The following is a 66,813-nucleotide window of genomic DNA, read 5'->3' on the forward strand; positions in this document are numbered from 1 at the left end:
CCTTCGATGCAGAAGGATGCATTCTTTGGCCAAGCTGCTCATCCCAACCGTCGCACCCACTCACCCATCCTCAACCCGAAAACAACATACACTATTTTTCCAGCGGGTGGTGATGGTGGTTGGTTGTGTCGTGGTGGTCGAAAAAAAATATGTTGCTCAACTATTTTCAACGCCAGATGCGGAATAAAAACCACGAAGAGCAATGAACCTGTTTAATTTCTGTTTTTTTTTGACACATTTGTTGACGCACTTTTTCCTATTCACGCGTTTCTTAGTATTCGTTAACTTCCTATTTTTTGCCTGCCTCTTCGACTGCCATTGTTGTTGTTGCTGCTATTGTTGTTCGCTTGATCATCGAACACGAAGGAAGATGGCTCAACACCCGCGCGCACACACACACGCACACACACCCGCAAATGTATCATTGACAAACCCGCCTGCCTGCCCCGTTTCGTCCGCTTCTTTTTCACCTTCTTTTTCGACCATTCAACAATCGCGCAAACACACACACACACACACTCACACCGCTGCACACGCGCGCACACACGAAACCGTCATCAGTGTGTCGTCATTAGAGAGATGTTTACTATTAATGCCTTTTCGTGCCCCTGTGTCAGCACACAGCATTGCTTCCTCCCTTAATCCCCGCTGACCCTCCACCCCCCCCCCCCCTTGCTGGGTTCTATCATTCTTCGCGTTTTCGCATGACCGCTATGCTTTTCACACGCCAATTTGCATCGCGGGGAAATTTTGTCATGCTGTTTTTTCCCCCCGTATTGCTTTTCCCCAAGGCGCACACCACTGTGAAAAACCTTCTTTTCTTTGCTTTTCTTTTTCACCCATCGCCTTAAACTCCGCAGAAATTGATCACACGCACACACTGTAATGTACACACACTCTCGCGCACACACACCACCACCACACCATGAGCGCTGTAAGGTTTGACACACGCAGTAAGCACCGCGGTGGTGCAATGAAGACGCAGCCATGCGAGCGTGTGACGGACAGAGACGGAAAGCGTAGTCGTGAACGTCGAAGAGAGCGAGTGAGCGAACGTGTGCGCGAGAGACGGAAAGCACTCATCGCTGGGGATGATGGTACGATGGCTCTCTTTCTATCTTACTGCCTTCTGGGGACCGTGCACTGAAGAAATATCCCGACCGGACGGGCGGAACAATCCTTGCACGGATCTTTCAAAACATTTTTTCCCGCACTGGCGTTGCATCGGCACCACTGGCAGACCTGTCGGCCATTGCTGAGTGCACCGTGCCACCGTGCAAACTTCACCTGACCCATCTGAATTGCTCTCTGCTTGCTGCTGCTGCTGTTGCTGATGATGGTAATGATGATGATGATGATGATGCTGATGATGATACTGTTGTTGGTTGCCCTGGCGTGTACAGCGCCCGAGAGTGAACGAGAGAGAGAGAAAGAGAGCGAAGGCCAGGCTGCGCGGATGTTGACGGAGGCGCTGATGACGATGACGGCGAGGGAAAGGATATGACGGCAGGGAGAGGAAGGGACGGAACGCGAAACTGGCTTGCAATTTTTCGTTTCCCATTCCGCAACATAATGGATGCGCCCAAACTGCATTTCACAATTTGCCTTCCCCCCGCGCGAAACCATTTATCCAGCCAGTGCATCTAGCACGCATAGGTGCACGGGGCAATGGGGCAAAAGGAAAAACGTCGATTGCACACTACATACACACATACACACCACAGCACAGCACACCCTTCCCCGACTCAATTACAATCATCGATCATTTGGCCTCCACTCTGTACACCACACTCTGTGTGTGGTGTGGCTCCATCGTAAAAGAGTAAACAACAAATTGTGACTGGGCCGCCATTGTTTTCACCAAACAGCGCACAACACGCACGAGATGCACCGCGGCATCCATCACCAACCGATACCGAACGCACTTGCACACCGCTTCCGACCTACCATTTCTATTTCGGTGCGAATTAAACGCGTTTTAATCCGAAAATTTGGTACGGCGAGACACAGCCGCCATTATAATTTTCCATCCTTTTTTTTTTTGCTTCTTTTTTCATCCCAAGCGCCAACTGTCAAGAAAGTGCGCCAGTGCTGCCAGCCACCCGTAGGGCAAAACTTCAACCCTTGAGGTGCCAAGTGGGACATTGTTTTCGTTTGTCTTTTTTAGTCGTTTGACAGCTCACTGTGCGCTTTCAGAGAGAAGCCCGGCCAATCGAGCCAGTTGCAACTGATAACGTTTTGAAAATTTGTTTTTGCACAGGTAAATCAATCTTTATATTGGGAATTTTATACTGTTGGATGCTACCTCAAGAGGCGTTTTAGAATTTTTGGAAGGATAATAAAATTAAACCACATTACGATCAAAATTCGAAATTAAAAAAAATCAATGTTCTGCAAACAGACTCTTCAGCTGGTTGAAACAAACACGAAGTTGGTTGAACGTTTGAAAACGATACTAAGCGAGTTTCCACAATATTTATAACTTGGCACAATTATATTCCAAGCATATTGATGCATAATAAAATGCACACACAAACACAATTTCTCTGCACGAAAATGTAGATCAACAAAGTGTTCACTACTCAAACTCAATTATTCCAACGACATTCCTTCAAATTGATCGATACCAAAACATTAATACAATAACATCGGTGATAAATGTAGGGAAACATGCGCACCACAGAGATAAGTTTCCGTGGTGCAAAACGTACGAGACAGCGCCAAAACTAAGACTTATTCGATGCTGTTTCTGCAAAAACTGTACTGTATGTGGCGTGTAAGCTACTTGTATAGTATTGCTAAAACAAAAATACAAAAGTTACGATTAATTAGAGTGAAAAGAAGCTGCGATGCATTGCAATGTCACAGTAAATGCAAAGCCCCCTTGCTGGTGTAGAGATGCTATTGGAGCTTAATGTTGAACCCCAAAACAGACCATTTTCCTTAAATCCCTGGGTATGTTTGTTTTTATACGTACCAATGCAGAATAATCGACTGACGTTTTTGAATACTGTGTATTGCAGTAAACCGTATTGCTTCAAGTAAATCCTATTTGTAGTCCATAGATCCATCCACAGCGCGGAGATACCGTTGGGACTGCAATGAAGTAGTTCCGCGTTGCAATGTGACAATATTTTGCACTAAACGACCACACCGGATAAATGTTTTTCCATGTCACCAACCGTTGGAACTCATAAAAACCGCGCAAATTCGCACAAACACCTTCTAAATTAGCGAACGATTTTCAGCACACCTCTTGCAGCTAAACCATACAGCTCGATGGTTCGCTAATGTCCATAATGACTGTTCTCCAAGGAATGTTCTTGGTTGGCACCAGAAATAGTTCTTCTATCACCTCGCATACAGTGTCCAGTCGTTTTTTTTTTTTTTGTTCTAGGGGCTGACCCTTTCCACACGATGGAAGGGCCGCGCGCGCTTCTCGCCCGATTTATCCGACTCCGGAGCTGAAAAAACTCATCTTTGATAAAAGTACTGTAGACATCCGGGGAGAGGGAGTATGTTTGCAAATATTACTGCTTTTGCACAGGCTTTTTGCACCGCTTTTGCACCCACGAGCCACGGTCTGCCACGCCAAACTAGTGGCAAGCTACGCTGCACAGACGATGGAAATGCGTTTCCCTCCCTGCAGCACGGTGCAGCGTGCAAAAGATAAGCTTTGTCGAGTTTTCCTTCGCGTTACAGCTCCACGATGACATTACTCCTCGCTGCATCCTGCTGCTGCTGCTGCTGCTGCTGGTATCGGCCGTGGTGGTGCGTTGGATAACGCTGTTGATGTCGTTTGCATTGCTGTTGTTGCAGTTTCAAAACAACCCTGAACGCCACACCACTGATTCCTGCGCCCCCTGCCACGACGGTCCTGGCCACCCGTGTGATGTTGCTTTTCCCTGCTGTGTCGCAGTGCTTCTTCGGGGGATTTTTTTCTTCCTTCGGTGCCCCCTTTTTGCCACAGGCCGGACAGGCTACTACCACATCCTCCGCCTGATGGGACGGGCACTAGGGGGGGATCGGCGGATCTGGCTGGTTCGTCTCCCTGGCCGTTCACGCCGTCTCGCTAGCCACGCCAGCCGAAGAAAGCACGCACGTTCGCATGGTAATGGGCGATTTTACACCATTGATTGCACCGTTTTTCCAGCGTACACGGGCTGAAATTTTCATACCCCGTTTACACACTCTGGCGGAGTTTTTCTTTTTTTTTTTGCCAATCGAAACATTCACTCGGGCAAAAGCGAGAGGACGGCTGAGCGAGCGAACGAGCGAGAGAGCGAGCGATCCCAAAACGTCACTAACGTCAAACGGTGAAGTTTGTGATAGGTGCGTGCGCCAAGTGAGCCCCTTTTCATTTTATCCTACAGAGCAAAATAATCGTTAGCGCCAGGATGAGTGAATTTTGTGTGCGAATTATCTAGTGAAAAGACGAAGACAATTGTGATTTATCCATCACATTATTAGTCGGTAAGTGATAAAACATTGTGCTTCATCGTTGACGCGGACAAAAAAACTGAAATTCATCCCAGCCCATTGTTTGATCCAATTTCGGTGTTATCCCTGCCCGTTTTGTTTTTCGCAGCCCGAAACGTCAAACACCACCCTGTGCCGTCGGGCGCTGGGGAGAAGAAGGGGTTTGAGAAACATACTCATTCCGTCAAACAAAAGAAGCAAAACGCTCCTAGATGGTGGTGGAGGAAGAAAATTTTCGTTTTATAGGAAAATACCTTGCCCGTGCATACCGAAGTAATTAGGTTTTAGTTTTGGAGCCAGCTCTCCCCTCCCACCTCTGTTTCTGTGTGCTCTTGAGTGTGTTGCCCAGAGCAAAGGGCCCAGAAGAGCGCACTGGGTCAGGCTGCGAGTTAACTCTCTTCCCCTTCCGGTAGCTGTGTGCTTGGTGATGGTGGCAGGGAGGTGAGAAAGAATTCGTGAACCACACTTCTTGCCAGCTGCACGCCGAGCCGAACGGAGACCCACCTCCGCCAGGCGGAAAAAAACTCCCCCAAAAACCTGTACAGACCGTAACATTCCGAAGCCCTCCCTCCTTTCCCATTCGGTGGCTTTACTGGCCTGTGCTAGGATTGGGTTTGGTGGGAACGCAGGCGGGGACCACCCGACCCACCACCAGTAAGACACACGTTCGGTCGGCATCCCCACCACCAACGCCGTCGTGGATAGGCTACATTCGCTTTGTCATCGATACATTGGCCGGGCGTGTGAATTGTTGAAGCGTTTCGCGATGGAGCTGCAGCTGCAACGCAAACAGGGCACGGCCGCACAGCAGCGCGACAGCGGGATGGCCGGATCGAGCAGCGCGAGCAGCGGTGCTTCCAGCGGTGGTGGTGGTGGTGGCGGCGGTGCCAGCGCTGGCAATGGTGCAATCAGCAAAAACGACAGCTACGACAGCTCGCACAGCAGCAGCAACACGGAGGACACCACCGAGACGGACGATCGCCGTAGGAAAATGATGAAGAACCGGGCCAGGTAAGTGAAAACAGGGTGGCAGGAAGTACGGGTGGCCATGTCCTAGGACAACGCGGGCGTTTGGGAGATCTTCTCGGTCGAGGGAAAAGGGTGGGAAGGGAGAGGGATGTGGGATGGGAGGGTAGAACGTAACAGGCGCCCAATCTTGTCGACCGAAACTGAGCGAGACGGACGAGTCTGCGCCGGGCAGGGTTGAGAAGGAACATCTGAAATAAGTGGAGCAACCAGCCACGACAAAAAAATACATTACAAAGGACAAAGCAACCTTTGATGTGCATGTGTGTGTGTGTGTAGTCTATAGATGAACACTACCGAGCATCGCGTTGCATAGTGTGGGATGCGTCGCGATTGGTGTGCAGCAGCAGCAGCAGCATTGCGCGAAAAGAGCACCGAAGATATAAGGGCTTGTGGCTATGTGGCATCCTTTGAGTTGACACAGACGCAGACCGTCCAGACGACTACCTCTACCGACCCTCCACCTTTGGCGGGCACGATCGGGTTCCCCTTTGCCTGGCGGTTCGTCCCTGCGCGCCCAGCAGCCGCGCGGGAGAACAAGCAGCATTAGTTTACTGGGAGACTGGGTTTCTTTGTGTGCTAGGTCAGGGTTTGGTCTGGTTTTGAATCTTCTTCCTTTCTTGCTGCGCTGTGCAAACTCTGCCCTTGTCTGCACAGACTCTGCACACAGACACAGACACACACGCGTCGCGCTCCCCCTCATTTGCCACCCCAGGGCAGCATGGTTGCTCGCGGCGGCGGTTACATTTGCTCTCCCATGGTTACTTTCCTTAGTCAGCAAGCGTCTCGGATGATCAAAGCGTGGTTTCTAGTGTGCCTAACGATGAAGTGAGTAGCAGGCTGTGTAATTCTGTCTGCTGATAAATAGTGAAATCCTTGCACACGATTCGTTTGATTAATCAGCATTTTCGTTCGCATTACTTAACAATTGCAATAGACCAGCGCTCCCTCTAACACAATGCCCTCCTGTCTCGTGCGTTGCAGGAACAACAGACTGATGCAGCAGCAGCAGCAGCAACAGCAACAACAGCAGCAGAACACAACGGACAGTGCGAAGGTGGCGGCTGGGAAAAAGTTGGCCGAGAACGAGCGCATCACACTGGTCGTCGACAATACGACCTTCTCCGTGAACGTGTCGATGCTGACGGCCCAGCCTGAAACAATGCTGGGCCGCATGTTCAGCACCGGGTTCGAGTTTACCCACCCGAACGAGCGGGGCGAGTACGAGGTGGCCGAAGGCATCTCGCGCACCGTCTTCCGGGCCATCCTCGAGTACTACCTGTCCGGGGTGGTGCGCTGCCCGCCGACCGTGTCGGTGCAGGAGCTGCGGGAGGCGTGCGACTATCTGCTCATCCCGTTCAACGCCAACACGATCCGGTGCCAGAACCTGCGCGGCCTGCTGCACGAGCTGTCCAATGAGGGCGCGAGCATCCAGTTCGAGGCGTTCCTGGAGCAGCTCATCCTGCCGCTGATGGTGGACGCTGCCCGGCAGGGGCATCGGGAGTGTCACATCGTCGTCCTATCCGAGGGTAAGTGCCTTAATATTCAGCAAAGTTTCGCATATTTACACTCCCTCCGATATCCCACCAGACGACATCATCGACTGGGACGCGGAGTATCCGCCGCAGATGGGCGAGGAAGACTGCCAAACGGTCGCCAACACGGCCATGTACCGGTTCTTCAAGTACATCGAAAACCGGGACGTCGCCAAGCAGGTGCTGAAGGACCGGGGGCTGAAGAAGATCCGGCTCGGCATCGAGGGCTACCCGACGTACAAGGAGAAGATCAAGCGGCGCCCGAGCGGCCGGATGGAGGTGATCTACAACTACCTGCAGCGGCCGTTCATCCACATGTCCTGGGAGAAGGAGGAGGCGAAGAGCCGCCACGTCGACTTCCAGTGCGTCAAGTCGAAATCGGTCACCAACCTGGCGGAAGCGACCGCCGATCCAGCGCTCGAGCTCGATTCGGGTAAGACATGAAACGGCCACCGAAATGGCACGCCGAAGTCACTAACGCCTTTCCACCCTGCTAACTTCTTCCGCAGCCGGGAATCCGCTTCCTCAGCGGCACTTTGAAATATCGCACGAACCAGACGCGGAACCGTTCATGCGGCCGGACGCTCTGCTCGACGGCGAGGAAGGTGCCATCGGTGGACTGCCGAACGGGGACGAGAACGGGCTGCTCGGCCCAGAGGAACCACAGTAGCGGGAAGGAATCAGAACAGTCTCTGCCCTGCTCCCTGGCGATACCCATGCAAAACACAAACCAACCTCCCCCCGGAGCCGCCCCCGTACTCTTGAAGTACGTAAAAAGTAGCTTTTTTGCGCAGCAGCATCTTCTCATGCGTTGTAGGAAATCCATTTTCTTTTGACTGATCGGATTCCAGGGTGTGCGTGTGTGTGTGTGTTCGTGTGCGTCCCGCGTTCTGTTTTCTCCACTGAATCGTAACCGCGTGTGTGTGTGTTCCGCCTATGTGTTTTGCCTTATTATTACAACTCCCCCCCCCCCTCCTCTTGCGCGATCGCGTGGTGCTCGTGAAAATGAAATGACAAATCGTCCTCGAAGTTTCGTCGCTATGTTTATTAATCATAATTTTTATGCGCTCATTTCTACCTTTACAACTATTCTCCTCTCTCGATGTTGTGTGATCGGACAAGTTTTGGGCGAATGCGTTCGCTTTTGTTTCAATTGGCGCTTTAGTATTGTATTATTGTATATATATATATCTATGTAAACCAAACTCACACGATATTCTCCAACTATTATTTGATTATTAACACGCAAATGCTAATCGCACGCCGTCGTTGTTTGTGAACCGTTATGATTTCGTTACCGATTAACAACGCAAGCTGCCCCCGCGCGTGAAGCGTTTTTCTAAAGCTGTCGTGACTCCTCCTTATTTTGTGAAGCGACGATCGCCTCTATTACTCATGAAACTAACCTACTTTTTTGATATTCATTTGATACTAGTGTTATGTTACAACTTATTTTTTTTATATGTATGCGCTTATTTCACTACCAAAATACCACAACCCCCCCGTTGTTCCCGGTTTCCCCCAAACGCGCGAGATATCCCACGTTCTCACTGTCACGGTGAGCAGTGCGACGACCCCGTTATTCCTACGTTTTCAACGCATATATACAGATTTTACCTTTTTTATACCAAGCGAAAATAAATAAGACATATTTTAAAGCCTTGAAATATCAATTTTGGTGCTTTTATCCTTTTGCTAATGATGTCCGTGAACTGTTTCCGATTTTATGCGTTTATTTTCGTAATGCGCTTTGATTTTACGTAATTAAAACTAGGTGTCGCTATCACAATAACTACAACCTTCTCCCCTTACTGTTTAAACCTTATCTGCGAGTTATCGTCCAGTGTAAAGATATAGTAATAAAAATTCCATCGTCCATTCATCGCTCGCTACGCTCGGCAAACTGCGCGTGGCCACTCAAATTTACAGACACTTGTCCCAACCGACCGCCCGTTCGATGGCCATCTTCCACCGCTTGTACCGGACGTCCCGCTCGTTTTCGCTGATTTGTGGCTTAAACACGGTACTGTCGCTTTCCACGCTCACGTTCTCGATATCCCACTTGCCAACCGCACGGCCCGCTACCATGGCAGCACCCTGGCAAAGAGAGAAAAAAGTAGAACAAAATAGCAACCAAAGAAACATTAATACAGGGTTTTCTAGGGGTTCTCATTGTTGTGGGACACTTCCTTGACTCTTTCTTATTGGAAGTGAACTTCATATTGGACTCTATGTTTGGACAGCTTCAACAGGAAATTCCGAGTGGATTTGTCCAACAAAGGGTGATATAGAGTACAATTCCCAATACATTAAGTTCATTGCACGCAAGAAGGAGTCAATGAAGTGTCCCACAGCTATGAGAACTCCTGGAAAATCGTTTAATCACAGCTAGCTGTCGTAGCAGCAGCAAAAATAGTGAACCTTACCAGTGCCGTCGTCTCGACAAACTTGGGCTTCAACACGTCCAGCCCGATCAGGTCCGCCTGCCACTGCATCATGATCGCGTTCGCCGTCATGCCACCGTCCACCTTGAGCTTCTGCAGCGGCGTGCCGCTGTCGTTGTTCATTGCGTCCAGTATGTCGCGCACCTGAAAGCAGACCGCCTCCAGCGCCGCCCGCACGATGTGCCCCCGCTGCGTGTCCTCCGTGATGCCGCAGATGACGCCGCGCGCCTCCGGATCCCAGTACGGTGCGTACAGCCCACTGAACGCCGGCACAAAGTACACGTCCCCATTGTTCTCCACCTCCAGTGCGGCCGATTCCGACTCGGAGGCACCCCCGATCAGGTTCAGGTTGTCGCGCAACCAGCCGAGGGCGGCACCGGCCACCGCGACCGAACCCTCCAGCGCGTACACGGGCAGCGCGTTCGGTCCCATCTGGTAGGCGACGGTCGAGATCAGCCCGTGGTACGAGTCGATCACCGCCGTCCCGGTGTTGTACAGCAGAAAGCATCCCGTCCCGTACGTTGCCTTTGCCCGTCCGCGCGTCAAACACTCCTGCCCGACCAGTGCCGACTGCTGGTCGCCCAGGCAGCCGGCCAGCGGGATGTGCTGCAGTGGCCGAAACTTGATCAGCCCGTACACCTCCGAGCTGGACCGGATGGTGGGCAGTATTTCCAGCGGCACGTCGAAGAACTTCATCAGCGCCTTGTCGTACTTGAGCGTCTCGATGTTCATCAGCATGGTGCGGGACGCGTTCGACACGTCCGTGACGTGGGCGCCCCCGTCCGGACCGCCGGTCAGGTTCCAGATCAGCCACGTGTCGACCGTGCCGAACAGGCAGCTGCCGGCGCGGACCGCCCCCTTCACCTTCGGCACGTTGTCGAGCAGCCAGCGCAGCTTGACGGCGGAGAAGTACGGCGACAGCGGCAGCCCGCACAGCGGTTTGAGGTAGTTTTTGTTCTTCGTCTTGTTCGGTACCGTCTCGAGCAGCTGGTCCACCGTCGAGGACGTGCGCATGTCCTGCCAAACGATCGCATTGTACAGCGGTTCGCCGGTCGTGCGGTCCCACACGATCGTCGTCTCGCGCTGGTTCGTCACACCGATCGCCACGATGTCGGTCTGCGGATTGCCGCCCAGCTCGACCAGCTTCTCCAGCGTGCGCTCGATGCACTCGTACACGACGCTCAGGATTTCGTGCGGATCCTGCTCGACCCAACCCTCCTGGGGGCAGATCAGGCGCAGCTCCTTCTGGTGGAAGCACACCACCTCGGCCGTCTCCGCCCGGAACAGCAGAAACCGGGCCGAGCTGGTGCCCTCGTCGATCGAGCCGACGAGGTCGCCGAATTTCTTCATCCCGCCGGTGGTGCTCATGCTTTCTTTCGGCTGGTGGTTGGGGGGTGCAAAGTTCACTGCCACTTTCTGCTGGTTCACCAGAACCGTCCTCTGGCTGGCACTTGCTCTGACTGGCTGGTGGGACTCCCGACTAGCGCCCTAACCGCCCTCCTAATCCGATTACAGCAGGTGTGCGTATCTAATCTTTCGCTGCGCTTGTTCAATGGGGTCTTGGACCGCCTGCGTCTCCGTTCGTTCGACGAGATCGATCAACCGCCTCTTATCTTATCGAGTTGCGTCCTCCGGCAAGGGTCTGTCCGAGCGAGGGGATCACAAGTAAACAACGCGCGAACCTTCCCCGAGCGCACCAGCGCACACTTTGTCGGCGGCCAAACTTCACAGCAATTCCAGCGCAAACATTGTTCGTCGCTTGCGCGCTGCACATCAAAACGATGCCATAATTAGTGGCGCTGCAATTAAGGGGAGAGGGATGTAATCTTTCTTATCGTACTATGTTGCACCACCCCGTAAATAACACGATCGTGAGCAAAATTTTCTTCTTTCGTGGACGGTCCCCAAGAGCACTCTCTGTCTCGGGCGCTCTCTCTCTCTCTCTCTCTCCTTCTAGAGAAATCAGATGTCAGCGTTTTTTTGTTTGTTTACATACAAAACGTCAAACGGGCTCGGGATGATAAAGTGCCCGCTACACGTGTGCATTGAAAGAGACGAGAAGGCGAAAATGGGACCAACGGACACAACGAGAATTGAGACATGAACACTAATTTATTGTTCTTTAAATTTCAATGATTTTTATTGGTTTGTTAGTATTAGAACCAATGTATTCCTAATGGATCAGAATATTTTACAAATCTTGATATTTCTTACTCTTTTTTCGCGTAACGACCTACTTGCGCTCATACTAGTGGTGGTAGCTCGGAATCGGATCTACCATGTTCGGAACCTTCCGATGCTGGAATCGATTCCGATTCCGGGATCAGAATCGATTCCGGAATCGGAATCGACCTGGAAATTGAAATTTGGTCCGGTAACGGTATCAGGATTGACTCCAGAATTGGAATGAGCTCCGGAATGAGAATCAGTTCTTGAATTGAAATAAGAAGTTTCAGAAGCAAAATCAGTCCGGGAATCTCTATGAGAATGGTTTGTTTACAAATATTTGCTGCAATCAATACGTAGCATCATTGGACGCAAACGCCTGTTCTTATGGAGATGCTAAAACCGACTCCGTTTCGAAGCCGATTCTGATTTCAGAGCCAATTCCGTTTTAGGAGCTGATTTAGATTCTGGAATCGATTCCGGATCCAATTGCGGAACCAAATCCGATTCCGGACAGGTAGGACCCGGAATAGATTCCAGAAAAATTCAGAGCAAGCCGGAATCGATTCTGACGAAAACTTATTTTTTCCCATCACTAGCTCAAACCGACCAGGCAGGCGTATAGTCAGTCCCCTTGCTACCGTCTTGAATACGAGGCTTGAACCCAAGAAGAGCATATCGATAACTATACCACGGGATCACGCATTTTGAAATTATTAATCCAAAGTTTTCATAGTTTATTCGTAGCAATTCCCACCTGCGTACATATCACGTACTATTCGATATCATGAAGTGATGTTTGAAAAAAGACACATCTTGAAGTAGACTACAGTGTAGAGAGGATGGGATAAATGGTAAACAATCGTTGCAATCACAAGAATAAATATTAGATTCCTAAAACACACACACACATAAATATTGTAGATAGGTTAAGTATTTGATTCCACAGATAAACAATTGCTTCCACAGTTTCCACCAAAAAAAAAAGTATGACCATTTCATGTAACCCTAGAAAGTAAGCTAAATCACTCCAATTAATCACACAACGCAAATTCGATTTTACGAGCAACATAAAAATACTCTGAAGAGACTTATAAGGTGGTAGAGCTAAATTGTGCACAAACTTGGTCCGTGAGACGGTTGAATGAATCCTCTTAAATGTAAATCGTCTCTCTCTATTTCACTCATGCACACACAGGCATTATGGAACGCATTCTGCTTTTAAGTTGTAGCCATCGTGCTTCCGATGGCGAGTGCTTTTTTGCTTATCTTTTGATTAATAAATCGAGAGTACAGCGAACCGCCCGGATTTCGCCTGTTGGGACCACGAGGAATGTGATACGTTTGCTAGAAGGGAAATAGAAATGTGTTAGCTGCTCCGGAAAGCAATTCAGAAACCTCCCTCAGCACTCCATTGCGCCAATTCTTACCGCATTTTCGTGTGGAAACAGCGTCGTAATGCAGTACGCATAGTTCTCCAGCTGCGGGGTGGTAATCTTCGTCTCGAACTCCATATGATAATCGATAATGATGGCGGCCAGCTGATACTGCAGCGATTTGCTCAAGCTGCCCAAACATCCGCGCGCAAGGATCGGCTGCCCGATCGGGCTACTGCTCAGCACGTCCTTTAGCGTGCCCGGCGTCATTGGCCACTGAAACGAGCGGTAGGACACGGGAGCCGCACCATCCCGCTGACCGTTCGCTTCCCGCTCGCCGAACAGCTGTACCGCCGGCGGCAGGCATTCGTCCCAGTTCGGTGAGGTGAGCAGCTGCTGTTTCAGCGGGGTTCCGCCCAGCAGATCGAACGACGCCGACGACGCCGGCGACGGTTCACTGTACCGTTTGCGATCGCCTATCGATTTAATGCTTTGGCACGGCAGCCCAATCTCGTCGCGCCACTCGAGGAATGCTTCGCGAAACAAAATCTTCGACCCGAGCGGCTTCCCCTCGAATAGTACATCCACGTCCTCGATGCGCATTTTGCGCAAACACTCGACGTCAATCTTTTGCGCTGGAATGAGTCGGAATGGAGCGAGAAGTTATTGGGATGGGCAGGAGTTTGGATGTCATTTGAATGTATACCTTCCAGCAATTCCACCGTCTCTTGGGTAACTTTCAGTCTGTACAGGCAGAGAAACCGAAGGTCTTGCTGGGGCAGCGGCTGCCCATCATCGCCGGCCGCGACAAGGCTGTTGAACAGTTCCGCCTCTTCGCTGATTGGTTCACATTTCACCGTCATGTTGCCGTTCATCTCTCCTACGCTACACGCACGCACTAGCAATTGTATTATGGTAGGAAATGCTTGTGCTTGGGAGGGTTAAATTACGATTCCAGGCTCACTATTGGACGAAGATCGAGATCGCCAAATTGTTTACCATCATCACTTGTTTTTTTTATTACTCTCGTTTGCTTTTCCGCTGTCAAGCCAGTTGTTTATGGATGTTTGGCATTTGACAGCTGATGGCAGTGTTGCCAGCTCGCTATACGAAAAATCTATGGTTTATTTATTGAATTTTGAAACAACAAAAAATCGCTAAATCGCTTGAAATCCTCGTAAACGATCTAAAATTTATCGAACTTCATCCCAAAAAAAAATGATCTTCTTTTTTGCAACGTGGTTCTCTTCCCATTCCCATTGCAGTTTCTCCCCAACTCGTTCCACAAGCCAAGCCCCCAGAAGGGACCATGAAATCGCTCTTTGTACCTTCCCCCACCAGCAGGCATCGAAAATTTGCCATTCATCCACCTCTCACAACGAAACAGGCAATCAAGGTCGGAAAGGCTGCTCCTCTACTATCAGCGCCTGATGATCCGCCAACCAAATGGCAGTGTGTGCGTGCGAGGACCGCGCACCGTACGGTGAGTCGCGAAAACAACCCCCACGAACGTGAACCCGACCGCTCAGTCTGCTTGCTGCGAGCATCACGATCGAACGAAAGCGAACTCGCTGGACACGGGAGCGCGTATCTCCGTTTGGCGTTAGATCGGCTTTGCTTGCTGCGCTACGTCACACTGTAACTAGGGTGCCAACCACCACCACCTCCACCACCTCCTATCAATTTAAATACTCCCTTCTTCTCCCCCTTTCCAGGTATCAGCACATACGCCACGCGGTTATCGTTCCTTCCGTACGTTCGTGTGTGTGTGGTGGTGTTGTTTTGCGTTGTTGGTGCGAACACTTGCCGCAGAATAAGAAGGCACAGAGGAGGGAGTAGGGCAAAATGTCAGCAATACGCAACCTAACGACTGCGGCAAGGTTCCTGTCCGCTAGGTTGGCCCCGAGCCAAGCCCGATCGTGGGGCGGTACGTTCGTTGTGCCCGCCCGGTCCATGCAGCACTATCCGATCGATGAGTATCTGTTCGGATTGACGGAAGATCAGCAACAGGTATGCATGCAGCAGCGGATGGAGCCTTTGAAGATAGTCGTGGTGATAATTTTGCATTTCATTTGTTTTCTTTTTTCTCCAGCTGCGCCAAACCGTGTTCAACTTTGCGCAAAAAGAATTGGCCCCCTTGGCACAGGAGATCGACAAGCAGAATGAATTCAAGTAAGAATCCTGTTGTAGTTCCAGCGATTAGTACGTCAGCGTACGAAGCGTAACGTTGCGTAATGCCAATGGGAAAGCATAATGAGATATGGCCAATGGGATGCAGCAATTCACACATTTCACATTGCCATTTGTAAATGCACTCAGAAATCACACCTTAACACATTTTTAATTTCCCTCCTTATTCTGTTCCATTTTAGAGAGATGCGCAGCTTCTGGCGCAAGCTGGGCGAGATGGGAGTGCTCGGCGTGACGGTAAAGCCCGAGTACGGTGGGCTCGGCGGATCGTACCTCGACCACTGCATCGTGAACGAGGAACTGTCGCGTGCGTCCGGCTCGGTCGCCCTGTCCTACGGTGCCCACTCGAACCTGTGCGTCAATCAGATCCATCGGCACGGTACGGACGAGCAGAAGGAGCGCTACCTGCCCAAGCTGTGCAGTGGCGAACACATCGGCGCCCTGGCCATGTCCGAGGCCGGCTCGGGCAGCGATGTCGTGTCGATGAAGCTGCGGGCCGACAAGCACGGCGACTACTACGTGCTGAATGGTAGCAAGTTCTGGATCACCAACGGCCCAGTGGCGGACACGTACGTCATCTACGCGAAGACGGACACGAGCGCGAAACCGCAGCACGGCATTACCGCGTTCATTGTCGAGCGCGGCACGGCCGGGTTCACGCAGGGCCCGAAGCTGGACAAGCTGGGCATCCGGGGCAGCCCGACCGGGGAGCTGATCTTCGAGGACGCGAAGGTGCCGGCCGGCAACATTCTCGGCGGGCTGAACAAGGGCGTGTACGTGCTGATGTCGGGGCTGGATCTGGAGCGGCTCGTGCTGGCCGCCGGTCCGGTCGGACTGATGCAGGCGGCCTGCGACGTGGCGTTCGAGTATGCGCACTCGCGCAAGCAGTTCAACACGCGCATCGGCGAGTTTCAGCTGCTGCAGGGCAAGATGGCCGACATGTACACGACGATGAACGCGTGCCGGGCGTACCTGTACTCGGTGGCGCGGGCCTGCGACCGCGGCCAGGCCAATCCGAAGGACTGCGCGGGCGTCATCCTGTACTGTGCCGAGAAGGCGACGCAGGTCGCGCTCGACGCGATCCAGATCCTCGGCGGCAACGGGTACATCAACGACTATCCGACCGGGCGGATCATGCGCGACTGCAAGCTGTACGAGATCGGCGCTGGTACGTCCGAAATTAGGCGCATGCTGATCGGGCGCGCCCTAAACAAGGAGTACCAGTGATGGTTGAGGGCGGAGCAGAGCGAAACCGACAGCAAACACTGACCGACGCTGCCATATCGGCGTTTGGCTGTGGTTGACACAGCAAAACGACCGCCAATAATTCCAAGCAAAAAGTGCATTTACTAGAGTTAGTGTCTAGGGAACGTTTTATGAAAACGTTTGGTGGAAAATTGAAACCCTTTTGCTACTCCCGCTAATCTGTAATATACTGTTGCGTATATTTTAACTTCAAAGCGAGGTCGTGAAACCGAAACCGAACAATGGAAAGAAATGATTTTACGCTCTATCCCCCAACGTTTGGTTGGGCGGGATAGGCAAATAAATAGAATTCAATTCAATTAGCAACATTTAAAAAAAGTAGCTCAACTAAACAAATCGTCCCCACCGTCCAAACATTCGCTGGAGTTGCTGCCGTCGAACGCAAAGTCAAAGCTGTCCGCTACGTCATTACTACTATCGACCGATTTTTTCCTCTTCTGCGATTTGCTGCGCGTCTGTTTAGCCGGGCCGGCACACAAAAAGTCCAGATCGTCCGCTTCATCGGCAGCAGCATCATCACCCAGATTCATGTCGGGAAGGTCGCCGGAAAAGTTCAGATCAAACTCACCGCTCGAACTTTGCATCACAAAGTCCAGGGAATTGTTGCTCGCCGAAGTGTCTATCATCTCGCCGATGTTGCAGTCCTCCTCCGCGTCCAGCTCCATCGGTTCCGGGTCGCTCTCCTTCACCGCCGGCTCACGGGTAGACGACTTGGCAGTGTTCGACACTGTCGGTTTGTTGTTTCTGTTTGATTGTTGCTGTTGCGGTTGCTGTTTCTGTTGCGCTGTGGCTTGTTGAGGTTTCTCTTGCTGCACACGTGGCTGCTCTTGAGCGCCATATTCTGGTTCCTTTTTCGAGTTCGGTTGATTGCTGTTGGAACCACCGCCCTTACTGTTTCCACCGGACGCTCTGGCAGAAGGGTTGCTTGAAGAGCGATGGCTGCTGGACTGCTGTATTTGGACCAAAGCAGGCGCGAGTGCTTTTTTGCACTCCTTACGGCCGGTTCCGGCCATTGCGACCCGCTTCTGTGGGGACTTTTTCGGCGTCCCTGGTGGCGGCACTTTGCGCAACGGGCGTGCAGCAGCATTTTGCACATTGGCCGTATTGGCGCCAACCGCCTTCTTTGGCATTGGTGCTTTGGGCACTGCGAAATCGTTGCGTTGCTGCGGATTTTTGCGATTTTCGGCCGGCTTTACATTTTCCGTGTCGTTCCCGTTGCGCTCTTCCACTTGTGGCGTAGTAACCTTTTCGCGACAGTCCGCCATTTTGGATTTCTTTGCGACCGTAGCAGCAGCATCTCTGTCAGTTTGTTCCGGGAGCGATGACTTAACCTCACCCGGTGCTGCTTTGCCACCCTTTCTCATCGCACCCTTTGGTGGCTTTGCTTCGTGGCGCGCTTTCTTCCCGTTGCCCTTGTCAACGACGGAGTGGGCTACATCCTGCAGCTGATACTTGCCGGAATGGATGGTGCTGAGGTGCGCCAGGATGTCGGGGAAATCGTTCGGATTCTTGAAGTTCAGATCCAACTTCAAGTCCATGCTGGCGCTTTCCAGGTTCCAGTCGATCGATTCAAACATCGGCGAACTGTTCGCCTCCCGATCCGCTTCCACCCCACCGGTGCCGCCCGCATCCTTCCGCCCATCTTCCGACCGCAGATCGGTCTCGCTGCTGTGGTCGTCGTGCAGGTCGTCTCCGTGCTGCTTCGTAATCCCCGCCAGCTTGATGCGCAGCTCCTCCGCCCGTTCGAAACCTTCGCCGATAGCGATCAGCACGTTGGCCAACTCGCCCTGCTTCCGGTCGAGCATGTCTTTACGCTTGTGCGTAATCTCATTGCTGACCTGCTCCAGCTTGGCCAGCTCCTTCTGTTCCGCGCACAGGGTGGCCTTCTCCCGGTCCCACTGCTTCACGATCGGCGTGCTGGCGAGCTTCACGCGCAGCTGGTCCTGCAGCCGCAGCACACTCTGCAGCTTCTGCAGCTCGCCCTGGTCGAGCAGAGCCTGCCGCGACTGGCCGAGCAGTGTCTGCTCGCCGCAATAACGCTGCAAACCGTACGATGCCTCCCGGTACTTCTCCACCACCTGCCGGACGATGGTGTGGTGATCGATGGCAAGCTGTTCCTCGAACGCTCCGCTGCCAAAGCTCGCCAGTCCCTGCTTGAGCGAGAACAGTCCTGTTGGATTTTGGACACCATTAAAAAGCGAAGTTTTTCAATTAGACTAAGTGGAAACAGATGGCCACGGTGTAACTCACCGAAATTCAAACGACGCAAATCGTCCCGGTGCACTTTCTTCAGCTCTATCTGTTTGTGCAGCTCGGCCAACTGTTCGAGGTCGTTGAACGACGCATCGTGCGAGGAGGACGATGAATTGTTCGACTGCAAACATAAAACGCGAGGCAAAGTGTGCATAATGCGTCACAGTGATCGAATTTTCGAAGGCAAATGAAAACTTACCAAGAAGTCGGCGAGAATCTTTTTCACTTCCTGCTGCGCTGCCTCGTCCATGATGTGCACCGGGCGGTAGTGTTGTTGTAAATGAGCCCAAGCATGCCGTGAGGCGGCAAATTTCTACTTTTAGTACTAAAAACGGCTACTTCGATTGGGATTTGGTACGACGTCGGGTTTTAGTACAGATGAAAGCAAAACAATTCCCCTGCTTCAGAGTTCAGCAATCCCCTCAAAATCATTCTAATGCGAGAAATACATTACAATTCCGTTTAATTATTTTATTCTCCTTTTTTCTCACATAATTTTTTCATGAAAATCGATAAATTGCAACAAATTTGTGAGTTTTTCTGCGGCATGACAAGGGACAGATCATAACGCGAGGCTATAAACACACGCGCGATGCAACAAATTACTGCAGTTGGTGAGCTCGCGAATGCTCCAAATCGGAGCGATTTTCCCTCGCAGGCGAGCGTTTTTGAAAGGCGGAATGACAGTTTTTGCCCAGCAGGAATTTCACATGATTATTGACGTCTGTGATTCAAATAGGACCTGCATTAAGGCGTTAACAAATTCAAACTGGAAATATGATTTGTTTTAATATTATAAACAACCAACACATTTGGCTGGCAATTTTTTTTTAATGAAATCTATTTATTTTTAAAGTGATATTGGATTGGCAAACGTACGAAAAGTCTCCAACAAACAGAAATTGAGCTCATTAATTCAGAGAGCATTCATTCGGATTCGAATTGACTCCGGAAAGAAGGTCCTCCCAGCTCGCTAATTGAGGTCACTAATTCAGAGAGCATTCATTCGGATTCGTTTTGACTCCGGAAAGCAGGTCCTCCCAACATTATCCGGAGTCGTTCGGAGTCGTCTGGTCGGACAGACGGCCGACTCCAGATGATTCCGAACGACTCCGACTCTAGGTGGAACTAGTGGTTCGGATTTTGACTAACAATAGCCGAAGTCAGATCGACGTCGCAGGTGCGCTCCAAAGAGCACATCACTAGGAAAGACCACAAAATATTCATGGAAATCCTAAATTTTCAAATCCAATTGGATTTACAATAAGACCAGCCCAACGAATAACTTTATGATTGCGCTCAAACGCTCCCGTTACGTTTCGGCTTTTGAGAGATAACAAAAAACTTCGTGTTATTTCATGGTTGGCCCATTTTATTATTTCGAATCTATTTCTGTTTTCGTGATCGCAATCGGTTATTTTTATCGTATTAACCCGGCTATAATTGTTGTGGTTGGTTGCATTGCGTGTGCAGCAGTTGTCGTCCAGGAAGTTAGAATAGTGCTGGCTTCTTCCCTTAATGCCCGTGTGTTGCGGAACCAAAGGAAGAGGGCAATATGATGATAAAACAACGCAACTTTTCTGCTTCTTCGACTTAGTACATGCAACAAACAGCACACTGTCTCTACCCCCAGGGTCCGCTCACACTCATCTCCCGTAGAGAGAGAGAGAGAAAGAGGAAACACGAAAGGCTCCCTCCTTTGCTCCTTTTTCTAAAAAGCGTACGTCGCATAGCGGTATCTAGTAGCTTGTCGGTTATTCGGAACAGTAAAGTAATACAGAAAAAGTGAGTACAAGAGAAAGAGAGCGAGACAGCGAAGGGTTATTGGTTTTGTAACAGTTAATTTTGTCTTGCAAATACACCATTTTTACTAGCGGCGATCGCCTGTGATTGTGTGGCTAAAGGGTATCAATCCCATCAGCACCAGCACCCAAGACCGATCGCTACCGGTAAGTGTGTGTTGATTTGGATGTTATTATAATGGTTGTTGTTGTTGTTGATGTTACTGCTGCTGCTGCTGCTGTTCTGACTGGCTGGACATAACTAATTACACTAAGGTGCGTGCTGTTCCCCGTCTTAACCCAGCAGGGCCTTAACTTCGTCGTAGAATACGAGCACCAGAGCGCCACCAGTACCACGCAGGACGTTCGAGAAGGCGCCCTTGAAGAACGCGCCGGAACCTTCCTGCTTGGCGATCTTGACCCAGCAGTCGAGCGTGTTCTTGTACATCACCTCCGACTTGGCACGGCCAGACTGCATCATCATGCGTCGTCTGACGGTATCGAAAGGATACGAAATAATACCGGAAGCCGTCGTCACCACCTGTGTGAAAGAGGAAAAGAATGTTTTGGTTAGCATTATGTGTTGACAGTGGTATTTTCAAGGTATAACACAGTAGTAATACATTTTACATATCCATTTCCATGATCGGCTTAAGATGGGCTGAAATATCCCCAACATTGAATTAAGCTCATTCCATCATTGTTGCAAATTATTGATTTTTCGAAATCAACTGATACTCCCACCAGGGTTGCAACCAATTCATATAGTAGTGATCGCTCCAAACTTTTATCACAATGTATCAAACACTCTCCTAATTCCAAAGGTACACATATGTAACACACAACACGCATCACATGTCTGCGGATTTGAGATCTTCCGTCCTCTAAAAGGTATGCGCTGTGTCACGTTGTGTTTGCCGTAGTCGTTATTGCCACGCGTGCTGCTGCTGCTGCTATCTTCCCTTTTGCGGGGGCAAAGCCGTACCACTTTTTCAAGGCTAACACAGAGCTCGCTCCTATTCACACCAGTTAAAAGCGGTGGCCCTGCGCAGCTGATAAGTGATAACAACCCAGACTGCGGATACCCTTGTCACCAGAACAGCGGCTCCACTCAAATGCAGTAAAAAAGAAATTAAGAGAGGTGTCAGCAGCACGAGGGGGGAAAGGGATTTCGCCAACTTATCATGTGATTGCTGTAAAAGCAGGTTTCTGTAGCATCGTTTGCTTATTTGATCGAAAATTAAACCGTATTTGCAACATTCACAACAGCATAAGAAGTGAAAGAATTATCGATTGACCAAACCAACCCGGCGCTCTGCTGCTGTTCGTGACTGTTCAAGGCTATTCAGCGAGGGGGCAAGACTCTGGACAAAATGATACGTTACGTCACATTTACGGGCACGGACACACACACAGTGCGCGCTCATTGTAAATGGGACACACCGGTGTGTTACGTAAGTATCAGCGAAAAAAAGGGTTCTTGTGGCGAAAAACAAGGATTAACGAGAATTTCTTCTAATTAAGAATTGTTGTACAAAAGAAAAGAACCCACGAAGTGAAGCTTATTGAGTTAATAGCATCGCGTATTTGAATCAATAGCGATTAAACGTGCATGTGGATATAACGGATTGGGGGGCCTTTCCTCATCATATACCCACACCGGTCTATTCTCAAGTGGCGGTAGGAGGTTTCTCTGTTTCCTATAAATATCCGCTACGTAGCTGTGACGACGTTCCGCGTCTCGCCATTCTCGTTTAACGCTTAAAAAGAAAGCAACAAGAACACTAAAAAAACAAACTCTTCAAGATGGCATAGGCTGAGCGAAAAAAAGGGCGACACACGCGCCACACAGTGGTGGTAAATGTTTCGAAATCTTTCACTCTCAACCCTGAGGTGAGGAAGGGTCGAACTGTTTGTCGAGTTCGCGTTAGCAATGTGCCACACCACACTCTGTTTGCAGCCTTGTCTTTTGCGAATGTAAAGGCCTCGAAGACAGGGCCATAGGCGAGATACCAAAAGGGCCACATGATACTATGCGACGAATGTTTAACATTTGTGTTGTCTTGTTGTTAAATTTGCTTTTAAAGATGAGTAGGAAACATGACCCAATTAACAAAATGTGATTTTCTCAGAAATATTCCTAAAAATGCACAAATAATCGTTCGTATAGCTGCATCGCGTAACAGCGGCTAGAGGAAACCTACGCCTAGAGGCGCAAACCATTCGCTCGTTGACGTCGATTTTCTCCATCAATTGATCCGACCTTGGCGGCAACGAGTAACCGAGGAAGCTTGACGCGCTGCCATTCTGCGCTGTACAATAGAACACATCTTTACCCACCACCCCTTTCCACTGGCAGCCATCAGAAGGCGGCTAATGAAGAAAGTAGACGAGAATTGGTGGCAAAAGAAAAACGCAGCTTCTTCTACATAAAAAAAAGGTTAAAAGCAATACGTGGAAAACCGGGAGGAACGGTGAAAGAAAAAAAAAAAAAGGTGGCCTTTGCTCTAAATATAACCGGGACAATATGAGATGAGAGCACGAGGCAACCTGTGACGGTTGTTATGGGGGGCCTACTACTAAACACACACATGTGCGTATGTTTTTGGGGCGGGGGATTGTATAACCATTGGGGTGGTGGTGGTTTGGAGTAAACCGCCGCTGTTATGCAAGTGTGTGCGTCTAAGAACATACGCATTTTCAGTTTTCAGGTGACATCTTTACATGATGCAGTTAAAAAAAAAATACTCTGACCGATTTCTGCAACTTTGATTTACGTACAAAAGTGTGGGCGGGGGGGGGGGGGGGGGGAACGTTTGTTTGGGGATGGTATTCTTTTGCCGTAGCAGCAACAGTTTTTGACACTTGCGTCATGACCTGCGCGTCATTCACCAATCTTCTTGACCGTTTGACAGTCGCACTTCCTCCGTTGCCGTTTTTTTCTTCCACCCCTAATCCTGCCACCGGCCAATGTTACACAACGGTGTTGATAAGAACAAAAGCTGCAAAGTGAAGAAACCTCAAAATTCGAATTTAAGATAGTATTTCAACTGTATTCTCTACTCCTCCACCTTTTACGTAACAGCTAAGCACATTTTCAAATGCGTCTCATTCATCTTCATCAGCTATTTGCAAGAAATTTCAATGTCAAAACGACATTCTCCTGCTGCTCTCACTCTGCTGGAGGAGGCCGCCGTACGACGACGTTTGTCAAACGCAAGCAGGCACATGTGTTTTGGTTTGCAGCAAAGTCATCAATCGGAGAGAAATACGTCTTACTATTACTATGCTCGCTTCCTTCTTATCAGCGAAATCCGAGCCAATGGCCACAACTAAAAAACAATCAGATAGCCCCCCAAGCACATGTTACATTTCCCCAATATACCCCGTGTACTTGCTACGCACAGCGGCTGTAGTGGAGCCCAGTGCTGACACACGGTTAGAAACCCATAGTTCTTCCCCCTTAGCGTTAATGAGTGGTTCGCGGTGTTGAAGGAACCGGAGGACAGTGCAGGTCACGAACAAACAAACGTGCTCCTTCCTCCGTCCGTATGTAGTTAATCGCGAGAAGCCCCATTTGTCACAAATCGAACTGTGGCAACTGAGCAAAACAACCGCCCAGAGTCTGTTTTTTAGCGCGATCGATTGGAAATGGTTATGTAATGCGCAAAACACGCGCTGTAGCGTATTATTGTGCTATTGCTGAGAAACATAAGTCCGACCACTTACCTGTGCGATGGCCCAGGAGACGAAGATGGAGGTGTTCTTCGGGTCCGGCAGCATTCCCTTGGCAGTATCGAAGCAACCGAAGTAGGCCGCACGATAGATGATGATACCCTGAACGGACACGTTGAATCCACGGTACAGACCAATGATACCGTCCGACTTGACCGTCTTCTTCAGACAGTCGAGCAGACCGTTGAACTCACGCTCGCCGGCACCGCGACCAACGTCCGCACCGAGACGGGTACGGGCGAAGTCGAGCGGGTACACGAAGCAGAGCGACGTGGCACCGGCGGCACCGCCGGATCCGAGGTTACCCAGGAAGTAGCGCCAGAACTGGGTGTTCTTGTCGACGCCGCCGAGGAACACCTGTTTGTACACATCCTTGAACGCGAAGTTCAGGGCCTGGGTCGGGAAGTAACGGATCACGTTGGCCAAGTTACCGCGCCAGAAGGCACCGATTCCCTGCTCCTTCGGGATGCGAACGAAGCAATCGACGATACCTGCAGATTGAGTGGGGTTGTTGTGGGTGGGAGAGGGGGAGGGAAGAAAAGAAGAAAAAATCGTTAATAATGTTATTTGCGTGTACGTTATGCAACCCCGTTCTGGCCAAATGGTTGAGAAAAAGAAATTTTACGCACTCTATTCCCTAACCTTGGACCACGCGCCGACGATCCTTCTAGAATATTTCCAGGGCTGAACCCTGTGATCTGTTACATAACCATACAAAATTGTGTATCACGTGAAGTGTGCAAAATCCCCGCACGACAGCTAGTTTCATTTTAGCATTGAAAGTATTAAGCTAAATAGCTATGTTTTAGACATATTTCGTAAAGAAAAAGCTCAAGTTTTCTTCATTTTCACACCATGCCCTACCATAATGCTGGTTGGGGGAAACGGAGCTCGTTGCGAAACACCGTGTTCCTCTCCCCGACTACTTGAGCCATGCTCGCGGGGTTAGGGAGAAAAATCAATATGGCGACCGGGGCAACACAACCGCACATACATGCCGACAACTGTGTGCTGCTGTGCTCTGTCTATTCTACCTTCTCTCACACATTCATACTACAAGCCAATTATGCCAGCCACCTGCAATTTCCATCGACTTCCAGCGGGCTCAAGGCGATGAGAAAAAGCACTTCATTTAAGACATCGAAAAGGCATGCTTTTTCCCAACTTCAAGACTTCCGTCACGAGACCACGTTGTGAAGTTCATTTCTCCCACAAAGACCGGGACCCGGTACCGGGGCGGTATACTGGCACTATTACACGCACACACACACACTCGCACACCATTTGGTCGAGAGCTGGCAAATTTCTGTCTCTGCCCAACACACACACACACACACTCACCCTTGTACTGCTGGTCGACGGCGATCTGCTTGGAGGCAGCCTGGACCTGGAGCAGCAGCTTGACGCGTTCGATCGGTGCTACGGCCGTTTTCGAGACAGCGGCAGAGATACCACCGGCCAGGAAATCCTTGGCGAAGCCATAGGGATCAGCCTTCTTGGTCATTTTCGATGGATCTGGTCTGGTGACGCTAGCAACTGTAAGAAAAACCCGGCGGAGCACGCGGTCGAGGGCCTTAACCGTTCGGAGGGCACAAATCAAGAGAATGAAAAGATTTTGCGAACCACCACGGCTTGCCACTTGCAGTATCGAAACGGGCGCGCGGGCCGAACAGTGCCGAACGTTGCCGAGCTATTGCTACCAGAGTGACCAGAAATACCGATTTATCTGTATTCCAACCGATTTTTTATATGCCTACCGATTCACAGATGACCGCCCTAAAACTACCGATTTTCCATTTATCCTACCGAAAATCACAGATATTTAATTTTTCAGTCGTTTAAGCTTAATCTGTGGCGCTTAGGATGCTGTTTCAAGGATTGCTAACCTCATTAGCTACTTATCGCGCTGATGCACGTTTGTTTGCCTGGCACTTTTTATTTTTATCCGTTAAAATTTAATGTTCATAATAAGTAGAAAATGTCAGTTGCGTGGATTCCGAGAATTTTTCGTCAAAGAAAACCATTTAAATTTGAATTTGAATCTCGCTGTCGGCGGTTAAAGCTTACCCGACAGACAAAGAGAATGAAATTTTCAGGCGAGGGGAAGGTAGAAACACACAGTGGGGGTCTGGCCCAAGATCGGATCCGAGGTTCGTTGTTTTGGGCTGATAATTAATGAATGGCGGATGGAGCGCTACCACAGGGAGAATGCGTTCTCTTGCTCCTTCTTCTTCTTCTTCTTCTTTTTGGCACAACAGTCGCTGCCGGTCAAGGCCTGCCTGTACCCACTAGTGAAGTGGGCTTGGCTTTCAGTGACTTATTGCTACCATAGCAGGATAGTCAGTCCTACCTATGGGGGGTCGGTCTATTCGGGGCTTGAACCCACGATGGGCATGTTAATAAGTCGTTCGAGTTGTCGACTGTACCACCATCGAGATTTATATGGGATTTGACAGATAACGTCGGACGTGCGATTTCGTCGTCCGACGGTATCTGTTAAATCCCATATAAAAATTTGACAGGCCGTCCGATAAAATCGCATCCGATGAGCGTTGCCACGAGCCTAACCGCTGAACCAAATCTAATTCATATCCTAGGTAAAGGATGCATATTCTTTTGAAATGGAACTTTCATTTTGCGCATTAGTACCCCCCCCCCCCCCCATCACGCTTAACACTTCTTTCGCTTTCACTTCTTTTAACACGAGTTAAGTCTCGAGTTTTAACCTACCGAAAACTACCGATAAAATATTGTTGTGCCTACCGAAAACGGCCAAAATAATCTGGCCACACTGATTGCTACGATGCTGGCGGCGGTTTATAGTGGCGGCTGTGGGTGCTTGGATTTGTTATGTAAGCGTGAACAAGCTTTTTACGCTGCAACAAAAAAGGAATTTTGCGAAAAAATGCTTGCGAAATGATGGTTTGTAGAAGATAAAAAATAAATAAAGGGTTATAGACAAGTAATTGAAACATCAGTGTGAAATAACGACCAACCAACAATATATTTGGTCAAAAAGGTCCTGCCTTTGATAAGTATCAAAAATAAGTTGCACCGGTACGTTGCGATTGTTCAGTTAGCTTCAATTTCTGTTATTTTCCCCTAAATTTATCAAATGTTCACAAACTAAGCTAAATTTTGTATTTTAGTGCGTGTCCTAAAAATCGAATTATGCAAGCCGGTGCAAAAAAAAACCTTATCAAATGTTCTCTGGGCCTTAAGCCTGTCAACCCGCATGGTGACCTGGAAATCCACTGTGCTGTGCTATCAAAACAAACGGCAGCAAATGTAAATACACGTCACAGCGAGCTGGTCTACGAAAAAGGCATCGGAAAAGCCGGTCCCCGCTTGCAAATTGCTGGCAAATTCCATTTCGCACCCATACCCACACGCCATTCCGCAGAAGCATTTTTATTGCCGCAGAAGCGCTAATAACATACAAACACAGTCGGGTGATTTTATCGTACTAAATTAGTCCACTAAGCATGGAGGGCGAAGCAGCAGTGACGAATCCGGTCGATAGGAAAGTGGCACTGATAACAGGCATTACGGGTCAAGTGAGTAGCTAAAGTGGCTGCCTCTCCTCCCCTGCAATAGGTGTCACTACTCTTTTTTCTTCCAAACAAACCCCCCTCGAAAACCCGCAGGATGGTTCATATTTGGCTGAATTTCTGCTGGACAAGGGCTACGAGGTGCACGGCATAATAAGGCGCGCGAGCACGTTCAACACGTCACGCATCGAGCATCTGTATGCGGATCCGCGCACGCACCGGGAGGGCAAGATGAAGCTGCACTACGGCGACATGACCGACAGCAGCGCGCTGGTGAAAATCATTGCCCAGGTGCGCCCGTCCGAAATATACAATCTGGCCGCCCAGAGCCACGTGAAGATTTCGTTCGATCTGAGCGAGTACACGGCGGAGGTGGATGCGGTCGGTACGCTCCGGCTGCTCGATGCCATCCGTACGGTAGGGCAGGAGCGGACGGTCCGCTTCTACCAGGCATCGACGTCCGAGCTGTACGGCAAGGTGGCGGAAACGCCCCAGAACGAAAAGACCCCGTTCTATCCCCGCTCACCGTACGCGTGTGCCAAGATGTACGGGTACTGGATTGTGATCAACTATCGCGAAGCGTACGACATGTTCGCCTGCAATGGCATCCTGTTCAATCACGAGTCGCCGCGCCGGGGGGAGAACTTCGTGACGCGCAAAATCACCCGCTCGGTGGCCAAGATTTCGCTCGGCCAGCAGGAGTACCTGGAGCTGGGCAATCTCGACTCGAAGCGCGACTGGGGCCACGCGAAGGACTACGTCGAGGCGATGTGGCTGATGATGCAGCAGGAGCGGCCGGAAGATTTCGTGATCGCGACGGGCGAAACGCACTCGGTGCGGGAGTTTGTCGAGCAGGCGTTCCGGTACATTGGGCGCGAGATCGAGTGGCGAGGTACGGGCGTGGATGAGGTGGGGGTAGAGAAGGGCACCGATACGGTGCGGGTGCGCATCAATCCCAAGTTTTTCCGCCCGACCGAGGTCGACCTGCTGCTGGGCGACGCGTCTAAGGCGAAGGCACAGCTGGGCTGGTCGCCGAAGGTAACATTCCTGGAGCTGATCGCCGACATGATGGCGGCGGACATACAGCTGATGAAGAACAACCCATCGGCCTAAGCAGTTTGGGGGAGGCGCGAGACAACGATTGGGCGATTGAACGTTTCTTCTTTTTTAACGTGTTAACTATATCGAAGGTCAGTATTTGGTCCGTGACACACGGGATGGAAAGTCCCCGCAGGGTTTCACACCTCGTTGGGGAAGATTTTATTTTAACCACAGTGGGGTTGCATGTATTTGAAAGAGTGGATATAGCGGCCATTGGCGCATTTTATTTTATCACTGCTATCCACTAAAAGCACATTATCGGAGGGAGAAAACTAGCCAAAAATGAACAAATTAATCCACTAGGCGTAATCGGGAATTCGGACAACCACACAATTGCGCATATTCCATGGCAATATTTTAAATTGTATCAGTTTCTCTATCCAATAGCTCTCGCTAGTAATAAATTATCGAAAGTGAACAAAACTATACATACCTCGAGTTTGCTTATTCTTAGTTAATTGGGGAGAGTAGTTCACCAGCCTGGGGACTATTTCAATAACACTGATTTATTCACCTTTAAGATGGTTTCTCGAGCCTTTTCACATTCATATAAGCTAGGCTTTTCCGACACCGAAGAACTGCTTCTCTTCTTACAATTTCAGCCCATCACACGACTCACCGAAACGGGTTATAATTAACACGATTGTTTTTCGTACTATCATTACCTACGGGTAGGAGAGAAAAAAACCATGCAAAAAATAAATCATCTCCTACTGTGTCTCTCTCTCTGGGTAAAGTATCGTATTCTGCTCGATCTTTAGGCTCCCGCAAGCAAAGAGCATGTATTGCGCGCCGCACGAGCAAACTACTTCAATGGTCCTTCCGATTCCTGGTGGTAGCTCTTGACGCGCGAAAAGTACAGCGGCGGATACTTGGTTGTGGTTAGCTCGAACTGGGTCGTTTTCTCCTGATTGTTGCGCTGCTGCACCATCGTGTACTGCTTCCAGTGCAGCTGGCTGAACGGCCGCTTGCCGGTGCTCACAATCTGTAGCTCCATCAGAAACGTTTGCTGTCCATATTCCGGCTCAATATCACGTGCCTTGCGACCGGGGCGTTGCATTTGTCCGGCCGCCGATGGACGGTTGCGCTGTATGACCACAATAACGATGTCGTCATGCAGTCTGTACCAACAAAAAAAATGATGCAAAATTATGATCAATAAAGGGAAAATGCTTCCTTCTGGTTGTCCTTCATGCCATTACCGATAGTGTCCGCGCAGTATTTCATTCTGTGTGGGGACACGTTGCTTTAGCCGCACGACGCACTGCTGCGGCTCATCGGCGGTCGTCATCATTAGCACCTTCCCATCAGCGAAGAAGCGAAAGTAGCGATAGTATTCTACCAGCTGTATCGGGCGATAGAACTGGTCCTGGAAGCTGTTCTCCCCCGACCGCAGGTAGCTCGTCCGGCTGATGTAACACCCGTGGAAGAGTATGCGCGGCCTGTTGATGTACATCTCGCGCCAGGAGCTGAACGGTGTTCCCTTCAGCACACCCAGATTAACGCCCCAAATCCTGCAATAAGTGCAATTGTTGTAGTAGAAACAAAATACATGTCATAAAAGATGAATTAAATAGTACCTCATGCAGGCATGACGCCATATTTCGGGATCTCGCGCAAGCAGATAGAAACCGCGACAGACCGACGCAAACCGCTCGAGCGATTTCAGGTCCAAATCGTTCGACACCACCCAGCGCAGAATGTACAGGATGACCTCCATGGGCAGATCGGAAAAGTGGGCCGAAGTGACGATCAGCTTGCGGTCACCACTCGCCCGCTCGAACAGCTTTCCCGACCGAGCCATCAGCGTTTGAAACCGCAGCCCCAGATCGACACCTTCCAGGTTTTCCTCGTCCTCGTCAATGTTTGTCTCCAGCATGCGCTCCATCAGCCCGTCCACCTCGGCTGCAGCGGTTGTCGCTTTGGCGTGCTTTTTGTCATACACCCGGAACTCGATATCGGGCACGAGCTGAGTCGCCCGGCGGTACAGCCGCATGGCTTCGAACACCTTGCCGCTTCGTTCCAGTTCCGAGCCCTGCTGGAACAGGAGGCGGGCTTGCTGCTCGATCGAATCCTTCCCATCCCCCACATTACCGCCAGTCGGAGCAACCGTAGCAGCGCTCGCAACGTGTTGCTCCTTCTTCAACTCCTTTTGCCACTGTTCGCGGAAATCGTCCAGCTCGGAGCGCTTCGGGCTGGTCGCTTCCGACCCGCTGGTAGTGGAGGAGGACGAACTCTCATCGTCATCTTCCTTGCCGGCGTCACTCGACGTCGAATCCATCGTAGGCCGAACGGGTGGCGGTGCTTCTAGCGGGTAGTTCCTCCTGCGCGATGCTTAAAAGTGACGGCGATGCCAACCAATCCTAGTGTGTCCGCTCAAGCCGGGATCGTGGCGTCGAGATAAGTGTCACGCTGGTATCGTGCTAGTTCACGGTCACTGTAGCGAACAACTTTGGAAAGGGATGAGTGCGACAGATTGATAATATGGACGAAATACGGCTGAAAATGCGAACGCACGGGATCCACTTGCACCATCCAACTGGCCATAGTCCGTTTGCACTGTGCGTGAGACAAGAAACAGGTAGCTTCCTTTTTGCTTCCACCCGGGGGAGAATTACTTTAGCCTTTCTAATCGCTTAGATCCGCCAATACCGCTCCGAAAAACGGCTCACTTTTTACCGTGGGCCATTTTACGACTTGCAGAAGGACGTGAAATTCTTTGCTTTGACAGCGACTGTTTCAAAACAACACAGGAAGGGGAAGAAGAAAACGAAACGTCAAATGTAAACAAACGGCGATTTCCTTGCGCAGAGCTGGCTGGCAACCGTGCCGGCAAGGTGCCTAGTGGTGGGTTTATGCTGTGGAGAAAAATGACTCCAGAACATTTGGCGGTAAATAGCTCGATTTGAGCTTTGAATTTGGAATTTAGTTTCGTAATCTGATATTTTAAAGTAATAAATTGTATTTTGAATCAATGGTAAAACATTTCGGAACCAGATTTCTTGCAAATCCAAAGCAGCTGCCGTTCGTTTGTTGTGTTGACAGTTGGCGAATTGTCACGCTTGGCGCCATTACACCGGGTCGTTGTTTATAGCTGCACGGCATGCGTTGCCCGTAGGACGGACGAAACTTGCTCCTCATTTCTGTACGGTGAATTGTTCAAGCAAAGAGCTGAAACGCCATGGCGAGTGTTAATGAGGAAAAAAGGAAGGATACGCCCTCGCCCGCAAAGCATGTGGATAGTGTAAATCATGAAGAAATCGAAGACACAGCCCTGCTTGCGATACACATCGCGGGCCTGTGCATGAAGGAGGACAAGGCGGACGTTACGTTCGTCGTCGAGCAGGAGCGCATACCGGCGCACCGTGTGATACTGGCGGCCCGGAGCGAATACTTCCAAGCGCTGCTGTACGGTGGGCTGGAGGAAACGAAGCAGACCGAGATTGCGCTGCAGGTTCCGCTGCAACCGTTCCAATATTTGCTGCGCTACATCTACTCCGGCAGCATGTCGCTGAAGGATATGAAGGACGAGGACATACTGGACACGCTCGGGCTGGCCATCCAGTACGGATTTCCCAGCGTGGAGAAGGCAATCATCAACTACCTGTCGCTGCACGTGTCCGTGGGCAATGTGTGCGCTATTTTGGACGCCGGTCGGCTGTTCGATCTCGCCGACCTGCTTGCGGTGTGTGACGAGTTTGTCGACAGGAATGCACTCGCTGTGCTGCGGCATGAGACGTTCCAAAATCTCACGTTCGAGTCGCTGTGCAGATTGCTCGATCGGGATCAGTTTGATGCACCGGAGGTAGATATATTTCTTGCCGTGCATAAGTGGTACCAAGCGAAGGAAGACGCAGGTGCGGATCAGTACAAGAAAATATACGACAAGGTGCGCTTTCCGCTGATGTCCCACAACGAGCTGGTCACGGTGGTGCGACCGACCGGGGTGCTACAGTCGGACCAATTGCTGAACATTGTGGCCGAGAAGGAAACGCTCTACAAGCTGCGTAATCGTGGCGTAGGTAAGAATGTCGTTTTGCTGTAGGTTTGTTTACATAGCTTTAATTGCTTTCCCTTTCCTCCCCGGCAGTGCCAGGAGAGAACGTAGTGAAGGATAAAATCGTATGGTCACAGCTGTACGATGGAAGGATACGATGTGCCGATGTCGTGTTGAAAAAAGCGCACGTCATCAACAAGATCGAGGTGTGCTATAAGATGAAAAGCGCAGACAATGTGGTCTACTGCGTTGATGTATCACTCGATGGGGAATGTTGGCACCGGCTAGCCGCACTGAATCACAATAAACCCACGGAAGTGGTGCACTTCCGGGCGCGGGAAGTACGCTACATTGAAGTGACCACGTCCGACAAATATGAAGATATTGATTCCATAAAGGCAATGTTGCACATGAAACAGAAAAAGAAGAAATGGCATTCCACTTCGGATTAGAAGAACATGCACCACTTGTATTCGGGTGTGCATTGGATTACGGAAACGAATAATTCGTGTTGTATGTATTACGAAGGTGATTTTCATTGTTTTTTTCACAACAATCTAGTGGATTGTTGAAAGAAGATATTAAAAATGAAGAATGAGTTATACCGTAGAATGAATCATATCAATACTACAGGGTATCTGAGAGCCATTATCATAAGAATCTGCTTGATATTTCTACTTATAAAACGAGTTTTTCTGCTTAAATGAAACATAATAAGTGATAACCTCCAACACTAGGGTAGAAGCGGTATCATTCTGCATAAAAAAAGTTGAAGTGAAACCAGGAAACGATGCCTACAAAGAGAAATATTGGCCAATAAAAAAGTACAAAAGTATTTGTTTTCCATTTACTATTTTGTATTATCGGCGCAATACACAAATCAAGCAATAAAATCGGAGAGTCTTTGCGGAACAAAGAGCAGAACGCCATTGTGATTGTGTAAACCAGCTAAAACATACAAGCCTATCAAGAAATAGAATCTCAACAACAGGTCCGATCCCATGTAGTCCCACGCGCTCTATAAAACAATCCGAAAAGACCCAAACGGATCACCCCCATAGCAGCATCCACCAAACGGTGACGTGAAGATCGTTTCGGCTTTATAACGGCTTCAGCCTGTCCTGTCGGTGTGTTAAGTGCTGACCGAAATTCCAACGCATTATTTATTTATCATTCCTGCGTGTTGTGTGTGATTTGTTGAAAAAATAATCACTGTTTTCTAAAGAAGCGTCACTTCTTTCGCGAATAATTTCAGTGGCAAAGAGTAGTGACTGTTGAAGACATAAGACGTATTTTATCCTTATTTTGACTATGCTGTCTAGACACCGTGGTGTTGGAAGAAGATGGCAGCATACGAAACTGCTTTTTAAAATAGATTTTTGCACTTCATCTGAATTCGTGGGCTAGTAAAAATATTTCGTATAATTCGTATGACTGAGTTAGTAGTTTAAAAAAAATACACATAGCAACAATTAATGCTTAAAAGAGATCGCATAAACGATGGCTAAGGTGATACGTTAGAATGATAATATTTTTAAATAGATTGTTGTTCATAATTTTAAATTTTAATTTTTTTTCCCGTAGCAAGGATTGACTATCCGGCTACGTGGTAATGAATTAAGTCTCGAAAGCCTGTATAGGCCGGCATGTCCGCGTAGGACGTAACGCCAAATAGAAGAAGAATGTTAAATGGCTTGTTTGTAATGTTATGTAATTTGTATTCTGTTATCTAGATTGAAACTTGCGTTTGGCTTTATGCCGCGCACCCAACGCCTCGGCTTGTCGATCGGAGTTGGAGTCGCCCAGGGTCGGCTGGAGTCGGAGTCTGACGGAGTTAGAGTCGGTCGGAACCGTAGTCAGCCGAATTCGGAGACTGTTGGTGTCAAAGTCGACAAGCGTCGGAGTCGGAATCAGAGATATTTTATATGATGTTTTGGCTTCATCCTTCACTAATCCAAAAGAGCGCCGAGGTGTAGAAACAATGTTGGCTTCAAAGTCCTTACATTGCATCGGTTAACTCGGGTTGACTCGGACTTCGACCGACTCCGACCCTAAATCCGACCGACTCCGACCCCCGACGGCACCAACACAAGCAAACTCCGAATTCAACTGACTCCTACTTCGGTCGACTCGCACTCCAATGCATTCCAACACCGGACGATTCTGACTCTGAATATTGCTGGTTGAACGATCTTTCGTAGTCAAATCCTAAATTTTCAAATAATTGTCGATTGTTTATTTTTGGTAATTCTTCCCCTCATTAGATGAAATACTTCATCTCAAATAGTGTTGGGATTCATTAATCTTTCGTTGAGATTCATTCATAGGAATCTTCAGTGATGAGTGATTCGAATCTCGATTCTCTTCAAACTCTTCAAAGATTCATGAAAGCTTCACCAGCTGCGTGATACTTGCCAAGAAGTCTCGAAAGCCTTTATAGGCTGGCTTGACCATGTAAGTTGTTGTCGCCAAGAAGAAGAATAATGAAAAGCTCAAGCTCTATGAATCCTTGGGGATTTATGAATCTCTAGAAGTATGTGAATCTTTCGAGATATATGAAATTTTTAAGATATATGAATGTTTCGAACACTAATCTCAAAGCATCTAACGTTACGATCGAACTTAAGATAAAAAAAACAATACCGATCGTTTACGTAAACTAATTCTAAGTCACGGACGTTTTTCCATACTAGCTGAAATTTAGAAATTAAAGATTCAGAGAAATAACTTCATGAATTTTTAATAGCGTAAGTGTGGAAGGACATTGAATGAGAGGGACTTTATACCTTATGATGATGTTCTCCCTATTGTATTAGGCTTAATAATACTTGATTTGCTCTCAGTACATGATGTAAACTTGTCCATTGTCCATACATACTATCTCCAGAGATGCATTGCTTAAATTGTTATGCTTTAATTTAACTTTTAAACTAAAACCCATCGCTGAGTGACCGTGGATCACATTGCATTAGCAGGGTCTCTAACCCAAAACGAACCGATCACTTCTTACATTAACATGGCAAGATATTTCTCTAAGCCACAAAACGCACTAAACCCCCAATAAGAGAATGGCTTAACGTATCATCTGTATCATCACATACGTCGAGCGGAAGATGCAATCTCACATTATCAGTACCATTTGTATCTTCACAACCGTTTTAGGATCTTACGACAACTATAAAAATAAAAATAAATATTACTTATGATTTGTTTGCTTACAATCATGCCCTCCCCTTCATTCCTGTGCCTGCCGGCAGCGCTAAAAAGGATGTTACACAACACAAGGGGAAGGAAAACAAACTTTTACGACCGCGCGCTCAGTTTTAAGGACACTGCACCATGGGCATGATTACTTCGAAACCAAAACATACTACTACAATGCACGGCACACGGTTCAATTACTCTCGCCAATGACATTGGACATTGCTTTGCAGCCGCTGCTGGATGCATGATTGGATGCTCTGGTACACTCAAATTACCCGTAAGCAATTTTACTACCGGTACGCATTACGGTACACTGGTTGGAGAGAGAGAGAGAGAGAGAGAGAGAGATCGCGCACGCTGAGACTGCATTTAAGGTGCACCAGGGGTGGTAGGGTAATAAAATCCCTAAAATTGACATTACTTTCACCTATAAAACTGTCTCCGTCGGGGCTGCCGCGGGCCATCCGTCATCAATCTCGATGGAAGGAAAAGGCTGGTCGGTCGGGCTGTGGTGGCCGGAGGGCACAATATGTGCGGTACTAGAAATTCCCCTTTTGCGCTCAAAACAGACCAAGTACACGTTTGATCGTCGCTTTCAAGGGCGTGTAAGGCCTTTTTTTTCGGGGAAAGCTGGAAAGCGGGGAAATCTCTGGAGAAACGGCACCGTTTAAGTAATTGTGAGTTCGTTGTTGGGTGGTATTTAAAACACGGAACACAGCTTCCCTGGAAGTAGTTAAATCATTTCCCTTAACTGGATGCACCACGCCGACAGGGCCGATTTTACGACCGCTGGCGAAGAAACCATTTTCGGAGGATCGAGTTCCCCGGGCGGGGTAGCTGGAAAATGGACCACATTGCCTGGCATTTGTGGTAGGCAAAAGGAACCTGCTAACATGCTGGTGACGAATCCGTGGCTGCTAGATCTCATCCGATCAAGATGCGTTCGAAGATGCTACGATCGGATGTGTAAATATGAAGGTCGTAAAAATGCAACAAAACTGTGCGCGATCGTTTCGGTTGGCGATCGGTGTTGTTGGCGATAGGCGGGTGTAATGGTTGCGTTGACAAGTGAGCATTAGAGAGCGATACGATTTCGAGGAAATGATCTTAAGTGTTTGTCGATACACAACACCAGATCACCTTTTAATTTGGTTCAATAGTGTCAGCTAGGATCGATCAGAAGCTCTTAAGACATCAGTTTTGGGTTGCGAAATTCGTTTTTTAGGTGTTCCTGAATTACAGTTTCTATCGCCCTAAACATCAAACTAGACGGCTTGGTGCCGTTACCAAAAATTCCGTCGGCATTTCTTCCTAAGCAGCATAGAATCCAGTAGAATGTGTCTGGATTTGCCCTCCAGCGTCTGCAGCGGTATGGGAAAAATGTGATCTGTTTACAAATCACTTCCCAGAAATCGCATTCTACCCTCGGCACGGCACGGCCTGGTCGGCTCTCGGCTCATTCCTTCCCTTCCCATTTCGCTGGCACCAAAGGGCATCTTTTATGATCGGTTTTCCCTCGTTCCCGATGGACGGCGGATGCACTGTAACGCGAGCACACCGAAAATAGGGACAGGGCCCGAAGGTTGGGCCTGCTGGGATGGTGGGTGTACGCGCGTACACTTGAAGCCCTGTTTACGACTTCTTAAGATGCTGACGTCAAAATATGTCAATTAACCGTTTAAGTTGCCGTTTCTGACCGAGAGCCGGGAAGAGGGAGAGTGTGAGAGAGAGAGAGATGGAAAGGAAGAAAGAGATTGTTCTCATGTACAATCGATTCGGTGCGGCGTGCCGTGAGACAAACGATGACAGCTTTGAGGCCCGATGATGATGGCGTACGGGCATATAAATATGATTGATCTTTGATGAAGCCATGAAGCAGGCTAATGGCTGCTAAACGGTTATGGGAGTGTTTGGTGGGTCCATTTTTAATGCCCGTGTTCCGTGGCCGGGGGCTTAGATTATGCTCCCGGTACTAACTACCCTACCCGAACCCTGCGATTTAATGGACTCAATCGAAATTTATTGGAAATTGAAATATTTACGAGACATGCTTAAACTGCGATAAAAAGTGAAAAGTCTCCTGATAGGAATGAGATGAGATTCGCTGTGAAAAAATATGGACGGGCTTTGAGTATTTTGGTTGAAAATAAACATCGTAGTTCTTAGTTTTTGAAGCATATCTCAAGTTTTGTGATTAAAAATGAATAACTTCATTACAATATCACAAAACGCTGTTTTGTAATGTGGATTGCATACCTTGAGGGGATTTTGTTCTTTTATAATCATTACTATTATCAATCTTTTATTATAAATATTATTATAACAAAATCTCAAAAGCATCGTCCTTTCATTCCTTTGTCCTAGATGTCCAATACACACGCCTTGTTAGCAATCTTTACACCTCTCCGTCATAGTTAACGATCCTACCAGAGATCATGTGGCAACGAACAACGATTCCGCCACAAACGGCACGATCGATACGGCTTCCCGTTCGGGACTGGAAATGTAAACCATTTCCACGCGGCACAAATATTATAACGCACGTTCCGAAAGATCAAAGTGTGTGGTGTGTACACATTTTACGATCGTTTGTGGCCCCATAAAAATGTGCCCTGCGGGAGTGTTTCGGCATCGCGCAAAATATTCGAAATAACCACACACGTCCGGTGTGTGTTTGAATTGTTGCAGACCGTTCCGTTCGATCCTTTCGGCTCGACGGGGCCTCCGTTTTCTCGGCGGGTCATCTCGTTTTGCTCGGTTAGGGCCACCCACTGGGGGGTCTTAGTATTATCGGTCTTAGTTAAAAAAAAACCCACCAGACATCAGCATTATCTCCCCGCTACTGTTCAGAATGGTGTAAATTTCAAAACAAATAAACAATCGATCAAATAAATAGAGAGAGGAGGAGAGAAGGAGAGCGGGTGGGTAAACAGTAGCCTACCTCGTTTGGGGAAAAGGTTTACGGCACGATCTGTCAGATCGTCGACGGGTTACTACGATCAGTAAATATCGATCGGTTTCGCATAGATGAGGAAATCCAGCCAACAAAAGCCGTACGATGCGCTCGTCAGTAGTTTGAAAATAATATTCAAAACCCCTTTCTCCCGTGCTCCCAGCCTGGTCATCCAAGGGATACTCCTGGCGATCCGTTTGTTTGCATGTTCTATTGGGAACATTTAATTCGTTCTCAGAATTCCAACCTGCAGAGAGAGAGAGAGAAAGAGCGAGAAAAAGAGACAGAACAATCTGATGGAAAATGTAAACCATTGTAACGCGCGCACCGCAGCCGTGACGTGTTGGAGCGATCATCCCCAATCGGAACAAAACCACCCAAATCGAAGTCAATAAAAAGCGACAAAAAAAAAAACGACTCGGAACCAAATGGTTCAAATTGAAAAACACACAAACAACCGTTTAACCGATTTTAACTGCCCGCTTCCGTTCGGTGCCTCTTGGCAAGTGTGTGTATGTGTGTTTGGATGTGGTGTGGTTTTGGTGTATCCGGTTGGGTTTTGTTACTTTTGGTATTGTGCTGATGATGAAGCTATTGGGAATGGAAATCGGTTTCATTAATCGAATCGTCGTTAGAATGTGCCGCTTTCCGTGTTGGTGGCACGGGCATGTATCGATTGCATTCGTTTACGTTGTGTGTAATTGTGGGGAGGTAAACATGTAAAGCTGAAACAGGGCTGAACGATGAGTCTGTGTGGGCTGATACTTTTTGGATGGACCCCGCTGATAACGTGTCAATCCAGGGCGGTCGTGTTGCTGTCTGAACGGGGCGGTTGGTTAATTAAATGCAAATGGACCGGCTCATCACTGGAAGTGCTTTAAATCAGTTTTGATTTTAGCGCATGATGAGAATGTTATAGTTGGTGGTGAGTGTGGTGGGATAACAATCTCACTTAGGTGTTAATGAAGGCATTAACGAAGCTATTCATAAATAAATTTCGTCAAATAGATGCATTAATTTGTAGCTTAACGTTGCGTTGTTGGGTTTGGGTAGAGCAAGTATGCATAGTTCATAGTTACACTAATGTCCTTTATAGCCGGTCTGATGGTACAGTCGTCAATTCGTACGACTTATGACCCGTCATGGGTGCAAGCCCCAAATAGACCGTGCTTCCCCTTACGTAGGACTGACTATCTGCTATGTGTAATCAGTAAGTCACTGAAAGCCAAGTCCAGTAGTGGAATAGACAGGTCTTGACCAGTAACGGTTGTTGTGCCAAAGAAGAAGAAGAAGAAGAAGAAGAAGAAGAAGAAGAAGAAGAAGAAGAAGAAGAAGAAGAAGAAGAAGAAGAAGAAGAAGAAGAAGAAGAAGAAGAAGAAGAAGAAAGAAGTAGAAGAATATAAGAAGAAGAAAAGGAAAAAGAAGAAGAAGAAGAAGAAAAAGAAAAAGAAGAAGAATAAGAATAATAATAATAATAATAATAATAATAATAATAATAATAATAATAATAATAATAATAATAATAATAATAATAATAATAATAATAATAATAATAATAATAATAATAATAATAATAATAATAATAATAATAATAATAATAATAATAATAATAATAATAATAATAATAATAATAATAATAATAATAATAATAATAATAATAATAATAATAAGAAGAAGAAGAAGAAGAAGAATAAGAAGAAGAAGAAGAAGAAGAAGAATGACATTTATGCTTTATTGGGCTTTGAACGAACGGCAGTTTTTAGATGTTTTAACCCAACACTTTCATCAAAGAATTATAAAATCTAAACTTGTTAAGACCAACACATCATGATAAATTAAAGTACATTACTATTAACAGCAAATAACTTGATCACACAACAGACCACTGCTAACGAAGGGAAGATATCAAAGTTTTTTTTTAATTCTGGAGAAATGGTCCAAGAAGATATCAAAGTTATTTATTTACAAAATACGAACCTGTCATGCCAGCATACACCAAGCACAGACACTAAGCACCAAATGCTATATTTAAAACATCATGTATGAATGAGCTCATACAGTTGAAATGCAATGCTTTTATGTGGCCGAATGTACTGTGACCCCTAGACGGTACGCTACATTTGTAAGTGGAATAACATTCAAACCACCGGAACAGGGCGACGACGACAACGAGAATCAAACCGACGTGTCAAGGCGACCACACACACCACAGAGCAAACGTCACGCGACACGTGCCCGCGTCGGTTTGCACAAAACTCGCCAGTTTTAGGTGTTAAATATCGCGAAACCCGTATCGCCAAACCGGGGAACGGAAATGTGGGAGATATATTTTTGTTTCCTTTTTTTTTTGAAAAAAAAAACAACATTTTCAGTTCATCACAGCCATCCCAGCAGTTAGCGCTATTAATCTTTTAGCTGAAGCTAAATTCCGGTATGTCGCTAGGAATCGCTTCAGTGATAATGTATCAACATAGCTTGCAGCATGCGAAAAACATATTTTTGGCTGTATGTTGGGTGATTATGGGTAAAGTGTCTCGAGATGGGTGAGTCGAGTGAGACGGTGAGCGAGAATGGAATGTGTTTTGTTTGAAAATATTTTGGAATATTGTGTAAAGTCGTGTGTGGAAATAACTGGCAACAGCAACCGCCAAGACAGGTCACAGTTTGTTTGCTTATTATTTATAGAGAGCGACACTATGGTGTAAATTTACAACATTTCAGATGTTCTCGTAATGTTCCCAAAAAGAAGTTTATATAAATGAAAACCTTGGCCATTTAAAATAATATTAAGATCATAAAATGTTCAAGACCAAGGATTCAATAAGTCAGTCCTCGTTGGTTTTGCTTTGATTGCTTGTAAAGTATGGTGAAATACTTCTGTAAAAGGCATATCATCCCGTTTGCTTTTAAAAACCCGTCCTCTTCTTCGTACATTTACTGTTACACCATTTCCCTAACGAAATACCCTTCCAAATCCTTCGTACAAGTTATCGCAACCTAATGCACATTCATACGTACCGGGAATTGCAGTGAATGACGACACCCGGTATGGTTCGCGAACGACGTCAGCAGCAGCAGTTCTCGGTTGATGGGAAGGCATTTTTCTCTACTCCCTAACGATCGTCCATCGGCCAGAGGCGAACGTTAGCGAGCGTACCTTCATTTGTCACCGAAATCGTCCGTTCAAGAATGTTTCGTTGCCCGGGTGGGATAGGCTTCTAGTGGGTCCCGGATTTCCCGCTTACCGGTCTTGTTAGCCAGCACCAGAAAACGCGTGCGAGATGGCGAGTGATTCGAAAACTGTAATTTGAATGGCATTTTTCAGTGTGTGCACATCCAGTACACATGGTGGTGGTGGTGGGGTTTTAGAAAAAATGGGAAAAGCCGCACGAGCGATCGTCATCGTCATAGAACGAAACCCCTTTTTTCCGCCCATTTCGGAGGACAAATCAAAACAAATAGTAATAGTCTTTGGGTTGGCTCTTTATTCTCGGAGTCGGGAAGGATACATTCTAAAGGGCACGAGGAGTGCGTTCGGGAGCGTAATTGCTGGGCGAGAGTTTTGTTTTTCAACGGTGTGTGTTTGAGTTTATGTGGCCACGAAGAAACGTGTCCAACGCTGAACGGGTTTGCTCAGATAAATATTTTAAGTTCGGTACGAAGTGATACGTTGTCAGTTAGTCAAGTGAGTCAATAAATAAATAGCCGTGTTTGGGTATAGTTTTAGGACGAGTTTTGGTTGATAGAAGCATAGTTAGACTATTTATGTATCTTTAATTAACAATCGTACTTGAGATCTCTGATTCAATGTTTAGTTCACGGAGAAGATCTTGTTTCCTTGGGTCATTTAGGTGTTATTGCAATTTAAAATTAATGTATGGGCTTATTAACTATTTTAGATCTTTTTGTATCTGTTTTATATGCATTTATTTCTAACTATCAAGAAATAACCCAACCTTTTTACTGCAAAAGTGTGTTATAAAACTATGGCCATTACTTTACATTTTACATTCACCAGCATTCCTTCAACTGGTACTCTCATTCTTACTGAAGCAATTACTGAAGTAATAGTGACAAAAAGCAAACAGCTTACCGAAGACTTTCCACCAATGCAGAGTTCCTACACTTTAGAAGGATTTTCCACCGCCACTGTATTAACGTCAATTACGCAAACATAAAGAAAACAAATAGTGACACTAATTTGTTACTCCATCCACAACGGCACCGGGGCGTGAGGTTTTGCTGAGCAGCTCGACCGGAGCAAGCACCCCGGAGCCGCTGCTGATGTTTGTGTAGCTCAAATATAAAATATTTTCCTTTTTTCCGCATTTCCTCAACCAGCAAAACTATGGCTGGAGTAGAGAGTTTACTACCAACAACACCGAAGTGGCAACGAAAAATCCGGTCCGCGAAGCAGAGGAAGAGTGCAAACGAACTCCTGCAGCCGCTCCTGTGAGCCGGTGAGGTTGGAAGAAGTAAAGAAAGCCATAAATGTCACGTGCTCGACGGAACAAACCCGTCCTCCGTGTGCAACACCAACGACCGCAGAAAGACCGTTGCTAGGCGTAGCAGTGGGCGCAGCATTTGAGCGCAGCGGAACAGCGGAAGGGCGTAGGGCCTGAAATAATACTGCGCAGCCGAATTTTGGGCTGCATCATCGAGCAAATCGGACTGGTTGCATTGCTGGTTGCAAACGCTTACAGCACGTGGGGTGCGCTTGGGAAATGTTTAAAGCCGCTAGAAAAACAATCATAAAATGTCGCCGGTACTGTTTCTCCACCGGCTCTGGAGGGATTTATTTTCCACACTTAACACACTAGCATTCTTCTCTTTTGCTGGTGGTTCTTCCGTTTCTAACCGAACGTGAACGATTGGAAGAAATGGGAGTAAAATTGAGTGGAAATCAATGTTGCAAACGTTGTGTAGGTCCGAAAGGGGTTTTAAGCGACTGATTTCGACCCACTAGCATCCGAACGGTGGACAAACAATGATGGATGTCTGTGTGTCTGTGTGGCATTTGATTTCCGTTTAGCATTATGATTGGTACATTTGGAGTGAGCCTGATACAGGTAGTTCTGGGGTGGAAGTGTTGGTCTGTTTGAGCTTATTTATTAGTTGAGATTGGTTTTATGTTTTGAGGCTGTTTTTTACAATTATTTCCAATGTTTGTGTAATTTTCTTTATTTTTTTTCAAGAATGTACTTATTTTATCTGTTTTGTATCAGTTTGTACCTTTTTGTATCATTTGTTGTGCTTCATTTTGTTTTATGTTACAATCCTTTACAAGCTGTAACAATTTTTGTTTTGTTTTTACTTCTTGACTTTGCTTATTCGCAGTTATCAATTTTATATTTTCTATATGTGTTTTCAGCTTCTTTTTTAAATTATGCAATAATCCGAAAGATATACAATTTTTATGTTTTCATTCTATTAACTTTTAATTTTACTTTAATCTACTTATGTCTACTTTTAGTAACATATCTATTCGTATTTAAATAAATTCTTTAAAATTAATATTTTTTTTATTTGTGGTTGGTTTTGTCAAATGCAAACTAATATGTATATTTTTTATATGTTTGCTATCATATAATTTAACACAACATTGTCAAATTCTGTAAAATTTCTAAGTTTTACTTCTGTTTTTATACTGCTATTTCCTTTCATCTATTCTTTTCTACTATCAACACTTTCAAGACAGCTTTGAGTAACAATTTTCTTATTAAATGCCTTGATCTCACGCTTATTTGTTCTTGTTCCCCACGTGAGTTAATTTGTTTTCTTAATTTTTAACAAGAAAATGGCAGCAACAAAACATCTGAGTAACAATCTTACAGGCACTTACGCGTTCCTTTCACGGTTTCTTTCTATCCCACCGCACGGAAGCGTCATCGTGCAGCGTGCATGTGCATCAGAGCATTAAGCCAGCAAATCATAAAATATAAAACCCATCGCAAGCGTCCCACAGCACAGCGACACGGAACGTAACCGCAGTAAAAGGACAATAAAAAGACGAACAAATACGAAAAAACAACCAGGATGTGCACGCTCGTAAGTGAACTTTACCGCATGTGCAATGGATTTACAAATTTGTCGCTGCACCAAACCGGAGCCTGCGGAAGGGATCATGGGGACATGTTCATAAACAAATAATATATCATCACTGTGCGTTCTCTGTGCGCTGGAGAGCAGTGAAAGCGCTGTAAATCCGTGAACATAAAATGCAATAAAGTGTAAGGAGTAGGAAGAGTAGCAAAAAACGGTAAAGAAAATGTGGAAAATCTGTGGAACGAACCTGGACGGATGACGGTGGCGCTACAAAAAGATTAGCCGACGTAAGACGTCGCCTGGAACAAAGGCCATAAACGTACGCAGTCGGCCAAGGGCATCGGGATGGTTTTAAGACGTCGGAAAGCGTGTTGAAAATATTGACGGGCACTCAAAGTGATGCAAATGTAGAATGGGAACACGATTGGCTGATTCACAGAGCCACTGCTTGGGAAGAATATTCCTACAAATAACGAATGACGGAACATATATATACCAAAAAACATGATTGTTAAAAAGAAGCGTAATTTAAGTGCCTTTGATCATGCACTAAACAGGCTACACACAGATCTGGTTGATCCCAACCAAATGGATTTGCATTGCTCTGACGCTGAATGTTAGTGAGGAAGATGGAAGAGCTACAAACAATTGCTAATAGGCCAAACCAGAGGCCAGTGGGTGCGAGTGTTTTCAGACCTTTTAAAGACGTGATTCGAAGAAAAACGATGTTTTGAAGTATTTTGCTTCTTCTGAAGCAGATCATCAAGCAAAGGAGCCCTGCTTTTCCCCAAAGTAGCTCCGAGGGTACGGGGGCCAACCGTACAGGTGTTTATTATGATAAATGTTTTGTTTATTTCCAGTACACTTTGCGGGGTTTAAAGTACATCTTGAAAGATTAAAAGACTGGCCCGGCACGGGCATAAAAAGGAAACCGCCCAGCCTGTTTTTTCCCAACTCCAACAGTGTGTATGGCTTTGGCCGTTTGCTAATGAGTTGCCGTTGTAAATGCCGGTGTTTTCCCGGCTCTTTTTTTGTTGTAGCTGTTGTCGGAAGAAGTGCTAAAGAATGTGGAACTTCGACTTCGACTGGCCGGATGTTAACGGCTGATCGATTGACTTCAAAGGCTTCGGTCGGGATTGGCCGATTGTTGGTGGCGTTGATGGCCATGGTGCGCTCGTGGAGGAGTTGATGAGTAAACAGTGGTACGGTGGCATTACGCGTGAATGCCAAAGACGGCAGAGGCCTGTGACTTGTGGGCAGATGTTTTTGCAGGGTGAAAATTTGCAACTGGTAGCAACATCAAAGTGAAACGCGGGAAAGTGAATATTGTGAAGATTTGATTCAAGGCAAGAACGGTGAAGTGGTTTTGGAAGTGTAATCATGGGGAGAAAGATAAGATCTTCATATTAGATTTCGTTATGGGGTTTTAGTAATATTAACCTTTAGTAACATTATTATAAACCTGCAAAGCACGAAACTGGGAACTTTCAATATATTGGAAATGGAAAAATTTAACAAAAATGCATCCAATTGCTAGGACTGGTCGTTAACATGACTCGCGAGCTCTACAATCAACTCTGCACCAAAACGCTTTATTGTGCCCTTATTTGGACAGTGTTGGAGTATGCCAGCATTGTGTGGTGGTCCACCTCTGTTCGGGGGGATTAGCGCGATTGGAGTCCATTGGAACGCAGGGACTCCACCCGTTTCGCGGTCCGTTCGTGGGAGAGCAACCACGACTACGCGAAAAGGTGTTTGTTGCTCGGCCTGCCGCAACTCGACGACCGAATACAACAGGCTAGCTGTCATCGTTGGGTTTCTCAATGATAGCATTGACTGCCTGGTATTGCTCTCGTCGGTTTATCTGTACGTACCTGCTAGAAACCTTCGTCCTGGAGTACTGCTGGTCATCCCAGAGATAAGGACCTTATATGAATCTTAACGCGGCTTATGATGCGTACGAGCCTTGCTTGACGGTTGCCGATGTGTTGTCCCTTATTAATTTTCTTCGTCTGAATAGTTAGCGTCTTTGTAATTGTTGTGCGTAAGTGTGAGACTAAATCAAACATCAAATCTAATCTAATCTAATGGGCTTATGAAGTCCTTCGATTTAACAATTAATATACAAATATACAATGATTTTAGGTAATAATTGGGATGAAGGCCCTTGGATTGATCTACTGATCTTATATAAATGAACTACTAGAGTATTGATTTAAGTATGCAATAGGTTGCGCCCAAAAGGGAAGGCGAACGACATGAAATTGCATTCCCTTAGGTATATTTAAATGATTCAACAAAACAATGCGATAAGATTTCCCAAGCCAATCTGTTTGTAGATGGAGATCTTCAAAAAAGGTTACCTTTCTTTTCGTAAGCTACCTTTTTTTATAGAAGATCGCTGAAATCTGGAATACATCGAACAATAATTCGACACAGACGTTCCCCCGAAAAAAATGCTAGAAAGAACCAAGAAAAGGCAATAAATTATCTTTTAAATTCTTACAAAAACAGATCGAAGTAGAACTTTGTTTCCGTCAATGTGGCACCATTTTTAATCCCCACTCATCATCGACCACAAATCATAGATCGGCTTATGGCAAAACCTCTCCCCCATACCCTACCTTTCCACACTGGCAAAAGCAAAACAATCCATTTGCCACGGTAGAAAGAATCCACCGGTACCCATTGGAAATGGGAATTTTCTGTGGTCGTGGAAAATCTAAATAAATAGATGGGCGGAGCCAAATGGCAGTGATCCGCGATCGACACGGCGGCACGGATCGCGTCGGTAAACGGGAAAGGAAGTCATAAACCGCGGGTCGCGTCCGCCTTCGTAATAAACACGTATGCGCAGTGTGTTCGTGCGCAGGCGCCCGTTCCGTTTGCGCAAAAGACACATCAGATCGGGTGACTTCCGAAGAAAAGGGGCCAGAAAAAATAGAGAAAGAGAGAGAGAGAGAGGGAGATAGAGCGTACTGCAAGTGAAAATTCGGTAGTGGAAATCTTCCACGCGGGAAGAGGAAAAGTCAAAGCGCAATACAACGGTACAATTCTCATCCTTCGCGCATCGCTGCACGCTGCATTGCACGTTTACGACGCTGGATGTAGTGTAAAGCATAAATAATGCGGCGATGGGATGAGTTACCGTTTTTTTTATGGGAACGATCGGTCGGTGGGTCGGATGGTTGTGCGCGCTGGTGCTCTTCGCTTCGGAGGTGTAGATCCTTTTCCCCGATCGCGCTAAGCGGGTTTGTCGAAGGTGCCGTGTGTTTATGAAAGATGAAAGTAGTTGTTTCTGTTTTGCATAAAATAAATAGATGCTGTATGTGTGTGTGTTTGCGGGTTAAGGCGCGTCCCGAGTGGAGGTGTGGGATGGAAGAGATGGTTTTGCGTGCGGTCGATGGCGTTGTTTTGGATCTTCATCATCGTCGTCAGCAGCGGCCCTAAGGGGGCGTAAGCCACTGTTAACGATGCGCGAACTGGCGCGCAATGGCGTTAGGAGGGTTGGCTCGTTGTGTGGTTTACGGAGAGGCAGGATTTTAGTCGCTTGCTTCATCTCGTGTGAGACGCATTGCGCCGTGTTCTTGTTGAGTGAACATTTGTGAGCAAAGGTCAACCTCTCGAGTAACATCTCAATTGCGTGAGGCCGAACTGTTCTTAGACGCGTGGATTTATTCATTAAGTGTTGTCAATTAGATTGTGTAAAGTGTACGGTGTTCAGGAAATTCTGCAATATTTTTTAGTGATTGCAAATACTCAACTGTTTGTAAATTACCAACGAGAAAATCTTTGTTGTCGAAACCGAAAAACGTCCCCGAAATCCGTCGGAATGCTACCGTACAGCTCTTATGCGGCAGCAATACAGCAGATCCAAAGCCTCAACCACGATCTGGCACTGTTCAGCAGTCAGCACGCAGGTGGACGCTACCTGCCCCATCCGGAGCACAGTGCGGCCACGCTGGGCCAATCGTACTTTGGGCTGAACAATTGGTCACTGCCGTTCTCGTTCCTGAAGTCGGTCCATCGGCCGGAAAAGCCACCCTTCTCCTACATTGCCCTGATAGCGATGGCGATCAGTAGTGCACCGAACCAGCGCCTAACGCTAAGCGGAATCTATAAGTACATTATGGATAAGTAAGTACGATTTTTTTTAAATCAAAGTTGGGCAGAGAGCAAAACAGCAGTCACTTTTATTAACAATATTGCTCATTTAGATTAAAATAATGTTTGAGTGCGAACTATTTATTAGATCTATTTGGCAAGCAAATGTTAGATTTAATGAAGTAAAAGTTCTGATTAGAATAATACTTGGAAAAATAAATATCATTTCCCCATATTGGTTAACCATATTTAGGTATTTAAATTTGGGTTGAACAAACTAGAAGATTTTTCAAGGTTGTTTGTGCACATATTTTTGGACCACTCTCATATGGTTTTTTTTTTATATTTATGAATATGTTCCAACATTTTGTTTGTATTTTTTAGCACCAAAATGTGTTCAAGCAAGTGATAAAAATATCTTTAAGAACAGTAAACAAATCTTCGAACAGATTAATAACTATTTAATTTTTGGACTCGAGTCTCACGCTACTCGTCGCGAAACGGCGCAAATCATGTTTATGAAGAAAATCATCCTAGGAGAGATAGACGTCTACTACTATTACTACTACTAGTACTATTACCATGTTCATGTGGTCCCCGAGCTATGCTGTACCATTTATATGCCGATCCGTAAATAAGCGGTTTTCTTAATTTTACAGTTCTTCTGGAAAATTGCACTGATTTAACCCAACATAGTCAAATGTAAAACAGATTCCATTTTGGTAAAGCTTTTAAACCATTCGAATAGGTACAAAATTATAATATTGGATAAGAATTATATCAAATAATTGGTTTAGTGCTTCATATTACTACTTTAAGCAAAGTTGCTCAAAAATTAGCAAATTTTTTTGTGAAAATCGCAAAATACGACTTACTCGGAAATTTGAGATATGTGATTTCTTCACGGTCCGCATTAATAGCGTACCTCAGGGACAACCTGTATATGACCTGCATTTGAATAATATGCAAATTTGATTTTGTTTTGAAAAATTATTTGATTTTTTTTATGAGAATTTTTCCCTACGTTCTGTATTGCACACACGCATATATCTCAAACTATTAACAATCTCTGGTTTTAGTTATACAATTAGAAAAATATTTTAAAATATGCACGATAAGGTGCTTATATGATATGCAACGATTTAATACGGTGGAATTTTGTGTTGATAAAATCCACCACATCTCTCTGCCCGTGCTTCTTCCAACTCATCCAATTAGTCTCCTCAAACCCAGTATCTGCCACCCTTCGTTCACGTACGGTTTCTTCCGTTTTTGCCTTCACACATCCGCGTATCTTCTTGCAGCTTTCCGTACTATCGCGAAAATCGCCAGGGCTGGCAGAACTCCATCCGGCACAATCTCTCGCTGAACGACTGTTTCATTAAGGTACCGCGGGAAAAAGCGTCCGGAACCGGCGGCAAGGGCCAATCGTCCGACGGGGACGGCGGTGAGGGTGGTGGAGGAAATGCAGGAGCAGGCGGCAAAGGTAGCTACTGGATGCTGGACCCGTCGGCAAACGATATGTTTGAGCAGGGCAATTACCGGCGCCGTCGTACCCGCCGACAGCGCAACGCAAAATTGAACCTGAACGGCCACTTTCAGGTAAGGCGGTCGGATGTGGTAGATAAATAAAGGACGGATGCTCTATTTCACCGTGGAGCTGGGAGATAGGAGGGGATAGAAAAAAAAAGATCGCAAGGGGAGCAAACATCACCTGCCTGCCGATGCTTATCGTATGCAGTTCCGCGGTTTGTACAGTTTCCGTTTCTTTTCCCCTCTGTTTCCCTCGCAGGGTTCACCGTTTGGGCTGGCCTTTCCACCGACCGGAGACTTTATGAGCCCGTCAACGGTAACGCACCTGCCACCACAGCCCCACGGTCGACGAAACGAGGGCACCGATCTTCATCATCTGATAGTGCGAAATGATTTGATACAGCAGCGGCAGCAGCAGTCTCCGGAGCTGGCCGATCCGGCTCTGCTTTTGCTTGGTTCCGGCTGCTACCATCACCCTCACGGCGGCTATGTCCACGGGGCATCCTCATCAGCAGCGCTGCTGGCCGATGGGCTGGTAGCAGGTGATTCGCCGACATCTTCCCTTGACACAACTTCATTAGCCGATACGAGCGGAGCCCGGGATGGAGTGGGCCACCAGCGTGGAAGATGGTCACCTTCTTCAGGATGCCACCACATCAAGCACCGGAGCGACGAGGATACGGTTCCCTCCATCGACGGTGTAGATGAAGTAGAGTTCTTGGAACACTCCCCGAGTGGCACACATTCCGAGGGCGAGTACGAAAATGAACTTAACGCACTAAATCCGGTCGGCGAGCGACATCCGAGGATGGAATTAAGCGCACGTGCGAGGAAAAGCGATAATTGCTTGAACCAACAGTTCCCTCCGACGGTGCGCTTCACGGCCCACACGCTGGACGCTTTGCTGCTGGGCGAGCTGAGTGGATTGCGTGTTAGAGGCTGCGAGCTAACGTCACCTTTCTCGTGCACCACCAGTCCCGATCGGCAAAGTTCTCACTCGGGCGAACGGCCGTTCCGAACGGTCAGTCCGGATCAAACGGGATTTGCTACTGCCCCGGCCGGTGATGGTTTGTGCACACCTGAAAGCGCATCGAAACCGACACTTCCGACATCGGTAGCAGCAGCAGCAGCAGCATCCGTCAGAGCGTCCGGATCGTCCAGCTCGCCGGTAACAGCGTACTGCTGCCCCAGTGTAAACAGTGTCCGACTCTCGCCCGGCCGGCGTGAAAGTCCGAAAGCTGGCTCACCGGTTACAGTGACCGTACCGGTTCGCACGAAAGTTGGTGGCTTAAAGTCGAGCAATTTCACCATCGAAAGTATTATGCGACGGGACTAGGGAGCGTGATAGCATGGTCGCCATTTACATCTCTCACCCATCACGATTGGAGCGGGGGAGGAGCAGATGTGTGGACAGTGTGTTGACAGTAGCTTAAGTCGACAAACTAACTAGTCAGTGGAGTGGTTTCGTAAATAAAATTCGTTCAACGTTGCCGTTTGGCAACGACCGAAACTGACCATTAGGGGAAGCAAGCAGACGGAGAGAGCGAATGGCAGAGGGAAAGTTGGTGTTGGTGTAAGGTGATGAATAGACGATTAAAAAAGATGACATCCCAGCAGGCGCTTGGTGACTCTGGGAAGCTTGGTGAGTGTGTGGGCACTCCTACCGGTTGCATCCAGGTTTGTTGACTCTTTTAGTGGTGCTTTGAAATTTGGCAGAAAATTGAAGAGTACATTACTTCTCGGACACGATTTACTGGGCGTTCATCGTTCTTTTTTTTGAGTGCTGCTAACAGAGAATAACTCTAAGCTTTTGCCGGTACAGGTAGTACCGGAGATACTGTATGCCTTAGTGAATTCCAAACACTTACGATTTTGTATGCGTTTGAAGCTAAAATGCAGGTTGTTTGTTAAACAAATAAGTTTTCCAAATAAAATTGCTAATTTTAAATGTTTGCAAATGAGTTTGAACGAACGATGTTCCTTGATCTTATGAGATGATTCACAAAAAAATAAATTGTTCAGAAATAAAAGCTAAAACAAAACAAAACAAAATAACAAACGAAATAAAATATACATTTATAATCTGTTTTTAAATTATTTTTGTAATTCTATTGTGGGAGATTGTACTAGTTCGACAAATCCTTTAGGAAATGCAAAATAAAGGTCTGTTTTATTGAATTTTAAAACCCGAACGAAAAAAAAAAAAAGAATTCATCAGTTGGAATCATAAAAAAATTATTACATTTGCTAAAACTACCCAGTTCAAGCAAAACAAAACAAACAAAATATATATTTTGGCTAAAAAACAAATCGATTTATGGCGAAGTTGTTAGAGTGAAAATATAATTGGAATAATAATAACATTGGCATTGGCAATATACACATTTTTTCTATTGGATTTTCTGTCATAAAGACAAAAGTGTACTGTGTTTTAGCATTGTTTTAGCCCTGGTATGAAATATTTTTCTTATTATAAAAATTACATGAAACGGTTTTTTTTGTATAACTAGTGAATAACTGGATTGACCTCGTTATGCGAGAAATGAACATTAGAAAAAAAACTTTCTGTATTCGGTAGGTTCCACCGAGATTTGAACTCGGATCGTTGGATTCAGAGTCCAAAGTGCTAACCATTACACCATGGAACCCGACTTGCAGAAGGGCCTAAAATTAGCCGTTTTGTTGGGTGCGGCTTGGCCGCCTAATTTTTCTCGAAAACGAATTAGCAACGATCGAATGTGTTGATTCTATTATTGAATTTCATTATTTGGATTTCGTTTATCTGCACACCCAATACCATAACCCTTTCTTTATGCTGCTGCTGCTGCTGCTAATGTTGGAGAGTAACGACGGGCTTATGTGGCGAGATTGCTGCTGCCCATCTTCTACTCCAACTCCCCTCCCTCTGTTTACCGATTTATCAATGCGTGTAAAATCATTTTTACGCGAAACGGTTCAACGATTTGAAACGGCAGCACTAGTCGGGTAGGAGGTTCGGTGTTTTGTTTCAGTGATCTCACAATCTCCCACCCACCCGTGTGCTGGTTCTCACCGTTCGGGGCTAGCTCGATTCGATTTATCATAATTCACCGGCCTCGCGGGAGGGCATAGGAGGAACTCGGAGGCCGCGCGCATATCCAAACTCGTAACGATGATGGCAGTGAAAAAGTTTGTTTTAAAAATCTCAGGTTCTAAATTCGATTTTTTCGCTCGTTATTCATGGGGCGAATCTAATAAAGTTGATTTATGCCACCGGTTCGGAAACGGTTCGGTGGCTCACGGAAAAAGTTTACGTGTATCTGTGTGTGTATGCTCGTACCACCGATGTTGTTCTGTGTCCCGGGGAAAAGGGGTTGTGGTCTCGATTGAAAGGAAAAATTGGGGAATTGAATGTCAAGTCAAACTAACGCCGTACAGCCGGAAAGCAGCAGGGACAAGCAGCAAACTGCATCGGTCGCGAAATCGCAGCATTTTCTTGAGGGTGTTTTAACAAAAAAAAAAAGACTTCGAGCGGCCGCCGGTCTGTTGATTCAAATTGTCCTTTCTTCCGTAAAACACACAAATAAAACTTGCTTCATATGTGTGCAATGATTCAACGTTTCTTCCGTTCTCCGCCTTCGGTATTTACCTTGCGCTGGCACTAAAAAGAAGCAACCTGGTGTTTGAGAAAACTGTATCAACAGGATACGGATTGGGCTGGATTTTGGTTGGAAGAACCGGTCGCGGACTTAAGACCAACGAAATATGACTTTCCCAACTATGAGCGAAGCCTCCAGGCGTCCTTTCCTCTTCCAAATACTGGTGCTGTTGATGCAGGAAGAGAGAGAGAGGTACATTGTCCCACACACACACACATACACACACATGAACACATATACACTGAAGCAACTGAAGCATGTGAAGCATAAATGCATAAGCAAATCATCGTAAAATATTTGCCTCCACCGAGCATGACATAAATCTGCATTCAATGGTTGTGTGTATGTCGTACCTGTGACGATGTGAATTGCGCCCTGTGTAGAGGGAAGGCGGAGGAGGTTACCGTGGCTGGTTGGGAAATTGTTTTTGTAGTTTTGGGATATAAAAAGGTACACAAGTTGGCCATAACGTTGTCCTCTAGGTGCGGCACGAATATAAATAAAGTGCGCTAAAGCTAAGGGTGGCTTACGAAGCGTTTTGGAAGCGATGTTTTAGAAGTGAACAAATTGATGTAAAATAGAACGAATTGTTGTCGTGCAGTATAAATCAGATCATATTGTTCAGATTGTTGTGAATGTTCGAATTTAAGCAGGTGTCGTAATTATCGAATGTATGTAAAAAAATCTTAAAAATTCGAAAATCAACGACAAAGAAAAACATGCAAATGATTAAATTACAGCAATAATATCATCCAAAAGTTTGATATTGAATTATTTCATAGAGGAGCTGTTAAGTTTGATGATTGACAATTATTATTTCTATGAAGCAATCACAATAAAATTGAAAGTATAACAATGAAGAAAGAGAAATAAACGATAGAGCTACCATAAAATATAATAAGAAAGCACAATATGAAGTAATAAGTATTCAAATTATTTACCTGTTTACATATTTAACACTTATTGTACAGAATGATTCCATAATCATCCAGTTTTAAAAACGATTTGCCTCAATACCACGCACCATTGCCAAGCGTAAATAGTCAAACATTGGCATGCTCGCCAAAAGCACACCTGTGCCGATTCTGCCTTACTTACGGCAAACGCCCCACCACGAAACGCTTGGTACAATAATAAAACCAAACAATGTCACCCATTGCCTGTTTGTCGAAACCATCGAAACGTGGCAACGCCAAACCATGGAACCCACCCGGCTAAATCAGCGATGGGCGATTAACATGATTTAGCGGGTAAATTATGTACAATCAATCATGCGGCTCCTGTGAAAAACGCAACCACCCCGGGGTGCAAAGGTGAAGCGCACACTACACGCACGAGGTCGCGCGTAGTATCCAAAACAAAGCGCACCCGCCAAAAACAACAGTGCGGAAGGTTTGCGCAGCAGTGTTTTCTTCGGCAAAAGATGCTTTTCTTTTGGGGGTTTACACATACACGCACGCACGCACACACACACACACGCGACTTAGCGCACATGGTTGCTGTGCTTCTCCGTCGACCGTAAATTGTCTACCGGTTGTGGCTGGCTTTTAGGCTTGTTTTTCGCTCTATTTATCTTATTTTGTGCTGATTGAATCGGTGCCAAGTTGCCGATCTGTTGCGAGCAGCGGAAAGTTGAGGGCTGGAAAGCGACGCTTCACATTTGCGTGTGTGTGCGCGCGGGTCTGTTTTTTACCCCACGTGTCCACGTGGGGCTGTACTTTTGCTGATTGGCGATGCAGCGGTAGCGGGTTTTGTTTGTTTTGAAATTTCACCAATCTACCAATCGAATCGAAAGACACGAGCGGAGTGAGGTTATGTGAGTGTGTGTGTGTGTGTTTGTTCTGATTGGAAACGAAAGAAAGTGAATCGTTCGCGTTTCCGTGGAAGGCTAAATAATGCGTTCCCCGGGAAAGAGAGTTTGGATGTAGCGTGTATGTTAACACGAAGATTCGAGGCCCACTTTTCCTCAGGTGATTGTGTGTACACGCCGTGCTTCCTTAGCACGGTTTGCAACAATCGTACGCGATCGATGATGGCACGAAATTGAGTGATAAATGTTACGCTGCGCCATTTTGGTGTATTGGTCTCAACCCCGAATTTGCTGCTTTGCATGTCTGTTCGGTATTAGTCAGTGCGCTTTGAAACGATCGTTTGTGGTTGACTGAAGGTAATTTGTCTACGGCTGGTTCATCGAAATTATGCCGTTTAAGGGGGGAGTTGCTGTTAAAGGCACGAGTTTTATCATTACAAAATACATAGCACGTACACACTCACGTAAATCACGTGTTTAAACCAATGCTCAATTGTTCATTATTTTGTACTGTTGAGCGTGATGGAGACGCACGGTCGGTTTCAAATAAGTTTTTTAAGTGGTCCATTTCTGGTCTTTTCAACTACAGTTTTGATTATGTTAGCAAAGCATACCTCGTAAGCTGTATGCGACTTTTAACGAGGGTATTTTAATCTTCATGATAATGACCAATAATACATCCACAAATTACATGACCATCATTTCCATTTTATGAAATTTTTATTAAAATTAAATAGTGTTGCAATATCTTCTTCTTCTTTTTCTTCTTTGGCACAACAACCGTGGCCTGCCTAAACCAATAATTGGGTTTGGATTTAAGAGACTTCTTGATTTACCCATAGCAGTGTGTTAGATGTTGTTAGATGAAAAGTTAACTTGTTAGTTAAAAACACGTTATGACACTATTTTATTGTCAAAAAAAGCATGCAATCCTTTACATATCATGCTCTAATAATCGACAAAATATCATATGATGTATGATATTTTACACAATTTATGTTTTTATGCTAACAATGGTTGTTTCTGTCTATTTACTAATATAAATTTATATAAAATTGAATCGTAGAAACATATTGAGCTTCATGTTGCCCAGACCTTTAAAGCCAAATAGTTTAATAAAAAATAATAATAGTATATTTGAGAGTCTACAAATAAGGAACATAGAAACTTTTCTTTTCTTCTTTGGCACAACAACCGCTGTCGGTCAAGGCCTGAAGTGAGCTTAGCTTTCAGTGACTTATTGTTACCATAGCAGGATAGTCAGTCCTACGTATGGGGGCACGGTCTATTCGGGGCTTGAACCTATGACGGGCATGTTGTTGAGTCGTACTAGTTGACGACTGTACCACCAGACCGGCAACTATAACAGTCATAGAAACTATTAATATAATTACCCAAATATTTATTGAAAATCATCATAGGCAAAATGATTTACCTTAATCATGCAAAAACTCTATTATAATACGATTAAGCTAACCTGGTAAGTGATTGTAAATGTATATGAAAATATGAAAAAAACTGATAGAAATTATGCTTCTTTATGAAGAATGACAATAAACTGCTCAGAAATACAGGCTTATATTGATAAACGTACATTTTGCACTAATACTAGATGTTCGAAAGTTTGGCGATATAAATAACATTACACTGTTCAATAATCTGCGTTTATCTTCATTTTTGAACTCTGAACTGAAGCAGTAAACTTTTCCAACATGTTCCAGGTAATGTTGTGCATTTTCATTTCATTTTCCTGTCACCACATCTTTGAGAGCAATTTTCCACGAAGCTGCATACCAGAGCGTGAGGAAAATGTTTTAAATAAATTCAATGCTTTATTGCAGGTGAAGTGTAAGTAAAATCACATTTTCTTAAATTTACTTGCAAGAGTGCACTTATCGTTAGCAAGGAGAAAGCAACAAATCAGGGGGAGGGCATTGATTTGGCTTCACCCTTAAGTGCAAAGAGTCTGTTCCGTCTTCGGGCTGGAAAAAGCAGCTCCAGCGTAAAGAACACCCACTAACAGGCAAAACACTTTGCACCGTTAATCATTTTTGATCAAGTTTGTTTTTATGTACTTAGAGTGTTTTTTTTAAAGATTTTTTGTTGCGATTTTCGCTCCTCTTTAATCGGACGAGGTTTCCTTGAAGGTGGGTTAAGTTAATTTCTGCTGCCATCTTCACCAAGTGGGGTTGTTCCTTTTTATAGCATCTGTGCGGCGTTGTTTTCCAACTCTCTCTCTCTCGTTTGCGAACTGCCAGTTGGTTATTTTTATTTCTACGATAGGCGAACGGGATCCTTCAGGGTGAGATCTTAATATTAAATTTATATCCTTGCGGTTTTGTTTATGATACGCGTAGCGCAGCAAAAAAAAATGTTATCGTTGGTTGCGAGCGTACGCGCCATAGTTGAGTGTCGCGCGAAAGCACAGGAAAGGAGGGAAGTAAACAAGAACAAGTGAACCTGCACAAAGACGTACACTCCTGCTCGTACACCTGGCGCGCGGTTGGCGTGCGAAATTCCCATAAAGCAAAAAATGGATGCTTTCTTGGTGCGCGGTCTAAGGTCCACTGCATTTGGCTGCTCGTTGCATCGTACGGTCGAACCCGGGGGGAGGGGGGGGGGGGGTGTGTGGGGGGGGGGGGGTGGATTCGTCCACCCGTCGGAGACCAAGGCAAGACTGGGTCGGTGAATGCTGGGGCTGGGTATGAAACGGGTCGGAGATGTTTCCTTTGGTGTTGAAGTGTAAAATTGTAATAACAAGCCGAAGTAAAGGAATCACTTTGCACCTCTTGGCGCTGGCAGTGGTGGGCGGCGACGTTAACACTATAATAATGAGAGGTGAAGGTGGAGTAGTAGACGGTTGGAATGTTTGGTCAGGAGTCGCATTTTTGCCGCTCTCCAGGAAACACTTCGTTCCACTCCTCTGCTGCTCTTCCGCATCGTACGGGCGTGAAGGTGAAGTGTAATTTAATTATGTTTTAATTATTTTAATTTAGACACACTGATTCCGTGCAACAGTTGACGCCCTGGTGCTAGGTGTTAGTATGAGGTGTGTTAAGACAGTATGCACCGGTGAATGTGTGTGTGTGTGAGAGTGAGAGGGGCTACAAGGATGAGAGGGTCGTTTGACTGTACCAAGTGGCAAGATGATGAGTAGCGTTTCCGAGTTGCTGCTGATTGAAGGTTTGTTTTTGCATCCTGTTGAATAGAAAGTTGTGCAAATCAAGGAAGTCGTTTGATGTTGGGCTGTGTGTTTACTGCTTCCCGTGTGTTCATAGCAAAATATTGCTTAAAGATGGGATGTCAAACGTTTTCAATGTATTTGAAATTCAGAATACAAGTCAACAGAAGTGGAAATGCCAATTCATACAAATTAATATAAATCTTTCCTTGCTTAGTAACAATTTTATTCAAGAATTTAACAGAATAGTTAAAGGTTTACTTGAGTTTTGAAGATTGTTTTTTTTCCAAAGTTATATTCCAAAGTTATAGAAATTGTCCTAAAAGGCAGACAATGTATGATTTAACTTTGACAATTTCCTCAAAACTTTTGAGCAATGTTGATGATAAACTAAAGATCACATGAGCCTTTTTTAGTTTGAACTATTTTGCTGATTTTGAGAATAATGCTAGTGTAAAGTGAATTACAAAGTTGAAAGTGCGCTCACAGTTTTCCAATAGTTTAAGTGCCCTCACAGCAGCTTTTAATCCTCAAAACCACATTTGGTATAGAAACGAACGCAATTTACTTTCTCTTTAGTGGACGTCTGAACCTTTTCGAACAATACCAAATCCATCGTTTTTGTTTAAAGGGTGTTGAAAATGAAAGTTCTATTCTGTTGACCATCTGCTTCATGGAGTAGGAAATGTAGTTGGTCAGCATTATTTGCCATTTTCCCGGATGCAACCTTCAGTCAAATCAGAGTGTGAGAAGACAAATCACGCCTAACTTGTACACGTTTGTGAGCTCTACAGTGAGATGCAAGTATGTAGGATTAGTTTAAAAAAATAGTATATGTATTTTGCGATGTATTCCTTCTTAATGAAATGAATTTACTGCGTACCATAGTGTAAGAAGAACTGAACCGCATAGAGATATTGAATGACGGGCACGCGTATGCATTCGCTTCTAAAATATGGGAAGTACTTTCCTTTTCAAACGTGAAGGAAAGCTCCACCCATAAACGCAAATAAAAAAAAAGTAATCTGCTCAAACGTTTTCTGCCGTTGGAGGATTTGTTTAAGTTACAAATTCAATAAATTTATGGATATTCTATGCAAATATTAACTTAAATCATTTATGCAAAGAGAAGGAGACAGCGAGCGAGAGAAGGGCATTCGTACCGGAGTAGTCGCGCACTACCGTTTACCACTGGCTTGGCTTGTCTGATCTTTGCCGGAGTCCGGCGTGTGTGTGTGTGTGTCTATCTGTTTAGACTGAGTGGACTGGGCGGCACCGAGTTCCGGGCGTCCACCACTTCGACGACCACTTCCGTCCACACGGCTAGCTACGGATGAAACTGTAAAGAAGCCGGGCGGAATTTCCGATGTCCGTTTTAACTACCATTGAGAAGGTTCGAGATTTTTGGTCAAACACATAGACCCACACACACACGTACAAGTTCGAGCCGTCCCCCCCCCCCTCCGGAAACGGTTCCGGTGTGTTTGCGTTAAAGCAGAAACAGCAGAAGCCGGGCCGGTATTTGGTATTCAGATGGATAAGGCATACGTAGCTGTTTTATGTCCCCCAGCGTCTAATCACGTGCCACGTTTGCAATGGGCGGGTGGCACATCCGCATCGTGCTCGTGGCGACGTACCGTCTGCGAAATAACCATTTCTTCGGATGGACCTCGGACCCCGGAGGTACCGCTTTCTTCGCTTGGAGTAGGAATTCCGGTCCTGCCCACATCAGCATATGGCTTTGGTAATGGACGGGCGCAATGTCGAGGCGTCCAGCAGAAACTAATAATTCCTCTCTCACTCTCTCTCGCTCTCTCTCTCTCGCTATGTCGGCAGTTAGGAGGATAGTACCTTTCAGGGGATATCACAGGACCCTGCGGTTCAGGAGATGAAAAGGACTCCTCCTGCATCGTTCTGCCGATCGCAGCCGGAGGAAGGGTGAAGGTGTTCATGATTTATCGCACTATCCGTCGCACGCTGCCCCAGGTGCTGCAGCTGGTGCTGCTGCAAATAAGAATGGTTTGGTTTTATTGTATGCATGAACATTGTTCAAATTTCCTCACACGGTAGAAGGGAATTGTCAGGCTTGGGTGAAGATTTTGAGCAGCGCGCCGACGTCGAGTACGGTATCGGCGTGGGATGTTCCCGTGTCCCCGTGTCTGGGCTGGTGCTCCGGTGCATGATGTATGAAGTAATGACAAGAGTTAAAATGGTCTTTAAAATGATTTAAACCCTCACCGTGCCTTGAGTGATATTGGGCAGAGTTTTAATCAGCCTTATAGGATCGGTGCTTACATTTCTTGTACAGCAAGAAGATATTTACCAACAGCATGCCATCCCAAACGCTCTCGATGGGGTAATCGGTACGGTGAAAGTGCAATTTATAGCCTTTCGATGGCTTCATTCAACAGTTCATAAGTCAACTGGTGCGTGAAACATCCACCATTGGTGATGATTATTCCCGTGTGCGTTCCTGTGCACCTGGTAGGTGTAACAAACTTGGAGGCACTGCAGACGTGTCCCTCTCCATTAAAGCCATAGCGCGAAACATGAAAAATGGATGATTCTTTCTCGATCCGCGGAGTGCTTCCCCCTTCCAGTGCAGTGCCTGCCATGCAACTGCCCCCCCCCCCCCACCCGCTCCCTGTCGGATTATTATAGCGCGTGATCTTGCGCAGACCGTGTGCCGATGTGCCGGGGCAGATAAGTTTAAAATTTATTCATCCAAAAATTCCACCACCACCGATCTCGCCCACTGTTCTCTCTTCTTTTTTTCTCGTACGCCCAACACTCTCTTTGTCCGGATGCAATGCATCGCCCCGGGATAATGCACGGTGGTGGAGCCAGCGCGTTCCGCCAAATGCCACTACCACTTCGCTTGCTCGGTGTGGAAGCAACAGGAGTTTGCTTCTCTGCTTTCCCTATGGCCACGGTACGGGTTTTTCGGGGGAAAATTTAAAGTGACATAAATTATGCACAAACGGTAGCAAAATATATCATCACCCTGCCTTTCTCAACCAGCAACCTGCCTCTTCATCCATGGCGTCTGGTTCGGGCGTGGCAGGAATATCCCGACTTTACGGTGGTTTTGAATTGGACTGTGGTTTGATGTGTGTATGAGCTGGTTTGCTGCGCGGGTTGGTATAATTCGATGGGTAGATCGTGTCGTTGGCGTACATGATCCAATCCTAAATCATTCCCCAAAATCGGCATCGGCCGGCGAGGTGTTTGAAAGATGCGGCATGCGGTTTAATTGTTTCTACTTGTGTTTGTGTAACAATAACGAGATGGTGCGAGTGAGAAGATGTTTTAGGTGAGTAAAGTATGTAACAGCCACTGTTTTTTTTTTGCACCCAATGGAATAGATCAATGGGCTGAAATACCACAGTAGAATACATGAAATTGTGAGTTTTATATTTGAATAATTGCTTCTCGGAGGAAGAAAGTGACTCAGAAGGAACTCATATGCATTTACTTTCTTCTAATGAAATTGCTATCTCTTTATCAAAAATATTACTACCAATCCTTTGTCTTTATTTCACATAAAATTGGAGTTACTTTTCTACTTACATTTTCCGCAAGATAGGAAATAAATTCGGCATGAATAAGTTTTCCATAAAGTACCCGTGGCCCATACTTCACTTCGAAAACCTCGTTACATTTCGTCGGCCGCCATTACATTTCAGCAACAATCTACTTTAAATAGAATCCATTACACAAGCACACACACGTTCATGCACAATTGCTACACAAACGGCTACACTCGGCGGGATAAACGATGGCGATGGCGATTTTTTCCATTTGTGATTTTCGGCACAAATTTACTACTAAAAGGCTTTGCCTTTCGCCCAAAACTGAAGCTCGCTTGCGTATAAGTAATGCACAACCACTTGCGTTGGTCCGCGTGGCGCGTTCGGGCGTGTTGGGGTCGCGCAACGAATCGCAGCATCCAACAAGTCGAGACGACGCCAGCCAATTTAATTTCAGTGCACAGCCACTCTGTGTATGTACCGAGCGAGGGGCATAAAAGTAATACCACCGTACTTTCCCTGCTGCCTTGCTTTCGAACGCTCACTTTCGATTTCGGCATTCGGCTGTAGTGCCTGTATAGTTCGTTCTGCTGCTGCTGCTGCTGCTGCTGCCAACCATTCGGCGAAAGGACATTCCCTTTCGGGTTGAGCTCTGATGAATGAATTCATTTTTTTGTTGTTGCTAGCTGTGTGTTGTTATTTCTTTCCTTGCTTTTTCCCTCCATCCGTCCCAAGGCTGCCGAGCATTGTGGTAACGAGTGGCGAAAGGATTGTCGTGCTTTACATGCGGCCATTACTGTCCAATAGTGGGATTGTTAGGATGGCGCCGCATGCAATCTGTACCGTCGAGTACTGACTTACTGGGCGGCGGGGACGTGAGCGGCCAGTTGGTGGCGGGGAAATGAAAACAATTCCTACTTACAAATTGCAGCGCTACAAAACTCTTCAGCTCAAATGGACCCACTAGGATTCTAATGCTAAGAGGACACTTACGCCGGAACGACCGTCACAAACGAGGAATATTTCATCTTTTCAAAAGCCAAGGAGGGAAGGCGCTTGAGTAAAAGAGGAATGAAAAAATGGGAGGAGAGGAACTACAATAAGGGGCTTTGTATTGTATGATCTGCGTTTTTTTTTCTGTGTGTTACTACTTTTCCCCGGTCAATTTTCTATATCTTTCTCCTCCTAGCCGAACCGTAGCGGTCTTGTTGATTCCATCAAACTCGACTGGAGAAAGTTCCTTTTTTACGTGGCGTTATCCGCCACGTGTCCTATCGGGCGAATTTTGCTGAATGTTTTTTTATGGAAAACTTTACGACCCAATGTTTGGTAGTGTCCGAATGGCAGGAGATAGATAAACTGATAAACAGTGATGGTGCACTTTAAGAATTGAACTGAATCTGCAAAAGATGTTTGCCTGCCGAACGTAAACGGGCAAACATCAAACTCTGGGCTGAAGTGCGAGCCAGATCGAGCCAATTTGATTCGCAAACATTTGCATTGCTGATGGGCTTGCGAGGGGTGCACTGGGTAGAGTTAATGTAAGAAATTGAATGTATTGTTTGTAGCTGAAGTCATGCATAGTAAGTTATTGTTGTACTTAATAAAACAGGCTTTTTAGAAACACTTTTATGCGATCTAGATCTGGAGTGGTTTGGGCTCGAACCCGTGATCAGGAGGGAAATTGATAGTTAGCTTCTTGATATCCAGGGTATACTGCCTTTGGTGTTTTTTGTTCGCAATTATTAGCATTAAGAAAAAAAGTCCAATTAAGGATAAAACATCTCCTACATGTTGGAACTCATTTTCACAAGAGCGATACATCTAAAATTATATTAGAAATTACACTGGATTACTGAATTGTCATGAATTGTCATGATACACAATTACCACGGTTTACTATAAAAAAGTAGTTTAATTGTACATCAACAGCTACGATCTTCATTCAAAGTCCTTGTCGCTCAGATGCGCATGAAGTTCTTCATTACAATAAACTTTCTTTGTTATTCAATCTACTGATGTTCTTCTTAAATTCCTAATGATTAACTATATGAATGAATAAATAAATTTAAGAGTTTTATAAGGGTGTCTCAAAAACTTTTGTGAGTCTTTTAAATCTTTCAAACTGACTATTTCTTAAAGTGTTTTGAATGATTCCCACAATCAATTTGGAAAACAATCTAAAATCTTCACAAAAACCAAGGAAAACATTATATCAACATATAGAGCATTAAATTAAGTGTTAAACTAATAAATAATACGTGATGTGACTACATGTTATGTGACAAAATAAAGCACTTTTTCATTTGTTTGTTAACTAAATTCTTCCCCTCACATTTGCTCGGGAATAGAGTTCAAGAAGTTCATAAGACGTTTTAACCTCACAATGGAAACGATCGGAACCGCAGCATCGGGTTTCTCCCATCACCTATACAACCGCCCAGAAAGTTTCGCCAACAACAGTTTATGGTAATAAGTGAAGTGGTTATTTAAATGAGCAGATTCTTCACAAACACACACACATCGGGGTGGGAGGAAAAGGTTGACTTGGTACGGTAGAGAAACCAAAGCTACTGAAACCAATCCAGCCCAACCAGTCCAACGGGCACAAGGATCGAGTTTTGACCAGTCAGTCATTTCTTGCTTTCCTCACTTTCACACTCCCTCACTCCGGCTAGGTCATTCTCTGTGGCGCGTTTGTGTCTTAAGAAAAACGATAACAAGTAGAACGCCAACTCGCCGCTGCACACCAAGTCGCAGGCGACAGTCGCTCCGAACTGGAATTGCTAATTAGATGGTGAGTCGAATCGAAATCAGTGTTTTGTTTGCCCTCAGCTCATCTCAGCTGCTATTGGTGGGGTTTCGGTATCTGTCCTAGGGTTTTTTTTACTTCTACTTCTGCTGCTGCTTCTGTTGTGCTAGTTGTCTTAATGAAATTGTTACTTACAGTGCTGCATTGAAGCACCAGTAGATTCGTTTTATGTTTTTCGATTTCTTTCGCTTATTTTCTTCAGGATAGAGCAGCGAGAAGTAAGAGAGAGGGAAGGAAAAAACAGTGCTCTAGATGCAGCAGAGAGTGTGGTGGCACCGAAAAGAATCTGATAAGGCGAACTGCGAAATGGAATTGACCCATCGTGACCCATCGTGGAGTCGATTGCATCGGCCAAGGATTATGTCAACGGCAGACAACGAGCGAACGTGTGAACGTACTGGAAAGAGAAATCATCTGACTGTTAATGGTGCTGCTATTGTTGGACCCCCTCCCCCCCCTTTGAATTGGGCCAGGTTTTTTGGGGGAAAGGTCACTATTTTGTTTGGGATGGCTACGGTCGAACGGTGGGCAAGCAAGTAGGCAGGAGAGGTTACTTGCTGCATTATTCATCGCACTTCGTCAACCGGTTGGTTGTAGCTGCAGCTGCTGGGAGTGGTTTTACGTTGGTGTTTTGTGTTGCAACTACTGCAGCTGCGTAAAGAAAAATCACTTAGAGCTTGCTTATCAGATGGGAAGAGAGCCGTGTGGTGGGTTTTTCAATTTTAAATTGTTTTCTTTGTTTGGTGTTTGTTTCAGCGATCGCTAGCGATGGTCATGTTTTATGGATGTGAGCTTATTAGTTGGAAGCGAAAAGGATGTCAGCTCGCGAAGCGTCGAAACGAAAGCTTGTAATTGGAAGTATTTAAATAGCTTTTGTGTGAAATAACATCCACTTTTACAGTTTAAACATTGCCTACGCTACTTTAAGACAAATTCAAAGCAATGGAAAAGCAAACGCTCAAATAATAGTAATCGTGATTCTCATCGATCTATCACTTTCACGAGTTATTTTGTAGACGTGAGGAGAGATTTCCAAAAGCGTGGATTTTCGACTTCACTACCCAAAATATGTATATTTACGAGCTACAAACGACTTTTGAGCT

General features: G+C 46.2%; 11 protein-coding genes and 1 non-coding gene across 16 annotated transcripts in view; 5 read left to right on the forward strand and 7 right to left on the reverse strand.

Annotated features, from left to right (window-relative positions):
* LOC120949178 (PHD finger protein rhinoceros) overlaps positions 1-4,463 on the reverse strand; it is a 30,347-nt gene extending 25,884 nt beyond the window's left edge. The window contains exon 1 of one of the 2 annotated variants that reach the window (XM_040366263.2): positions 2,978-4,463. The gene's annotated coding sequence lies outside the window, so the exon portion shown is untranslated. Of the gene's footprint in view, positions 1-1,947; positions 2,378-2,977 lie in introns of those variants that run through there. The other variant, XM_040366262.2, reaches the window with a different exon arrangement.
* A 195-nt stretch (positions 4,464-4,658) lies between these two features.
* LOC120949185 (BTB/POZ domain-containing protein 10) lies at positions 4,659-8,020 on the forward strand. Of its 2 annotated transcripts, none has more exons than XM_040366281.2 (4): positions 4,659-5,490; positions 6,490-7,034; positions 7,096-7,473; positions 7,550-8,020. In XM_040366281.2, the coding sequence occupies exons 1-4, from the start codon at positions 5,246-5,248 to the stop codon at positions 7,708-7,710; spliced, it is 1,329 nt and encodes a 442-aa protein (XP_040222215.2). In that variant the 5' UTR covers positions 4,659-5,245; the 3' UTR covers positions 7,711-8,020. The 2 variants fall into 2 exon arrangements, with proteins under 2 accessions (XP_040222215.2, XP_040222216.1); XM_040366282.2 differs by lacking the exon at positions 4,659-5,490 and adding an exon at positions 6,205-6,333.
* A 46-nt stretch (positions 8,021-8,066) lies between these two features.
* On the reverse strand, positions 8,067-10,834 carry LOC120949184 (glycerol kinase). Its single transcript, XM_040366279.2, has 2 exons — positions 9,467-10,834; positions 8,067-9,137 (listed from the first exon to the last, which is right to left on the reverse strand). The coding sequence occupies exons 1-2, from the start codon at positions 10,832-10,834 to the stop codon at positions 8,964-8,966; spliced, it is 1,542 nt and encodes a 513-aa protein (XP_040222213.2). The 3' UTR covers positions 8,067-8,963.
* A 1,521-nt stretch (positions 10,835-12,355) lies between these two features.
* LOC120949190 (uncharacterized) lies at positions 12,356-14,368 on the reverse strand. The gene is made up of 3 exons (XM_040366286.2): positions 13,733-14,368; positions 13,081-13,661; positions 12,356-12,997 (listed from the first exon to the last, which is right to left on the reverse strand). The coding sequence occupies exons 1-3, from the start codon at positions 13,899-13,901 to the stop codon at positions 12,872-12,874; spliced, it is 876 nt and encodes a 291-aa protein (XP_040222220.2). The 5' UTR covers positions 13,902-14,368; the 3' UTR covers positions 12,356-12,871.
* Positions 14,369-14,552: 184 nt separating this feature from the next.
* Positions 14,553-16,669, forward strand: LOC120949186 (isovaleryl-CoA dehydrogenase, mitochondrial). Of its 2 annotated transcripts, XM_049606971.1 has the most exons (4): positions 14,573-14,664; positions 14,742-15,036; positions 15,119-15,198; positions 15,399-16,669. In XM_049606971.1, the coding sequence occupies exons 2-4, from the start codon at positions 14,872-14,874 to the stop codon at positions 16,441-16,443; spliced, it is 1,290 nt and encodes a 429-aa protein (XP_049462928.1). In that variant the 5' UTR covers positions 14,573-14,664; positions 14,742-14,871; the 3' UTR covers positions 16,444-16,669. The 2 variants fall into 2 exon arrangements, with proteins under 2 accessions (XP_040222217.2, XP_049462928.1); XM_040366283.2 differs by having other exon boundaries at positions 14,553-15,036.
* Positions 16,670-16,780: 111 nt separating this feature from the next.
* Positions 16,781-19,161, reverse strand: LOC120949182 (uncharacterized). Its single transcript, XM_040366276.2, has 3 exons — positions 18,935-19,161; positions 18,733-18,856; positions 16,781-18,652 (listed from the first exon to the last, which is right to left on the reverse strand). The coding sequence occupies exons 1-3, from the start codon at positions 18,983-18,985 to the stop codon at positions 16,806-16,808; spliced, it is 2,022 nt and encodes a 673-aa protein (XP_040222210.2). The 5' UTR covers positions 18,986-19,161; the 3' UTR covers positions 16,781-16,805.
* A 1,395-nt stretch (positions 19,162-20,556) lies between these two features.
* LOC120949188 (ADP,ATP carrier protein 1) lies at positions 20,557-25,872 on the reverse strand. The gene is made up of 3 exons (XM_040366285.2): positions 25,593-25,872; positions 24,246-24,742; positions 20,557-21,057 (listed from the first exon to the last, which is right to left on the reverse strand). Exons 1-3 carry the CDS (start codon positions 25,753-25,755, stop codon positions 20,812-20,814), a joined length of 906 nt encoding a protein of 301 aa, XP_040222219.2. The 5' UTR covers positions 25,756-25,872; the 3' UTR covers positions 20,557-20,811.
* A 1,558-nt stretch (positions 25,873-27,430) lies between these two features.
* Positions 27,431-29,331, forward strand: LOC120949264 (GDP-mannose 4,6 dehydratase). The gene is made up of 2 exons (XM_040366460.2): positions 27,431-27,808; positions 27,899-29,331. The coding sequence occupies exons 1-2, from the start codon at positions 27,737-27,739 to the stop codon at positions 28,913-28,915; spliced, it is 1,089 nt and encodes a 362-aa protein (XP_040222394.1). The 5' UTR covers positions 27,431-27,736; the 3' UTR covers positions 28,916-29,331.
* A 57-nt stretch (positions 29,332-29,388) lies between these two features.
* On the reverse strand, positions 29,389-31,653 carry LOC120949263 (F-box only protein 9). 2 transcript variants are annotated; one of them, XM_040366459.2, is made up of 4 exons: positions 31,421-31,653; positions 30,484-31,353; positions 30,106-30,417; positions 29,389-30,024 (listed from the first exon to the last, which is right to left on the reverse strand). In XM_040366459.2, the coding sequence occupies exons 2-4, from the start codon at positions 31,182-31,184 to the stop codon at positions 29,709-29,711; spliced, it is 1,329 nt and encodes a 442-aa protein (XP_040222393.2). In that variant the 5' UTR covers positions 31,185-31,353; positions 31,421-31,653; the 3' UTR covers positions 29,389-29,708. The 2 variants fall into 2 exon arrangements, with proteins under 2 accessions (XP_040222393.2, XP_040222392.2); XM_040366458.2 differs by having other exon boundaries at positions 30,484-31,653.
* A 208-nt stretch (positions 31,654-31,861) lies between these two features.
* LOC120952639 (BTB/POZ domain-containing protein 9-like) lies at positions 31,862-33,818 on the forward strand. The gene is made up of 2 exons (XM_040372067.2): positions 31,862-32,925; positions 32,994-33,818. The coding sequence occupies exons 1-2, from the start codon at positions 32,085-32,087 to the stop codon at positions 33,350-33,352; spliced, it is 1,200 nt and encodes a 399-aa protein (XP_040228001.2). The 5' UTR covers positions 31,862-32,084; the 3' UTR covers positions 33,353-33,818.
* A 14,253-nt stretch (positions 33,819-48,071) lies between these two features.
* On the forward strand, positions 48,072-52,691 carry LOC120953090 (uncharacterized). Its single transcript, XM_040372770.2, has 3 exons — positions 48,072-49,239; positions 50,511-50,808; positions 50,999-52,691. The coding sequence occupies exons 1-3, from the start codon at positions 48,935-48,937 to the stop codon at positions 52,073-52,075; spliced, it is 1,680 nt and encodes a 559-aa protein (XP_040228704.2). The 5' UTR covers positions 48,072-48,934; the 3' UTR covers positions 52,076-52,691.
* A 624-nt stretch (positions 52,692-53,315) lies between these two features.
* Positions 53,316-53,387, reverse strand: Trnaq-cug (transfer RNA glutamine (anticodon CUG)). Its single transcript has one exon. It is a non-coding gene; the product is annotated as a tRNA-Gln (tRNA).
* Between the last annotated feature and the right edge of the window lie 13,426 nt (positions 53,388-66,813).

Source organism: Anopheles coluzzii, chromosome 2 (genome assembly GCF_943734685.1).
Source record: "Anopheles coluzzii chromosome 2, AcolN3, whole genome shotgun sequence".
In the NCBI taxonomy this organism is placed as follows: domain Eukaryota; kingdom Metazoa; phylum Arthropoda; class Insecta; order Diptera; family Culicidae; genus Anopheles; species Anopheles coluzzii.

What these genes read in the sequence shown, in the direction of transcription:
- LOC120949190 (XM_040366286.2), bottom strand. Translation starts at nt 13,901, where the DNA reads ATGAACGGCAACATGACGGTGAAATGTGAACCAATCAGCGAAGAGGCG. An exon ending in GACGGTGGAATTGCTGGAAG is followed by an intron (nt 13,662 to 13,732) that starts GTATACATTCAA and finishes GACTCATTCCAG; the next exon opens with CGCAAAAGATTGACGTCGAG. An exon ending in TGTTTCCACACGAAAATGCG is followed by an intron (nt 12,998 to 13,080) that starts GTAAGAATTGGC and finishes TTTCCCTTCTAG; the next exon opens with CAAACGTATCACATTCCTCG.
- LOC120949188 (XM_040366285.2), bottom strand. Translation starts at nt 25,755, where the DNA reads ATGACCAAGAAGGCTGATCCCTATGGCTTCGCCAAGGATTTCCTGGCC. An exon ending in CGTCGACCAGCAGTACAAGG is followed by an intron (nt 24,743 to 25,592) that starts GTGAGTGTGTGT and finishes CTCAATCTGCAG; the next exon opens with GTATCGTCGATTGCTTCGTT. An exon ending in TCTCCTGGGCCATCGCACAG is followed by an intron (nt 21,058 to 24,245) that starts GTAAGTGGTCGG and finishes TCTTTCACACAG; the next exon opens with GTGGTGACGACGGCTTCCGG.
- LOC120949185 (XM_040366281.2), top strand. Translation starts at nt 5,246, where the DNA reads ATGGAGCTGCAGCTGCAACGCAAACAGGGCACGGCCGCACAGCAGCGC. An exon ending in ATGATGAAGAACCGGGCCAG is followed by an intron (nt 5,491 to 6,489) that starts GTAAGTGAAAAC and finishes CGTGCGTTGCAG; the next exon opens with GAACAACAGACTGATGCAGC. An exon ending in AGCGCTCGAGCTCGATTCGG is followed by an intron (nt 7,474 to 7,549) that starts GTAAGACATGAA and finishes CTTCTTCCGCAG; the next exon opens with CCGGGAATCCGCTTCCTCAG.
- LOC120949264 (XM_040366460.2), top strand. Translation starts at nt 27,737, where the DNA reads ATGGAGGGCGAAGCAGCAGTGACGAATCCGGTCGATAGGAAAGTGGCA. An exon ending in TAACAGGCATTACGGGTCAA is followed by an intron (nt 27,809 to 27,898) that starts GTGAGTAGCTAA and finishes GAAAACCCGCAG; the next exon opens with GATGGTTCATATTTGGCTGA.
- LOC120949186 (XM_040366283.2), top strand. Translation starts at nt 14,872, where the DNA reads ATGTCAGCAATACGCAACCTAACGACTGCGGCAAGGTTCCTGTCCGCT. An exon ending in TGACGGAAGATCAGCAACAG is followed by an intron (nt 15,037 to 15,118) that starts GTATGCATGCAG and finishes TTTTTTCTCCAG; the next exon opens with CTGCGCCAAACCGTGTTCAA. An exon ending in GACAAGCAGAATGAATTCAA is followed by an intron (nt 15,199 to 15,398) that starts GTAAGAATCCTG and finishes GTTCCATTTTAG; the next exon opens with AGAGATGCGCAGCTTCTGGC.
- LOC120953090 (XM_040372770.2), top strand. Translation starts at nt 48,935, where the DNA reads ATGCTACCGTACAGCTCTTATGCGGCAGCAATACAGCAGATCCAAAGC. An exon ending in TATAAGTACATTATGGATAA is followed by an intron (nt 49,240 to 50,510) that starts GTAAGTACGATT and finishes ATCTTCTTGCAG; the next exon opens with CTTTCCGTACTATCGCGAAA. An exon ending in ACCTGAACGGCCACTTTCAG is followed by an intron (nt 50,809 to 50,998) that starts GTAAGGCGGTCG and finishes TTTCCCTCGCAG; the next exon opens with GGTTCACCGTTTGGGCTGGC.
- LOC120949263 (XM_040366459.2), bottom strand. Translation starts at nt 31,184, where the DNA reads ATGGATTCGACGTCGAGTGACGCCGGCAAGGAAGATGACGATGAGAGT. An exon ending in TGGCGTCATGCCTGCATGAG is followed by an intron (nt 30,418 to 30,483) that starts GTACTATTTAAT and finishes CACTTATTGCAG; the next exon opens with GATTTGGGGCGTTAATCTGG. An exon ending in ATACTGCGCGGACACTATCG is followed by an intron (nt 30,025 to 30,105) that starts GTAATGGCATGA and finishes TTGTTGGTACAG; the next exon opens with ACTGCATGACGACATCGTTA.
- LOC120952639 (XM_040372067.2), top strand. Translation starts at nt 32,085, where the DNA reads ATGGCGAGTGTTAATGAGGAAAAAAGGAAGGATACGCCCTCGCCCGCA. An exon ending in GCTGCGTAATCGTGGCGTAG is followed by an intron (nt 32,926 to 32,993) that starts GTAAGAATGTCG and finishes CCTCCCCGGCAG; the next exon opens with TGCCAGGAGAGAACGTAGTG.
- LOC120949182 (XM_040366276.2), bottom strand. Translation starts at nt 18,985, where the DNA reads ATGGACGAGGCAGCGCAGCAGGAAGTGAAAAAGATTCTCGCCGACTTC. An exon ending in AGATTCTCGCCGACTTCTTG is followed by an intron (nt 18,857 to 18,934) that starts GTAAGTTTTCAT and finishes TTATGTTTGCAG; the next exon opens with TCGAACAATTCATCGTCCTC. An exon ending in TTTGCGTCGTTTGAATTTCG is followed by an intron (nt 18,653 to 18,732) that starts GTGAGTTACACC and finishes AAAATCCAACAG; the next exon opens with GACTGTTCTCGCTCAAGCAG.
- LOC120949184 (XM_040366279.2), bottom strand. Translation starts at nt 10,834, where the DNA reads ATGAAGAAATTCGGCGACCTCGTCGGCTCGATCGACGAGGGCACCAGC. An exon ending in TTGTCGAGACGACGGCACTG is followed by an intron (nt 9,138 to 9,466) that starts GTAAGGTTCACT and finishes TCTCTTTGCCAG; the next exon opens with GGTGCTGCCATGGTAGCGGG.